The sequence below is a fragment of the Oryx dammah genome, unplaced genomic scaffold, assembly GCF_014754425.2.
Source record: "Oryx dammah isolate SB20612 unplaced genomic scaffold, SCBI_Odam_1.1 HiC_scaffold_19, whole genome shotgun sequence".
In the NCBI taxonomy this organism is placed as follows: Eukaryota; Metazoa; Chordata; class Mammalia; order Artiodactyla; family Bovidae; genus Oryx; species Oryx dammah.
In genome coordinates, this window is record NW_024070203.1 from 55,445,303 (window position 1) to 55,517,391 (window position 72,089).

Consider the following 72,089-nt stretch of genomic DNA (forward strand, 5'->3'; position numbering starts at 1 on the left):
GAATTAAAGAATAAACATACAGAGACAAACAACACAATTACTGAAATTAAAAATACTCTAGAAGGAATCAATAGCAGAATATCTGAAGCAGAAGAATGAATCAGTGAGGTGGAAGATAAAATGGTGGAAATAACTTCTGAAGAGCAGGATAAAGTAAAAAGAATGAAAAGTACTGAGGATAGTCTCAGAGACCTCTGGAATAATATCAAATGCACCAACATTCAGATTATAGGGTCCCAGATGAAGAGAGAAGGAAAGGATATGAGAAAATTTTTGAAGAGATTATAGTTGAAAATGTCCCCAACATGGAAAAGGAAGTAATCAATCAAGTCCAAGAGGCACAAAGAGTCCCATACAGGAAAAACCCAAGGAAAAACATGCCAAGATACATACTAATCAAACTAACAAAGACTAAATACAAAGAAAGAATATTAAAAGCAGCAAGGGAGAAGCAAGTAACATACAAGGGGAACCCCCTATGCCTCACAGCTGATCTTTCAGCAGAAACTCTGCAGGCCAGAAGGGAATGGCAGGATAATATTTAAAGTACTGAAAGGGAAAAATCTACAACCAAGATTACTATACTTGTCAAGGATCTCATTCAAAATTGATGGAGAAATAAAAAGCTTTTCAGACAAGCAAAAGTTAAGAGAATTCGGTACCACCATACCAGCTTTACAACAAATGTTAAAGGGACTTATATAGTCAAGAAATCAAAAAGAAGAAAAAATATCTACAAAATCAATCCCAAACAATTAAGAAAATGGCAACAGGAACATATATATCAATAATTACTTTAAATGCCAATGGTTAAATGCTCCAACCAAAAGAAACAGACTGGATAAATGGATATAAAAACAAGACCCTATATATGCTGTCTACAAGAAACCCACTTCAGACCTAAAGACACATATAGACTGGAAGTGAGAGGATGGAAAAATATATTCCATGAAAATGGGAAGCAAAAGAAAGCTGGATAGCAATCCTCATATCAGACAAAATAGACCTTAAAATAAAGAAGAGTACAAGAGATAAGAAAGGACACTACATAATGACCAAGGGGTCAGTCCAAGAGGAAGACATAATAATTGTAAATATCTATGCACCCAACATAGAAGCACCTCAATACATAAGACAAACACTGACAGACATAAAAGGAGAAACTGACAGTTACACAATCATAGTAGGAGACTTTAACACCCCACTTACACCAATGGACAGATCACCAAAAAAGAAAATTAATAAGGAACATGTCTTAAATGATACATTAGATGAGATGGACCTCATTGATATCTTCAGGACATTCCATCCAAATGCAGTAGAATACACCTTCTTCTCAAGTGCACATGAAACATTCTCCAGGATAGACCACATCTTGGGTTACAAATCAAACCTCAGTAAATTTAAGAAAATTGAAATCTTACCAAGCATCTTCTCTGACCACAACACTATGAGACTAGATACCAATTACAAGAAAAAACCTATAAGAAACACAAGCACGTGGAGATTAAATGACACATTTCTAAATAACCAGCAAATTACTGAAGAAACCAAAAGGGAAATAAAAAAATTTCTAGAAACAAACGACAGTGAAAACACGACAACTCAAAATGTGTGAGATGCAGTGAAAGCAGTTCTAAGAGGGACGTTTATAGCAAGGCAATCCCACCTCAAGATGCAAGAAAAACATCGAAGAGACAACCCAACTTTACACCTGAAACAACTGGAAAAAGAAGACCCAACCCGCCACCCAAATTAGTAGAAGGAAGAAATCATAAAGATCCGAGCAGAAAGAATTGAAAAATAAATGAACGAAAAAATAGTAAAGATTAATAAAACTAAAAGCTGGTTCTTTGAGAAGATAAACGAAGATCATGGCATCTGGTCCCATGACTTCATGGCAAATGGGGAAACAGTGAAAACAGTGGCTGACTTTATTTTGGGGGCTCCAAAGTCACTACAGATGGTGATTGCAGCCATGAAATTAAAAGTGCCAAGGTCAGCAACCCAACAACACAAAGAGAGTAAAAGTTTTAGGCCAATAGGAGACTGACATTTTAGATCATTAAATTCAAGGGGGAAAGGGTTTGATATCAGTATGAACTGGTTCACAGGAGAAAGCATTTGGCCTATCCACCCTAACACCTCATCTTTATAAAATGTTATCAAATTCATCTCTATATTTAAAGTGATGGAGGCTGTATTAGTTATTATGTTTGTCAGATTTGAAGCAGATTGGGCCAACTCCAAACCACAAGTGAATTATGCCCTTTTCCCCTAGACTTTCTAAACTGGGTTCTTTAGATCACTTCTTATTACTCTTTGAGCAGAAATTCAGGGTGAGAGTGGAAACAAGGATGTGTCTTTGTTTAAAAACCCTAAATGGGCAGGGCTCTGGTCTTACATGGGCACCTCCCCAACTGTTGCCACCATTTTGCTGGCCACCCTCATCTCCAGCTTGTTGGCCCACTGAAGGAAAACACCCAGGGCAGGTCTCAATTCCTTGTCCTGCCTCACTCTCCCTCTCAAAGGTGAGCATGGAGCAAGGGTAGATTGGGTGGACAATTAGCTGAGTATTGCTTGGCAGGAAGCTGGGTGCAGTGGGGGGACAGTGGATCAGAGCACTGCTTGGCTAGGGTAGGAGAGGGGGACAGCCTCCTGTTATTATACCCACCCCCTGGCATCTGTATGAGGCAGGTTAACGATCAGAATTCCCTGTGGCCTGGGATTTCCCTGGTGCTCCAGTGGGCCAGAACAGTGCTCCCAATGCAGGGGGCCTGGGTTCCATCCCTGAAAGTGGAACTAGATCTCTTATGCCATGACTGGAGATCCTACACACTGCAAGGAAGAGTAAAGATCTGGTGTGCACAGCTAAGACCTGGTGCAGCCAAACAAACAAATAAGATTTTTTAAAAAAAGAATTGCCTGTGGTCTGAAGATGTCTGGATTGGGTGTCAGTGGGCACGAAAGGGCAGGGAGCACTGGGGGTGGACTCGGCAACATGTGGCTTAACTTCTTGAAGCCCTGGAGTGAAGGGGGACAGCTGACTGAGTCCCGTCCAGTACATGCGTCCTACCACCTCCTATCATGGGACCTGGGAACATGGGGAGATTCTTACCAGGTCAGAACTGTTTAGCTCCTGACAGTGGCAGCAAAAGTGGGACCCATAATTAAGGAACTTTATAATATATTTTATTCCTTTGGGATCACATTCCCCCATATAACACGTGTGTTAATTTGCTACAGCTCCTATAACAAATTCCTACACAGGTAACAGCTTCAATGCTACAAGTATATTAGGATACAGTCCTGCAGGTCAGAAGTCTAACAGGGTCTGCTGGACTATGCTCATTCTGGAGGTACCAGGGCAGGATTAGTCTACTATTCCAGCTTCTAGAAGCCCTTTCCTCCGTCTTCAAAGCTAGAATGTGGCGTTGCCTGTCTTTTTGTTTTGTTTTTTCTTTTTTTAATAATAATTTTATTTATTTATTTGTTTTTGGCTGTGCTTCCTGGCAGTGCACAGGCTTCTCACTGCAGTGATTTCTCTTGTTGCGGAGCACAGGGCTCCACAGCGCAGGCTCAGTTGTTGTGGTGCCCAGGCTTTGTTGCTCTGAGGCATGTGGGATCTTCCCAAACCAGTGATCAAACCTGTGACTGCTGCGTTGGCAGGCAGTCTTTACCACTGAGCCACTGGGGAAGCCCCTCCTCTCCTTTCTGATATCCTGTCTTCTTCTCCTCAGGCCCCTTGTGGTTACGGTGGGTCCATCTGGATCATTCGGAATAATTGATCCATCTCAAAACCCTCAATTTGATCATCGCTGCAGAATTCCTTAAACCAGGTAAGGAAACATATTTGCAGGTTCTGGGGATGAGGATTAGCGGACATTCGTGGGCGCCATTGTTCACCTTTACAAAGCAGTGAATCTGATTTTCCATCTTCACAATCTGATCTTCAAACCCATTTACAGAAATGCACAGACATATGTTTATTAAAGTTGAGGGCTACCTGCAGTGAGGTAGAAAAAGATTTCATTAGAAAATAAAATATGCTCTCTGCTCCCAAGAGGTACTACTTGGTTTTGGTTTGTTTTAAAACCTCTCCTACTCTTTTAAAATAGAATGGGGAATCAGAAAATTGGGAAAGCAGAGGAGATACGGAGAAAGACAAAGCTATTAACGGGTATTCTAAGATCAAAGAGAGCACTGGTAAAGCTACTTCTTGTTTTTTAAGTGTAAACAGGTGGCAAATTATCTTATAAGAACTGTAAATAAAGGCAAGGGATTTTTAACTAAGTTGCCTCTGAAGTTTATGTGTTTTTTTCTTTCTTTTTTTCTGCTGAAGTCTTATTTGTTTCTGAAATTGAAAAGGTTTGTATCCAGGATAAAATTTGAATCTTTGATGTAAAAATAAAACATTATATATGATTATCAAATATTTCCTTGTCCTCACTTAAGGAAGCTGTTGTAGGACAATTGTCTGTGCTACTTAGTGTTACTGGATATTTATCAGAATAAATTTGCTGACCCTTTTTAATTTAAAGGTAAATCTTTCTGGTGAGCAGATAGAAATATTTTCCTTAAGCCAAAAATGAAACCAAGGTAAAATCAAATTGGAGTTTATTACATTTAAGAAATTGAGTATGGGGTTTTCTATATTTACTTAAACACGTGGCTTTACCAATGTTATTTAATATTTGTATGTGGCTGCTTTCCTAGGGAGTTATACCATTTGTTGAAGGAAAAAATGAGAACTAAGTGAGAGAGACAACTAACTTCTCTGTCAGTAATCCCTGTGATGGTATTTCTTCTTCCAGGAGGCCATCCTAAAGCATTATCTGGGGACAGTGTGGCCTGCTTCTGGGTAAAATTCACAGGAATTTTAGATAAAAGTCCTTGCAAATTTAAATTGATAAAGTAAATGTAAATGTCAGATTTCATCCTGTAGATAGGAATGCAAAGGAATTCTAAATGCCCTTTTGGGACAGGTTGAATTTACTGACCCCTCAAGATAATATATCTAGGGAAAATCTTTAAAGGGAACCATAGTCATATACATATCTTTCTTCCTTCACGGTCTCGTCCCTGTATTCGGATCTATTGATCTAAATGATAACAATATTTATATTTGTGCAGCATGTATTCTGTGTCGGATACCGCAATGAGCATTTTACGTACAATATTTCATTTGATCCTCAATAACGCTGTATAATTGGAGAAGGGCATGGCAACCCACTCCAGGATTCTTGCCTGGTAAATTCCATGGACAGAGGAGCCTGGTGGTCACAAAGAGTTGGACATGACTGAGCAACTAACAAAAAGTTGGCTTAAAGCTCAACATTCAGAAAACTAAGATCATGGCATCTGGTCCCATCACTTCATGGCAAATAGATGGGGAAACAGTGGAAACAGTGGCAGACTTTATTTTGGGGGCTCCAAAATCACTGCAGATGGTGACTGTAGCCATGAAATTAAAAGACGCTTACTCCTTAGAAGGAAAGTTATGACCAACCTAGATAGCATATTGAAAAGCAGAGACATTACTTTGCCAACAAATGTCCACCTAGTCAAGGCTGTGGTTTTTCCAGTGATCATGTATGGATGTGAGAGTTGGACTGTGAAGAAAGCTGAGTGCTGAAGAATTGATGCTTTTGAACTGTGGTGTTGGAGAAGACTCTTGAGAGTCCCTTGGACTGCAAAGAGATCCAACCAGTCCATTCTGAAGGAGATCAGCCCTGGGATTTCTTTGGAAGGAATGATGCTAAAGCTGAAACTCCAGTACTTTGGCCACCTCATGCGAAGAGTTGACTCATTGGAAAAGACTCTGATGCTGGGAGGGATTGGGGGCAGGAGGAGAAGGGGACAACAGAGGATGAGACGGCTGGATGGCATCACCGACTCGATGGACGTGAGTCTGAGTGAACTCCAGGAGTTCGTGATGGACAGGGAGACCTGGCGTGCTGCAATTCATGGGGTTGCAAAGAGTCAGACACGACTGAGCGACTGAACTGAACTGAACTGAGCAACTAACACACACACTCACAACGCTGTATTATGGATACTATTACCCTCCTTTTACAGACGAGGAAACCAAATCTAAGTAGTCTTCCCAAGGTCATACAACAAAGTGACAGAGGCAGCTGGAGTATGAATGTTTGACTGCAAATTCCACACCCTGAACCAATACACTGAAAATTTGCATCTTTTGCCAGGACACAGCTTCTAAATTCCAGGTGGAACTTTTGCATCATAGATATTAATAAGGAGTATAAATGTCACGGAACTCCCAGTTTAGCTGTTTTTGTTTCCCTCTGCCTGGTCATGGGACAAGAGGCGGCCCCTCCTGGATTTGCAGCAGGCTCCTTTCTCTCCTCCAGCTGTGAATAGAGAGCCTTCAGGGTGCTGAATCACTCTGTGGTTTTCCTTCCCCGCTCTGGACTCACAGAGGCCTGTTTCACATTCAGTGAATTCTGTATCTATCAGCCAGCTTGTAAGCAGTGTGACTGTCACTAAAGAAATGAAGGAGTTTTACACCCTCTTTCAAAAGCAAACAAACCTGGACATCCCCCTGAACTTTGCAGCGAGCCCAGGGTGAAGGCGGCCCCCACGCTATGAAAGTGGTCGTTGTGTGGAGAAAAGGCAGTGTTGATTTTGGAAGTTCAAGGGGACTTTCTAAGCTAACTTTGATCCCTTTTTCTGGCGCCCTGGCTCCCGAAATCACCCTCTGCTACCCAATCAGTTGATGAAACACTCTGATGATTTGATATGCTTGATTTGAGGTGCCAGGAATGCCTAGATGGTATGCATGACCCAGGACTGTCACATGGGGTGGGGCTGCCAGTTGATCCACCCAAGAGAGCTCAGTCTGCTTACCCACTGATGTTCGTGTAAACACAAAATCAGGTTTAAGTGAATTTGTAAAGGGCAACATGTGAAGGCAAAAAAGGGACCAACCGTAACTCCTGTGCTAAGAGTGAAGGAGGTTAAAAGGTGGATTGTGCTGATGGGGACTTCAGGTCCTATTTGGCACTGGCTAGATCAGCTCTTCTCCCTCAGCCTGCCCCCTTAAGACACTACCCAGATACCTGGGTTCAAAGCTTGGAGCCTAGGAAAATTTCAGAATTTAGTACAGATGGCAGTGTGCAGACACAGATTTGGAAGCATGAGAAAAGGAGAGAAAAACTCTAGGTCCAAAGGCCAAAGCTTCTCTCTTCTCCCCAGTACCATCAGTTAAGCTTCATTTGTTGTTATTCAGTTGCTAAGTCATGTCCAACTCTTTTGCAACCCCATGGATTGTAGAATGCCAGGCTCCTCTATCCATGGGATTTCCCAAGCAAGAATAATGGGGTGGGTTGCCATTTCCTTCTCCAGGGGATCTTCCTGGACCAGGGATCGAACCCACATCTTCTGCATTGGCAGGCAAATTCTTTACCTTTGAGCCACCAAGGAAGTCCAATTTCTTCCTTTATGTCTTCTTTTTCTTTTTTTAAAACTCTGTTCAAGAGCAGAACAGTGACTTAATGGGTGACACAGAAAAAGAACAGCATTAGACACCAACAGTTCTCAGTGCTATGATTAGTAGTTGCTGCTGCTTGTCATAATACATCAGAAAAACAGCAACCCATCTGTTCCAAATTGATTTGGCAAAGACTCTGAGGGAAGTGTTTATCCAGCTTCTATGGGAAAGTGTCTGCATTTTATGGCATATTGACATGTGTGTCCATGTAGCTAGAAGATGTCAGATGCCAGCTTACTACCTAGCTGTGTATCATGTAACATCTGTCACCACAATAGAAGAGTTTGACAAGTGGGCTGTTTTAGCATGAAAATGTCCAAGTGGGAGGAAGACTCTCCTTCGCTGAAAGTGAAATGCCACTTCAAATCTCCAGCGCCACTTGGACTAGTCTGTACTGAGGATATAATGGGAAATGGAATCAAACCACCTCTCCAACCCACAAAACAAATTGCTCTAACACTGTGTGTTGGCGTCGCCCAGGCACTTCTCACTGGTGGTAATTAGCAGCACATAAATGCTAATGACTAATTAGCTTGGCCTATTTGATTCAGGAGACTCAAAGTGAACTATTGTCCAAAAGCCTGACTTAACAGATAAATATAGACAGTAAAAGTGCAAATTTTAATAGCTTTCAATAACTCCTGGGTTTGGGAAGCAGTAGGTGAAGGGAGAGCTGGGGCGGGGGTGGGAGGGATCGGGCGGGAGCGAGGCTATGTGAATAAAGTAATGTTATTCACATGTTAGGAGGAAGAACTGGGTAATTCTCAGCCTCTGATTGCCAACGTCTCAGAAAAGAAATTTAATTCACAGAGACATATGAATTTTCTCTGTATTCATTGATGTGAAGCTCTGTTTTTGCTCTGTTGTCAGAGGCTATAATACCTAAAACTTACTGCAGGAACATCTGGTATCCTTAATAAAACATGTCAGATAAATGGGTGGCTTCTGCACAGCATATGTGGATACAGGGGGAAATAAATAATTCACTTTTCTGGAAAAATATCAAGGTCAAAGAGATGCCTCTTGACAACAAGTTGTTAATGAGGTGTCACAAGGCTGCCTACTAAAGGCCTCCGTACTGTGTCCTTCAGAGAGCGAAGATTCCAGAATTTCTATAAAGGATGGTTCAGGGACAGCAGCGAGTTACTACAACGGACTGGAGGGCTTGTCTTAAAGTTGCGTTGGCCAAAGAAGCATAGCTTTGACTTGTTGATTTGTTAGTTTGGGTATATGTCTTTAGAGAAGGGAAGGTTATAGGGAATGAAAGTCCCCCCTTCCCTGTCCCCAAGGGACCTTCTGGAATGGCACCTAGGGGGTGGGGTTGGGGGAACTGCTTTTTGGAATATTTTTATTCCCTACTGGATTTCTTCACGTACCTGATGTAATCAATTTTTCCTTAGAGAAACCAGGAGGAGGGCTTGGATTTTTGTTAGTTTATCTGACATTTAAGTGCCTGTATTCAAATCTTGTTGATTCATTTTATATAACTGAAATGTTTTTGTCCATTGGGAAATTGGAGTAAAGTTTAGCTTCGCTTTTATATTATTTTCAGTCCTTTAAAGCAGTTAAAATGGTTCTTCAGGGATGAAATCGCATACATATGACCTTTCTCAACTTCACACAAGCACCTAAAAGCTGAATGGCACACATCTTACTAACTCAGAGTCTTCTCATTTTATTTTGACAACATTGTAAGCAGGGACCTAGGATACTCAAATATATATTCTAATTCCAATTTCTCAACATCAGACTCATCGTAAGATACATATTATAATAAAGCCCCACCAAAAGTAGTGTGAGCTTTGGTTTTTCTTTGAAGCTAATATATTTGTATACCCCATATACTGCCGTTGAACTGTAATATGTAAACACAACAGTACTATGAGATCCAGAATTCACTTAAGAGTTCTGGTTATTGAAAATGTGACTTGGGAATTCCCTGGCAGTTCAGTGGTTAAGACACTGTTCTTCCACTGCAGGGGGCCTGGGTTCAATCCCTCACTGGGGACCTGAGATTCCACAAGATGTTCAGCATAGCCAAAAAAAGAAAGAAAGAAAATGCAACTCTATTCTGACCATGTCAGCCAAGCATCTTGTCACTTCTGAAATCCTGGTTACAATAAAACTAAGGAGATAAGTTAATATTCTTAGGCCCCTGAAAGTCAGAGATTACTCCAAAACCCTAACATAGTTTAAAAAAACAAGCTTCAACGTCACTGCATAATCTCATCACACACATATCACAAACACCAGGGCCAAACAGACAGGATAACAGCCTAACACCCCTTCAAAAGAAACTGTAAGCATCTACCCCAAAAGGGGTGATTTACTCTACTGAAGCCTGGCTGAGTAGTTTACAGTACACACAATGCTATTTGGAACTTCATTTTCATGGGCAAGAGTTTTTCTTGGAATAGTCATGTTCTACTAATGCAGACAGTGAATAGTAATGTCATGTTAATAAAGACAGCAGACTACGTGGGTGCAGATGGTTGGGTTTCATTATGAAAATAGCAGAATGTACAAGAGTAAGATGCTGTGAGATCATCATTCTTTCCTCACCCCATACTCATCCTTTTTCTTGTATTTTTCAGTTTCATTTCATCTCTTTTTCAGATGAAATGTATTTCATCTGTTTCCTGATGTTTCTACCCATCCTCACAGCCAGGCTGAACACCAGAGGACCTGCCTTGACTCTAGGCTAAGGTTTAAACTCTTCTGCCTCTTTAAGGTGCTATATGTTTCCTGAATCCTTTGGCTCCTCTTCATTCTTCGTGCAAACTCTCCTCCTTCCTCACCCAGCTATAGCAATACCCTCCTAACTTCCTATCTCAAGTCAGGTAAGTGTCCCCTGCATTAGCAGGTAGATTCTTATCACTGAGCCACCTGGCTTCCCTTATGTGTGTGTGTGTGTGTGTGTGTTAATCGCTCAGTCGTGTCCGACTCTTTGCAACCCCATGGATTGTAGCTTGCCAGGTTCCTCTGTCCATGGGGATTCTCCAGGCAAGAATACTGGAGTGGGTTGCCATGCTCTACTCCATCCCTTATGTATAGTAGTGTATATATACTAATCCCAAACACCTAGTTTATCCCTCCCCCCTCCACCTTTCCCCTTTGGTAACTATAAGTCTGTTTTCTAGGTCTGTGAATTTGTTTCTGTTTTGTAAATATGTATCTTTTTTTATATTTCACATATAAGTGCTAACATGTATTTGTCTTTCTCTGTCTGACTTCGCTTAGTATGATAATCTCTAGGTTCATCCATGTTGCTCCAAATGGCATTATTACATTTTTTTTAATGGTTGACTAATATTCCATTGTATTAATGTACCACATCTTCTTTCTATTCATCTGTTGATGAACATTTAGGCTGCTTCCATGTCTTGGCTATTGTAAATGGCGCTGCAATGAACACTGGGGTACATGTATATTTTTGAAATATGGGTTTTTCCAAATATATGCCCAGGAGTAGGATTGCTAGATCAAATGGTAGCTCAATTTTTAGTTCCTTAAGGAATCTCCATACTATTCTCCGTAGTGACTGTACCCATTTACAATCAGCAATACATTCAATAGATAGCTCTAACCCCTACCCCACTGCTAAATCACAGCCATTTTACTTCTGAGTGAGTGGTGACATCATTTCTGTCCTTGGACTAACTAAAGGGATGAAAGACAAGGTGATAATCAGCGATGAGGGGAGGATAACTAGAGCACATATTAAGTGGAGATCAAGAACGCTGACTCTTTTAAAATGGGGTCAAACTTTTCTAACAAGCAATGTTTCCAAGTAAAAGAGTACCTACAAAAGTGGGAGTCGCAAAGAGTCGGACACAATTGAGACTGAGCACCCACCCACAGATGTACGCATTACCATACATAAAACAGGTAATTGACAGACCTAGTGAACAGCACAGAGAACTATACTCAACATACACTCAATATCCTGTAGTAATCTAGATGGGAAAAGAATTTGGGAAAGAATAGATAAATGTGTATGTGAATCACTTTGCTGTAGCCTTGAGATGAACACAACATTGTCAGTATATGTCAATATATATTGGCAACTATATGCCAATATAAAATAAAAATGACTTATGAAAAAAAGAGTAAAAAGAAACAAGAAGTCCCACTTTCCTCCAGTTCTATCGCCTGTGCATACTGTTGGTGTCCTGCTCGAATTGCTTTCACCCCCTCTGTTCGTCCGCCCCTGAACTGTGCATGCTTTTCTGGGATTGTAATGGAAAGAGGACTGTCCTTTGGCAATGGTGCTGCCCAGCCCACAGGAAAAACAGGAACTGCCCAAGAGTCTTTATTTCCCCCAGAGTGGCCACAGAGGACAACTAACCAGTGTGGGAGTATAAGACATCGCTACTTTCCTAAATATTCTGAGGTGTAATTGTTCTTTTTGCTGAAGTACAGTTGATTTATAATGTTCTATTAGTTTCAGGTGTACAGCACAGTGATTCAGTTATTGCTGTTGTTTAGTTGATAAGTCATGTATGACCCTTTTGCCACCCTGTGGACAGTAGCCCACCAGGCTCCTCTGTCCGTGGGATTCTCTGATAGCTCAGTGGGTAAAGAATCCACCTGCAATGCAGGAGACTTGGGTTTGATCCCTGGGTTGGGAAGATCCCTTGGAGGAGGAAATGGTAACCGTTTCCGGTATTCTTGCCTGGAGAATCCCATGGAGAGAGCTGCCTGGCAGGTTACAGTCTGTAGCATCGCAGAGTCAGACACGACTCGATCAACTAAGCACACACACACACACACACACACACACACACACACATTTCCAAATTCTTTTCCCTTTTATAGGTTATTATGAAATATTGAGTAGAGTTCCCTGTGCTACACAGTAGGTCCTTGTTCATTCTCTATTTACATATAATAGTGTGCATATGTTATTCCCAAACTCCTATTTTATCCTTCCCATCAAGCCCCATTCCCCTTTGATAACCATAAGTTTGCTTACTATGTTTGAGAATCTACTTCTGTCTTTGTATGGCTTACTTTACTTAATATGATAATCTCTAGGTCCAACCATGCAAATGGCATTATTTCACTCTTTGCGTGTGTGTGTGTGTGTGTGCGTATGTGTGTGGCTGAGTAATATGTTGTAGTATATATGTATTGTACCTCATCTTGTTTGTCTAAACATCTGATGATGGATGTTTAGGTTGCTTCCATGTCTCAGCTATTGTAAATAGGGCTGCTGTGAACTAAGGTGTACTTTCCAGGTTGAATCTAGGACTTAACTTGAAACTGTTCCTCTGTTTGACTTCTTAGCTTCCCCTATCCTGTTTCTCCTACTTCCTTATCGGCTTCTTCTGGAATCATTTCCTTAAAAAAAAAAAAAATCACTTGAATGTAAACCCTTGGTTCAGGATCTGCTTCTGGGAGAACCCCTGAAAAATCCCTTCATCAGAAATCCATCTGAAATAAAGACTGGACCATGTCACTCTCCTGCTGAAGCCTTCATAAGTGCTTGTTACCTAGGTGACATCTTTATTCGACATTCGAGGTTGGCAGCTGTCAGCATTACCTACTAAGTCTCTCTTAGCCCAGTATCTTAACCTAGGGAGCAGTGGGGTTGAACAGCTCCCTTGTCTCCTGCTTGGTTTCTGATGTTCCCATTATCTAAGAAATTTCTAGAAGCCCCTCAGCTTCCACAGCTCCCCGGATGGATTGAGGCTCCCCTTTTGTACTCTTGTAATAACCTATCAATCACTTTCAAATGTGTTCCATTTACTACATTGTATTACAATTCTCTTGTTTGTCTCCCCAACTAGAGAGCGACACCCTCAAAATCAGGAAGCGTGCCTTCACCATTTTAAAATCCCCACTGGCTAGCACAGTGCCTAACACATAGAAGGCTATCATTAAAAAGTTTTTGAATGAATTCACATAACAGCTTTCTCGTGCGGAGTAAGCAGAGATAGGAAAGTAATTATAGCAGTATGTGCTCCAATTCTATCACGTGGAAACTAGAAACACACTCTTAGAATAATAAAAATGGCAAAGACTTTCAAAATATTTATGCTTCTGGCAGTCAGGGTGTCACTACAGTGGTTAAACTGATTAGGCATAGGTGTTAGGACTTTATCCTGTAATAATATATACCTTGGACTTTTTTGCTCAAAATTCTTTTACTCCATCTTAGATTATATAACTGGCTGGTTAGAGCCTTTATGTAACCATTATTGTTTTTCTTAGTGGCTTTGTTTACAAAATATTTTTTTTAACTTAGTGGTTTTTGTGGACTACACAGGACTGCTCCCTGACCTACCTCCTGCATCAGGAACACAACCTACTAGTTCCACAGCAACCACTCAGCACCATGCCTCATTCCTTGGCTGGGTTGGCATAAGTGAAAATGCCACAGGAAAAATAAGAGAGAGTGCTAAAATAAGCTCCCTTGGTTTCATCCTGCCAAAAACTATTTGGGAGAGTAATTCAACATCCATCAAATGTGCAAATGTCAAAATTAGACAGAAAAGAAATGTATTTGCTATTTTTAAGGAGAAGTCACATCCCATTAATTGGAGAAGAGTGTTTGCAACATTCAGAAACTTGACAATAGGGTTTGTGGCCAGGGGAGCCAGGGTCCCGGTGAGGAGAGAGGTCAGAGCAAACGTGGTCCACAGACATTCAGCTGGGCGAGGGGAGGTTTTCCTTTATCTACAAGCAGTCACATCTGGAAGACAGAGAGTGCTGGGAGCACCAAGAGACTAACAACACAATCAAGGGTCCTTTCCTGTCTTAATGTTGCTCAGATTACGGTCTACATGTCACTCGCTCCCATCCCCTCTCGCCTACTCAAGGACGTCGTTATCTTTTCTCTTCCCCACATCATCACTTTTTCCTTTCTACTGGACCATACCCATCAGTATCAATGCAGCTATTTCTTCTATGTGTCTCCAATCCTTTCTTTATCTTCCCTTTCCCCCAGTGGCTCCTGTGCCATTTCACTTGTCCCTCTCTAACAAAAGTCCTTTTAAAAGTTTTCTCTATTGCTGTCTCTAATTTCTTTCCTCATGTTCTCAGTTTATCCCTCTCCAGTGAGGTTTTTGCTCTCTTTCTCCATCAAAACCTGCCATTATCAAGGTACCATTGGTCATCACATTGCTAAAACCAATAGTCAGTTCTCAGTCCTCAACTTACTTGATCCATCAGCAGCATTTAGCACAGCTGCTCATGCCTTCTTTAAAAACACTTCCTTACCCCTCAGGACTTCTAGGAAAATGCGCCTCCTGGATTTCCTCCTAGCTCACTGATCCCTCTTTCTCTGTCTCTATGCTGATTTCTCTTCATCTGTTTGGCTTCTTGACATTGAAGTGATATATACTCAGTCCTTTGAACTGTTTTCTCTCTACTTTCTTAATGAGTTCATCCAGTTTTGTGCTTTAAACACTCTTTCCATGCTAATGACTTCCAAAGCTATATTTTCAGTCTAGAATTCTCCGTGACCTCTAGATTCATCTCCACTTGGGTGTCTCAGAGGCATCTCAAACTTAGTATGAACTCCAAATGAATTCCTGGTCTTTCCCTGAAAACCTCTCTCTGAAGTTTCCTCCCATTTCAGTGCTGAGAGTTGTATAGACTTAAGGTTTAGGACTCATCCTCAGTTTCCTCTTTTACTCATGCTTCAACCCCAAGTTATGAGCAAATCCTCTTGGCTTTACCTTCAAGATCAACCCAAATGTGACCACGTCTGACCATCTTCATTATTGCCATCATAGTCTAACTCTCACCATCATCTCTCTGCTAGATTTTTGCAATAACCTAATTGGTCTCCCTGCTTCTCCCTACTTAAAAACTACCCTGACACCACATTCCCATGCATTCCCTATCCTTCCTCAGTTATTTTCCCCCGACCACTTACATCATATGTATATGATACAGTTCAAAGCACTTCTTATTTGAAGTGTACATTTTGATGAGTCTGACAGATTTATACACCTTTAACTACTACCACAATCAAGATATAGAGCATTTCCATCATGTTAAAAGATTTCCTTTTGCCCCCGCCTTTTTTTTTTTTTTTTTTGCAGTAAATTTATCTCTCCAATCCTGGCTCCAGGCAACCGCTGATGTGCTTTTTAATGACAGGGATGGAAGTGAGAGAAAGAATATGTTTTATCGTAAAAGAAAAGATCCAGTAGAGAAGAAAAATAGATCATGCAGATCACTATAGATCGTATTTGCTTTTTCTAGAATTTTACATAAATGGAATTGTTGCTGTATGTACTCTCTTGTGTCTGGTGTCTTTTATTTAAATTAATTGTTATTGGAGTATAGTTGCTTTAGTCCTTGATGCTGGGAAAGATTGAGGGCAGAAGGAGAGGAGGGCATCAGAGGATAAGATGGCTGGATAGCATCACTGATGCAATGGACATGAACTTGGGCAAACTTTGGGAGATGGTGAGGGACAGAGAGGCCTGGCGGGCTGCAGTCCATGGGGTCGCAAAAAATTGGACATGACTGGGTGACTAAACAACAATAGGTGCTTTACAATGTTGTATTAGTTTCTACTGTACAGCAAAGTAAATCAGCTATGCCTATACATACATCCTCTTTTTTGGATTTTCCTTCCCATTTAGGTCACCCTGAGCACTGAGTAGAGCTCCCTGTGATATACAATAAATTCTCATTAGTTGTTTTCTATATATAGTGTATATATGTCAATCCCAATCTCACAATTCATCCTACTCCCCACTTCTCCCCTTAATATCCATACATTTGTCATCTGTGTCTCTATTTCTGCTTTACAAATAAGTTCATCGGTACCATTCCTCTAGATTCCACATGTAAGCGATTTTATATTAATACAATATTTGTTTTTCCCTTTGACTTACTTCACTCTGTATGACAGTCTCTAGGTCCATCCACATCTCTGCAAATGGCACAATTTTGTTCCTTTTAGTGGCTGAGTAATATTCCATTGTTTCTATGTACCATGTTGTCTTTATCCATTCCTCTGTTGATGGAGATTGCTTTCATGTCCTGGCTATTGTAAACAGTGCTGCAGTGAACATTGGGGTGCATGTGTCTTTTTGAATTATGGTTTTCTCTGGGTATAAGCCCAGGAATGAGATTGCTGGGTCATATGGTAATTCTATTTTTAGCTTTTCAAGGAACATCCATGCTGTTCTTCATAGCGGCTGTATCAATTTACATTCCCACCAACTGTGTAAGAGAGTTCCCTTTTCTCCACACTCTCCCCAGCATTCATTGTTCGTAGATTTTCTGATGATGACCATTGTGACCGGTGTGAGGCAATACCTCATTGTAGTTTTGATTTGCATTTCTCTAATAATTAGGGATGTTGAGCATCTTTTCATGCGTTTGTTGGCCATCTGTATGTCTGCTTTGGAGAAGTGTCTATTTAGGTCTTCTGCCCATTTTTTGATTGGGTTGTTTGTTTTTGATCTTAAGCTGCATGAGCTGTTTGCATATTTTGGAGATTAATTCCTTGTCAGTTGCTTCATTTGCACGTATTTTCTCCCTTTCTGAGGATTTTATTTTCCTCCTGTTTATGATTTCCTTTGCTGTGCAAAAGCTTTTTAGGTTTAATTTGGTCCCAGTGTCTGTTGTCTTTTATACAGCATTTGTTTTTTGTTTTTTTTTTTTTTTTGAGATTCATTCATGTAGTTGGATGTATCAGTGATTCATTCCCTTTTATTTGGGGGTAGTATTTGATTTTAAGGAATATACCACAACTTGTTTCTTGAACTGCTAGTTGATGACCGTTGGATTATTTTCAAGTTGGAACTCTTATGAGTAAAGTTGAATGAATGCTAATAAAACATTTGTGTGCAAAACTTTACATGGATATGTTTTCAGTTTTCTTTGGTAAATACTTAGAATTTTTAGGTCATATCATAAGTATATATTTAACTTTATAAGAAACTGTCAAATTGTTTTCCAAAGTTATTGTACCATTTTACCTTCCCACCAGCAGTGTATGCGTCTTGTTGCTCTACATTCTTGGCGACACTGGATATTTTCAGTCTTTTTACACTCAGCTATTCTGGTGGGTGTGTACTGGTATCTCCTTGTGGTTTTAATTTGCATTTCTCTCTGACTGATAATATTAAGTGTCTTTTCATTGGCTGACCAGCCATCCAAACATTTTCTGGTAAAGTATCAGTTCAAATCACTTGCTGGTGTTTTTCACTGGGTTACTGTTTCTCGATTGAGTTGTAAGCTGTTCTCTATAGACTCTGGACCCAAGTCCTTTGTCAACTATTTGCACTACATTTATTTCCTCTTAGGACATAGAGTGCTTTTCTTATTCTTAATGGTATCTTTTGAAAAGAAGATACAATATTTTAAAATTTTTGATGAAGTCCAACTTATGTTTTTTCTTTTAGTATTCAAGTTGTTTGTGTCCTAAGAAATCCTTGCTTTCATCAAAGTTACGGAGAATTTCTCTTATAAAGTGTGTTTTGCTTATTTTTATGTCCCACAAGATAAAAAATGCTATGTTTTTTCTTTTATTATTCGAGTTGTTTGTGTCCTAAGAAATCCTTGCTTTCATCAAAATTACGGAGAATTTCTCTTATAAAGTATGTTTTGCTTATTATTTATCTCCCACAAGATAAAAAATGCTACCAAATGGTCCAAAGTGATAGAGAATTATTTGAATATTTGACATAACTCTGCATGTCTTTATTTTCCAATTTATAGCATACCAGACTTTGCTATCTTACTTCGCTGATGAGTTTCTATAGGCAGGCACTACAGTATAGTGGTTAAGAGTAAAGACTTGCAAATTAGACAGACCTGAAACTGAAATCTGCTGTTCATGCACCATGGCCTTGACTGAGTAAGTCACTTAACTTCTCAGAGCCTCTTTCCTCATAGGCAAAATGGAAAGAATGATGATTTAATGATATAATACATATAATCCTGGGCATATAGATAGGGTTGCATGAATTTTAGATGCCATCATCATCATCATTATTATTATTAAAGTAAATTTGAAGCCTCCAGGGTGAACTTAGCCATCAGGCTACAGTAAGTAGTATTTATAAAATAGAAGTTTAAAGTATTCCTATGATTATTATTAAATTATTATCCAAGCATTTCCCAAATAGTAATAAGCCACACATTTCACAGTAGGCAGTATGTTTTCCTAACAAAAATTTGGGGGTGTTTGTAATCTGTTAGAGCCATATGTCAACAGATTCCTCCCAAACTAAGAATAGAATAACCTCAAATTATTTTTTACCACAAAAGGACCATCTAAAAATGTCTTGGCTGGTACTGCTTCTGTTTCATAAAGTCAGGTTTGGAAAAGTTCTTGCAAATTTAATGTATTTGTAGCAATTGCTTATTTGTTCTCTTTTCATCCTTGACCACTGCAACCATTCATCAGTTACATGCTAGATCTTGGGACAGAATATTACTTATTTGCTATATTTCTTTCTCATTCACCTTCTCTGATAACACATTAACAGAAATGATTCGGAGAGCTTGTAGGCAAGTTAGCAACATAGTTAGGTCCTCTTCATTATTTGTACATCATTTATAATTAAATTGACTTGTCAGATTTAGAATCTAGAACTGAATATTTAACAAGCAATCTTATTTGCATTTAATAAACAAATATTTTAAACCAGCCATTCAAGAAGGATAACTTTTGGGTTTCTTCTGATAAATGCTAAACCATATGCACAGAAATCTCTTATTTGTTCTACTGTGACTTTCCCAACACAGTAAAAACTGATTTTGATGTAAATAGGCTGTGATGACCCAGGGGCTTTTGCCGTTTGGATTGCTTTAAACCTGCATTGCTTGGGCAGCAGTGCTTACTCTCCAGTGAAACATCCTGAAAGCACAAAATGACTCACACTCTCACTGATCCATCCGCTTCAATTCAAAGCACACGAGCTACACACAGCTTGGTTTTGACTTTTGTAGTATAGTTAAGTAGGATTTAGCTAAATGTTTGTTTGCTTCTTTCAGTTCAATTCAATTGCTCAGTCATGTCCGACTCTTTGCGACCCCATGGACTGCAGCACGCCAGGCTTCCCTGTTCGTCACCAACTCCTGAAGCCTGCTCAAACTCAAGTCCATTGAGTCAGTGAGGCCATCCAACCATCTCATCCTCCATCATCCCCTTCTCCTGCCCTCTTGCTTCCTTATTCTTGAATTATATTCTACTTCCCCCATGTTTGCTCAGGATATAATATTCCTCTTGAGGGGTTAGGAAAGTTGGTTCTTGTCAGGACAGAATTATTCTGCTTCTGATCCGCTTTCACGTCACATAGAAGTCTCTGGGTGTCAATGTGTGCTTTTTTCTATTTCTCCACTTCTTTTGGGTGTCGCAGGAGGCTGCCCCTGTGGGGGACCAACCAAGGCACAGCTGTGTCAAGTGAAGCCCAGGGAATTATGACCAGCAGGACAAAGGGAGCAGGTTTCTTCTGGCCAAACCGATGCTACTTTTCTTAAGCGTGAGAGGAGTGACATTGGGACCCCACCAAAGCCTGTCGCCTTTGGTGAATTACAGCTTGATTCCCTGGGCTTTATTCTACACATAAACAAGTCTCATTACTTGTTCTGTCAGTGCCTCTAAGAGAGCAATCATTTTAGATGATCCACTTTCTATGTCTTTCTAATGTGAATGGGTTCCTGATCATTTTTTTGTGAACTGATGTGATGGAGAGGCGATATAGGAGGGAGGCAAAACCAAACAGAACTCAAGATCACTGGTTGCGTGAGGAGGGATGTAGGGCCACTGAAGGATAGGGAAAAAAAAAGAATGCCAAATTGCAAATCTTCTTACTTTCCAACTGGTCTGAATAATGGAAGAGGCCTTTGCAGTGACCAGGCAGACAGCCTAAAGCAGTGGTTCTCCACTGTTCTCAACATTAACATCACCCAGAAGGTTCTAACACTACCTACATCTGGGATCCACCCCTCACCCCCCAGCGAGGCTGATTTGATTGGCCTGGGATGGGGCCAGAGATCATTCCCTCTCCCAGTGCCTTTCAAATGCAGCTGGGGTCAAGAACCTCAGTGTAAAGGAAGCTTCAGGAGTCCCCAAGAGTGGGGATCCCCACTTTGGTATCTTCTCTTAAGGAGCCTGGGGAAGTCCTAAGGACTGTTCAGCAATGGAAGAAATCCCCACTTCTATTTTGTGGGAAGAGGAGGAGAAGATGGCCTGTCATCACCCCTGGAAACTCCCCGGGGCCTTATGATTCTTCCTGATCTCTCCATACAGATAGTCGCCTTCCCAGCGAAGAACGACGTGCTGCTCCTGTCCATTTTTTCACATTCTTTCGGAACCAAATTCCTTTGGAGAGATTTACAATGAATCTTTTCTCAAGTTAGATTTCAGGCAAGTTGGTATTGGTTATAACCAGTTTGGCTTGGTGTGGGTGGAGACCTTTTTCTCCAGCAGTAGGAAAGCCTGTGGGGTTTTATGGCCTGTTTTTTGAACACAAGCACAATGCAGTTTACAACCACAACAGGTGTGGAGAAAATGTGTCGCGATCGAATCCAGCTGAAAATCAGGTGACTGATTCTGTGCTTCTAGATTAGAACAAATAACAAGAAAAAGCTGCATCAATTTTCTCATCTGAAAGATGGGATGGCAAAGACCTGCCTTTCCTGTCAAAGATCTGTTTAGGAAGATTAAATTAGAAAATGTAGGTGAGTTTAGTTAAAAACTCTATGTTACTTTTCAGAGGTGAAATACTGGATAGTCCAGTTGCAGTCTGGTTTTCAATTTAGAATTCATTGCTTTGAAAGAAACCTACCTTCTTTAGCCAATTTCCAAATTTCAGGAGGGCATGGAAGATGAAAATGCCTATATTAGCTCACACATGTGAATCAAAATTTGTTAAAAATACCTTGCTTGCATTGGTAAAGGTTTTAAGTTGTTGTTGTTTTTTTTTTTTTTTTAACTTTTCAGAGATTTGAGCCATTTTATCTTTTAATCACTTGGTAGAAAATAAACTCCAAACCTAAGAAATTTTCAGCATGTAGACTGTCCCAATTTTTTCTAGACTCAAATTATTCCCATCCTCTTTAGGGAATCCAAGACTTAAAACAAAAATCATTTCATTCTTAAGTACTTCAATATTCAAACACTTTTGGGATAAATGGTAGTGGTTTTAACCGTGCTAAATATGGAAACACAGTCACCCTGGCATCTAGCTGAAAGTCACATGACTTATTTTTAGCACTAGGACTTGAAACTTTTGAGCTCTTCAATTTTATTAGAAAGAAGTAATTCCCCCACCCTTTTTAAAAGTTCATTAAAAAAATGTATCATGTCTCATAAGTAAATGTGTTTTGTTAAAAACAATACCAAATAGTTGCTATTTGGGATTGGTTCTCATCAGTCAGGGGATAAATAAGTTGTAGAAAAGAGTCATAAAGTCAGAGAACTAGATGGGACTTGATTATCTTGTCCAGCTCCCTCATTTAAAAATATTTATTTATTTATTTGGCTGCCTGGAGTCTTAGTTTGGACATGCAGGATCTTCTGCTGTGGCTCATGGACTCTCTAGCTGTGGCTTGTGCTGTGGCTCTGGAGGACTTTGGAGCAGCTGGGCTTCAGGAATCATGGCATGTGGGCTTAGTTGCTCTGTGGTATGTGGGGTCTTAGTTCCCCACTCAGGGGTTGATTGAACCTGGGTCCTCTGCATTGCAAGGCTGATTTTTAACCACTGGACCACCAGGGAAGTCCCCTCCCTCATTTTAAAGATGAAGAAAATAAGGTCTAGAGATAAATATATATTTGTAATATATATATTTATATAACATATTTATGTATAGTTATCAGATTGATTATATTGTTTGCAGCCAAAGATGGAGAAGCTGTATACAGTCAACAAAAACAAGACCAGGAGCTGACTGTGGCTCAGATCATGAACTCCTTATTACCAAATTCAGACTTAAATTGAAGAAAATAGGGAAAACCGCTAGACCATTCAGGTATGACCTCAATCAAATCCCTTATGATTATACAGTGGAAGTGAGAAATAGATTTAAGGGACTAGATCTGATAGACAGAGTGCCTGATGAACTATGGAATGAGGTTCGTGACATTGTACAGGAGACAGGGATCAAGACCATCCCCATGGAAAAGAAATGCAAAAAAGCAAAATGGCTGTCTGGGGAGGCCTTACAAATAGCTGTGAAAAGAAGAGAAGTGAAAAGCCAAGGAGAAAAGGAAAGATATAAGCATCTGAATGCAGAGTTCCAGAGAATAGCAAGAAGAGATAAGAAAGCCTTCTTCAACGATCAATGCAAAGAAATAGAGGAAACCAACAGAATGGGAAAGACTAGAGATCTCTTCAAGAAAATTAGAGATACCAAGGGAACATTTCATGCAAAGATGGGCTCGATAAAGGATAGAAATGACCTAACAGAAGGACCTAACAGAAGCAGAAGATATTAAGAAGAGGTGGCAAGAATACATGGAAGAACTGTACAAAAAAGATCTTCATGACCCAGATAATCATGATGGTGTGATCACTAATCTAGAGCCAGACATCCTGGAATGTGAAGTCAAGTGGGTCTTGGAAAGCATTGCTACGAACAAAGCTAGTGGAGGTGATGGAATTCCAGTGGAGCTGTTTCAAATCCTGAAAGATGATGCTGTGAGTGCTGCACTCAATATGCCAGCAAATTTGGAAAACTCAGCAGTGGCCACAGGACTGGAAAAGGTCAGTTTTCATTCCAATCCCAAAGAAAGGCAATGCCAAAGAATGCTCAAACTACCGCACAGTTGCACTCATCTCACATGCTAGTAAAGTAATGCTCAAAATTCTCCAAGCCAGGCTTCAGCAATACGTGAACCGTGAACTTCCTGATGTTCAAGCTGGTTTTAGAAAAGGCAGAGGAACCAGAGATCAAATTGCCAACATCCGCTGGATCATGGAAAAAGCAAGAGAGTTCCAGAAAAACATCTATTTCTGCTTTATAGACTATGCCAAAGCCTTTGACTGTGTGGATCACAATAAACTGTGGAAAATTCTGAAAGAGATGGGAATACCAGACCACCTGACCTGCCTCTTGAGAAATCTGTATGCAGGCCAGGAAGCAACAGTTAGAACTGGACATGGAACAACAGACTGGTTCCAAATAGGAAAAGGAGTACGTCAAGGCTGTATATTGTCACCCTGCTTATTTAACTTCTATGCAGAGTATATCATGAGGAACGCTGGACTGGAAGAAACACAAGCTAGAATCAAGATTGCCGGGAGAAATATCAATAACCTCAGATATGCAGATGACACCACCCTTATGGCAGAAAGTGAAGAGGAACTGAAAAGCCTCTTGATGAAAGTGAAAGTGGAGAGTGAAAAAGTTGGCCTAAAGCTCAACATTTAGAAAACTAAGATCATGGCATCCAGTCCCATCACTTCATGGGAAATAGATGGGAAACAGTGGAAACAGTGTCAGACTTTATTTTGGGGGGCTCCAAAATCACTACAGATGGTGATTGCAGCCATGAAATTAAAAGATGCTTACTCCTTGGAAGACAAGTTATGACCAACCTACATAGTATATTCAAAAGCATTCCTGTGGTCATGTATGGATGTGAGAATTGGACTGTGAAGAAGGCTGAGCACCGAAGAACTGATGCTTTTGAACTGTGGTGTTGGAGAAGACTCTTGAGAGTCTCTTGGACTGCGAGATCCAACCAGTCTATTGTAAAGGAGATCAGCCCTGGGATTTCTTTGGAAGGAATGATGCTAAAGCTGAAACTCCAGTACTTTGGCCACCTCATGCGAAGAGTTGACTCATTGGAAAAGACTCTGATGCTGGGAGGGATTGGGGACAGGAGGAGAAGGGGACGACCGAGGATAAGATGGCTGGACGGCATCACTGACTTGATGGACGTGAGTCTGAGTGAACTCCAGAAGTTGGTGATGGACAGGGAGGCCTGGCGTGCTGTGATTCATGGGGTCGCAAAGAGTTGGACACGACTGACCGACTGAACTGAACTGAACTGATAGTATATACACTTATATTGTATATATTTATAATATACTTCTATATATATAATTTTTAAAGCTTGTTTTCCCTGCCTGGAACTTTATAAAGAGAATTAGTTGACATTTTACCAAGATGAGGCAAAAGATTTCCATGGGTGAAATAATTGAGGATTCCCTTGAAAACAGATGAGAATTTAAATGAGTTCTACACAGATTTTAGTTTATCCTTTCTCAGTGTTGTGTCTCAGCAACACTAATATTGGTGATTTTAAAGGTAAGATAGTGATGATGATGGCTAAGTATCCAGACAGGTTGGATTCATTTTGGAGTCAGTAAAGTAGAACAAAGATCTTCACGGAGCAATAATCCCAGACTGAACAAACATGACGAACTATGATTATATACAGAGCACATCAGAGCTAAAACACTGTAGAAAGGAAAAGTTCATATTTGGGAAAAAAACAAAGCCAACAGCATTTAATTCAATAGTTTCCTCTGGAACCCTGGTGAAAGGATGTACGTGTGCATTTGTATCTAGCCACAGACAGGGGCAAGCAGATCAGCTGAAGTTATAGCTGTAGAACTATCACATCGGGTCACGTAGGCTGATGTCATTCATGGATGTGATATTCAGCAAGAGTTATGGTACCAGAGCAAGCAGGAGGGACAGGGTTCCAAGAAGAACTTCCTGGGAGTGGGCACTCTGCCAGCATCTTTCTGAACACGGGGTTTTTTAGATGCACTATCAGTGCAGTTACCTTGTTGGTTCTACCTGTTCCTTGAAAGATTTTGACTGCTTACATTGATGACTCTTGACCATGGGGTGTTAAAAACAAAAACACTGATGCTTGGGCCAGACTCCCAGAGATTCTTGGTTGAATTGAAATGATTGAAGTCTGGGCACAGGTATATTTTTATATGCTCCTCAAGGGGCTTCCCTGGTGGCTGAGAGAGTAAGGAATCTGCCTGCAAATTGGGAGACCTGGGTTTGGTCGGGAAGATCCCCTGGAGGAGGGGATGGCAACCCACTCCAGTATTCTTGCCTCGAGAATCCCCATAGACAGAGGAGCCTGGCGGGCTGCAGTCCATGGAGTCGCAGAGTAGGACACCACTGAGCGACTAAGCACAGCACAGCATGAGGGATTTTGAGCTGTGCCTGGATTGAGAATTACTGACTTAGGTAACAAGGAGCCCTTACTGACTGAACCTCTTTTGGGGAATGAGGGATTGCCTTCTTATACACAGAAGTCCTCCACACCACTGCCTAATGGGGGTGTCACATTCTTGGGAGGATGTAGGGCCAGTTAGGATCGGGGCTAATAACGTGCTATCCATGTTCTCTCGTTAAATTTATTTTTTCAGTTGTGTCCAACTCTTTTTGACCCTATGGACTGTAGCTCACAAGGTTTTTCTGTCTATGGAATTCTCCAGGCAAGAATACTGGAGTGGGTCGCCAGTCCCTTTTCCAGGGAATCTCCCTGATTCAGGGATTGAACCCAGGTCTCCTGCATTGCAGGCAGATTCTTTTCCACTGATCCACCAAGGAAGCCCAACTGGGTGGCAAAGTTCAACTGTGAAGATCCCTAAATGCCATCAGAGTTTTCATCATTAGAGACCAGGACATCCTCTGAAATCAGACAAGATAAATATTTTTAGGTCTGATCTGAACAGAAGACTTCTCAGGACAAATTTCTATTCTGTGTCTGGGCTGGATGTAGCCATCAGGAATTGGTTATCAGATCAGGTCAGAGTGTCTGTGCTGCTTGTGAAGAAATGAGTATTTGCCAGCAAGTCACTGACCTGTCTCCTCAGGACACCCAGCCTTATTCTTTGGCTCTTTGTGGCTGAACTTATATAGAAAACACTATTTTCACTTTAAAATGAGAACTGAGAATGCAGATGGATTCTCTGAATTTGAATGAATGCAGCAATGTCCACACCCTTTACACCCATGAGCAGGAAATGATTTTCTTTTTTATTTCCTATGCTGGAGGTGTGTTTCTTATCAGGACAACAATATCGACTTTGGTACTGTCGGCAACTCATATTAGCCAATTATGTTTCCCTTTAATACATGGGTTTGAATTTTTTTTCTATCATTTAGTTTTACATTTAAAAAGTACTACATGGTTCATCAAGAAAGCTTAATATTTGGAAAAGGAAATGAGAAAGAAAAAGAAAGGGGTAATATTACTATTTAGAAAATCACATTTACCATTTTGGCTTATGTCTTTTCAGATTTTGGTTTTGTTTTTTAATTTCAGGAAAACACAACTGTAGTTTTAACTGTAGTTAAAAGAGTCTAAGAAGAGATCAAGTCAAAAGCTCAGTTATAAGAAGTAAGAAGCCCAGTAATTAAACTGGAGTGTTGGTCTGGAGACTAAGAAGGGTTTGATTTCCCGGTATAGGGTAGATTCTGGAAACTACGGTCAGGTGGGATTTAAACGGCCACACATCTTTGGGGAAGTGGAGGGCTACAGAGGTCAGGAAATAAGCTGAGTCAAGCAAATATCTTTTTTAAAATTACATCATGGGCATTTTTTCCTTTGAAATATCCTTTAAAATCGTTCCTCCTGTCTATGCACCTAAAGTAAACACAGCCTGGTCGCCTTCTCTGACTGAGAATCTTCCTTCCCCCAGATGACATTACATACTGCTGCCAGATGCATCTCCTTAAACTGCTATTTTAACATTATCTTTTTCCTCCTTGGAGATAAAAAAATGTCTCCAATTGTCGAGTTGGGTCAGTTCCAGACTTCTCTTCCTGGCTTTCCTAGCTCTCTAACTTAACACTAATCCATTTATTCAGCTGTTTTTCATGTCATTCTCTCATTCTCTCTCACTCCAATCAGGTTGATGGATTAATTGCTCTAAAAGAGCATCATAGTCCTTACCTTTATCCTTACTCTCATCCCCATTTGAGCCTCCTGGGTAGCTCAGCTGGTAAAGAAACTGCCTGCAATGCAGGAAACTCTGGTTCAATTTCTGGATCGGGAAGTTCCCCTGGAGAAGGGATAGGCTCAGTTCAGTTCAGTTCAGTCGCTCAGTCGTGTCTGACTCTTTGCGATCCCATGGACTGCAGCACGCCAGGCCTCCCTGCCCATCACCAACTCCCGGAATTTACCCAAACTCATGTCCATTGAGTCGGTGATGCCATCCAACCATTTCATCTTCTGTCATCCCCTTCTCCTCCTGCCCTCAATCTTTCCCAGCATCAGGGTCTTTTCAACTGAGTTAGTTCTTCACATCAGGTAGCCAAAGTTTTGGAGTTTCAGCTTCAACATCAGTCCTTCCAATGAATAGTCAGGACTGATTTCCTTTAGGATGGACTGGTTGGATCTCCTTGCAGTCCAGGGTGTCTTCTCCAACACCACAGTTCAAAAGCATCAATTCTTTGGCGCTCAGCCTTCTTTATAGTCCAACTCTCACATCCATATATGACCTTTGTTGGCGAAGTAACGTCTTTGCTTTCTAATATGCTATCTAGGTTGGTCATAACTTTTCTTCCAAGGAGCAAGCGTCTTCTAATTCCATGGCTGCAGTCACCATCTGCAGTGATTTTGGAGCCCCCCCAAATAAACTCTGTCACTATTTCCACTGTTTCCCCATCTATTTGCCATGAAGTGATGGGACCAGATGCCATGATCTTAGTTTTCTGAATGTTGAAGGGATAGGCTACGCACACTAATATTCTTGGCTTCTCTGGTGGCTCAGTAGGTAAAGAATCCAACCTGCAATGCAGGAGACCTGGGTCCGATTGCTGGGTCAGGAAGATTCCCCTGGAGGAGGACATGGCAACACACTCTGTTATTCTTGCCTGGAGGATCCCATGGACAGAGGAGCCTGGTGGGCTACAGTCCATGGGGTCGCAAAAAGTCAGACTCGACTGAGCAAGTAAGCACACACACACACACACATCCCCATATTATGGTTAGTTTTGACATGTCCTACCTTCTTCCCTCTGTCTATTTTTAGTCAAAGCTTAAATCTAGTAGCAGCTTCTTCACAATGTGTCCCTCAATAAATACACATTGACTTATTATATACATTATTTCTTAGACCTATCACACCAGTCATGATTTACCACTACTTACCTACTAACTTGTATTAGTCACCGTTTTATTTTTGTTATATATTTCTCTTAAATTTAATAACAAGCTCACTGAAAATAGTATGTATAGCTGGGTCATTTCTCATCTAGTATATAGGGTCAAATTTGTGTACATAAGTGTGTGTGCACTCAGTCACGTCTGACTTTTTACCACCCTATGGACTATAGCCCACCAGGTTCCTCTGTCCCTGCGATTCTCCAGTGGATACTGGAGTCAGTTGCCATGCCCTCCTCCAGGGGGTCTTCCCAACCCAGGGATCAAACCTGAGTGTCCTACATCTCCTGTATTAGCAGGTGGATTCTTTACCACTGAGTCACTATGTAAACAAATACTCAGTTCATTAGATAGAATAGAGATTGTACATGATTTAATATTCAAATTCTATTATAGAATCTAACAATAGAATTCAATTTTATTATAAATTCTATTTTCCTAGGATTTTAAATGAAATTATCCTTTATTTTCTCTACTCACTGAAATAGTTTTTTCTATTTATGCAACATAATTCATCATATATAACATAATACATAAATATTATACAACAAAATTCATCAATAATAAAACTTAGAAAAGACTGTAACTTGCAGGTATAACAATCAAACTCAAATATTTTTACCTCTCTTTTTCATATTCATCAGTGGCATTAAAACAGATTCACTCAAAGTAATCAAGGGTAAATATGCATTTATCATCCTCATGATAAGGAAGATAGATAGTGCTCAAGGATAGATAAGAAGTTATATTCTTTAAGTTCATTTAACTACCATTTTATCTGTGTTCACCTTCTACAGTTATACCAGAAATTTATATTTAGAAAAAGTAGAATCTTGGAGGACTCATATTTAAAGAACATGTAAAATGGTAATGATTGTAAAATCAAATAAAAAATAAAATCACAAGCCCAGCCATGAGAAAGTACCAGCACAAATAAGAACTGTCATCTGGGTACCATTTCCTCTTAGAAGGCAGAACCATGGATACAGAGGGCTGCCTGTAAGTTATACTTGGATTTTTTACTGTGTGTGTGTGGGGCTTGGCACCCTGAAATCCAGCTTGTTCAAATTTCAGTTGTATATCCTTTCAGTGATTTCCGATATAGATGGGCTCAAAGTATATATCAAGCTATATAACATTTATTGTGGATGATTTCCCATGAAATATATACAAATATACAACATCCTTTTCTATAGGCTCCTAATTTTCCTTTGGATTTAACCAATCTCTATCGATAGACATTGGTTTGATTCACAATATTCCATTGTCTTTAACCTTTTTAACCATTTAGTTTGCTTGCTTACTTTGTCTTTGTGCTGGTATAAACACTGCACAAAGAAACATGTATGTTCTTGTACCTACATCTGCTTGTCCTTTACAGATTAGGAAACATGATTTAAAATTTTTCCTTCTGCTTCTGTATTCATGGAAAACAGTCACAGAAATAAGCAAAATCTCAAAGCAAAACCACCCATAAGCTCAACATTTAGAGAAAACCACTTCTAAGGATCTCTGTCCTTCCAAATTCTCTGTTTACCTATATGGTTTATTTCTTTTTAATTTGTTATTAAAATATAGTTGATTTACAATATTATATTAGTTTCAGATTACAACAAAGTGATTCAATATTTTTAAGGATTATACCCTTAAGTTATTATAAAATAATTATCTCTGTGGTTTAAAAGGATAATTATATTCATATGTTTCTCAGTAAAATCAAAATTCAAAAATTTCTTTGTCCCCATTGCATCTAATGATGTGATTATGAGCTCTCATGAGAAAAAAATTTGGTTTGAAATACATATCTGGAACAAAAGGTCTTAGAAGATGTATCTGCAATAGTGAATCTTACCTTGTCTGTTCCTTAAAAACCCTTGAAGACCAGCTATTTTTCAGTAATGAAAACATCTACAGTTCTGGAGACTGAGCCATGCCAGGTACTGGTGAAGATAAGGTTGGCCAAAATCACTGCAGATAGTGATTGCAGCCATGAAATTAAAAGACGCTTACTCCTTGGAAGAAAAGTTATGACCAACCTAGACAGCATATTCAAAAGCAGAGACATTAGTTTGCTGACTAAGGTCCGTCTAGTCAAGGCTATGGTTTTTCCTGTGGTCATGTATGGATGTGAGAATTGGACTGTGAAGAAGGCTGAGTGCTGAAGAATTGATGCTTTTGAACTGTGGTGTTGGAGAAGACTCTTGAGAGTCCCTTGGACTGCAAGGAGATCCAACCAATCCACTCTGAAGATCAGCCCTGGGATTTCTTTGGAGGGAATGATGCTGATGCTGAAACTCCAGTACTTTGGCCACCTCACACGAAGAGCTGACTCATTGGAAAAGACTCTGATGCTGGGAGGGATTGGGGGCAGGAGGAGAAGGGGACGACAGAGGATGAGATGGCTGGATGGCATCACTGACTCGATGGACGTGAGTCTGAGTGAACTCCGGGAGTTGGTGATGGACAGGGAGGCCTGGCGTGCTGCGATACATGGGGTTGCAAAGAGTCAGACACGACTGAGTGACTGAAACGAACTGAACTGAACTGAGAAGAGTAGGGGCAGTTGAAAGGTGTCTGAGCAGCCAAAAGGTGCATTTTTTTAAACATCTTTTGTTTTTTTGAAATTTATTTATTATTTAGTTTTTGGCTGTGCTGGGTCTTCATTTCTGTTCTTGGTCTTTCTCTGGTTGTGGCAAGCATGGACTACTCTTCATTACCATGTGAAGGCTTCTCCTTGTGATGGCTTCCCTTTGTTGAGGAGCACGGGGTGTTGGCTCACGGGCTTCAGTAGCTGTGGCTCATGGGCCCTAGAGCACAGGCTCAGTAGCTGTGGACCAAGGGCTTAGTTGCTCAGGTGAGTGTCGCATCTTCCCAAAGCAGGGATTGAACCTGTGTCCCCTGCATTTGCAGGCAAACTCTTATCTACTGAACCACCAGGAAAGTCCAACATTGTGGTTTCTAATCCTAAATTTCAGCTTTCTCCTTCCCTTGGAAAGATGGTATGGGGTGAACTCAAACTTCCATTGAAAGTATACATAGCAACTTGAAATAATAAGTTGTAATTTGGGATAGGTTACTTGATCTTATATTCTGTGTATGAACTTTCTAGTTTATCAACAAGTTTCATCCTCTGTAAAGTGAGGAATGTGGACCAGGTGATTTATACAGTTCTTCCTAGTCTAGCTGCAAGCTACTGAATTCCAGGATTCTAAGTCTAATCCTTTCCTATTTGAAGGATACCATCACACATTGCCTGGCACCAAAAAGGCTCTTGATAAATGTCTGTTGACTTCAATTAAACAAGGACAGAAAAGATCAAAGCTAACTAGATTAATTACTCTATAAAAAATAAATTGAGACTCTGTATAAATGACTGAAAAAAGCAAATTCCACTGTGGCAGGATGTCTGGTAATTATTTTGCTTTTAATTAGTCTTAAGTTGATAACGGCCAAAACGTTGACTGGTAATAGAATTAGAGCTTCACATATAATGTAACCAGATTGAGGAAATAAATACTAAAGTTTGAGTCCATTCTGACTGCACACTAATTTAAAGTATGGTAACTCAGAGAAGAATCCATTACAGATATTCAAGAAACATGGAAGTCACTATTGGATAAAAAAGAATGAACCCTCTGTTTATACTTCATTTTACCTCCTTTATCTTGGAATCCTCCTCCATCTCATGTACTCACTTTTTGTTCTGTATGCTGCCCTTTGATGACTTCTTGTCTTCATGATTGTTCACTTAACCAAGTTTCCCCTCTCTAAATACACTGGAGGTGGGTCTGGGGTAACCCAGACACACCGGGGAACTTGTCCCAGATCACCCCCTCTTTAAGCAAAGTGGAAGAGGCCTGAAGGCACTGGTGCTGAAATTGAGGGTGAACTCACGGGGGCTGAGCCACACGGACATCTAGGTTGATTAAAATGTGAATACCCTTAAAGATACTGGCTCAGCTGTAAAGAAACTGCCTGCTAAGCAGGAGACATGGGTTTGATCCCTGGGCCAAGAAGATCTGGAGAAGGAAATGGCAATTTACCCACTCCAGTATTCTTGTCTGGAGACTCCTATGGACAGAGGAGCTTGGCAGGCTACAGTCCATGGCATCGCAAAGAGTTGGGCATGACTTGGCAACTGAAAAACAACAACAACAACAACAACAATAACCCTTAATGATACCATACTCTTAAATTGTGTCTTTAAAGAGAAAAAATTAGGTAGTTAGGGGATCTGAAAAACTGAAGTTTCCAGTTTAACTCAAAGTCAAGTTTTTTTAAAAATTGAAATGTAAATGAAGGATTGACTCAATGCTTCACTTTCCACCACATATCTGGTTTCAGCCAAGCTAACTCAGTATCTCAAACACCCATGGAACATATATGACTTTAAGAACATCAATGCCAACGACTGTTATCAAGTTAACACTGAGTTTAAGAAACATTCAATTTACCAAGCAGTTTATCAGGTGTGAGGTAGCCTCTAGAAGTGAAGTGAAGTGAAGTCACTCAGTCATGTCCGACTCTTTGCAACCCCGTGGACTATAGCCTACCAGGCTCCTCAATCCTCGGAATTCTCCAGGCAGGAATACTGAAGTGGATTGCCATTTCCTTCTCCAGGGGATCTTCCTGACCCAGGGATCGAACCTGGGTCTCCCACATTACAGGCGGACGCTTTACCATCTGAGCCACCAGGGAAACCCTGAGGTAGCCTCTAGGTGCATTTAATCTTTGAAAAAGATTTATGGTTATCTGCAGGTAGTATTCTCACACATAAATATATAAGATTTGCTTCTTTAGAACATGCATGTCTTATCCATGTTGTCTTGCCATAGCAAACTAGTACAGTTATCACAACAATGCCCAGGAAATTTCCTCATGACAAAAAATCAACTACATTCTACTTGTCCCCATAGAGTACTCTGTCCGCCTATGCTGCTGCTGCTAAGTCACTTCCTTCGTGTCTGACTCTGTGCGACCCTATAGACGGCAGCCCACCAGATTCCCCGTCCCTTGGATTCTCCAGGCAAGAACACTGGAGTGGGTTGCCATTTCCACCAATGCATGAAAGTGAAAAGTGAAAGTGAAGTTGTTCAGTCATGTCCGACTCTTAGCGACCCCATGGACTGCAGCCCACCAGGCTCCTCCATCCATGGAATTCTCCAGGCAAGAGTACTGGAGTGGGGTGCCATTGCCTTCTCTGTCTGCCTACACTAGACCACTTGAAAAACAGAACGGCAATGATACTCAAGTAGACCTCATTGAGCAATGTGACGATGTCCGTCCAATTAGTAAAATATGTACCTGCCTTATGCAGTGTGATATTGGTCACCAAGGAAATTCTGTAAGTCACATTTACTCCAATTTATGGAGCATTCCATTTATTTGCTTCCCTTTATAATCCTTTACTATTTCTATAGTGTGCCAAATGTGCATCTGAATGTGAATCCATGTTCTGAGTGTACAGAGAATTTGAGGTACCTTCACATTGTTGACTATCTGCCTGTGGGGAGAGTTTGGAATGCAAAATTGTGTTCACACCCTAAGAGGTCCTTTGCAGCCAAGGTCACACTTGTCTGTCCCCTACCAGATCATCAGCAATGTGAGTTCATAGGACTATAGTCTCAGCCTCTTTTCCTGGCACTTAGATCCTCTCAATGGATGTTAGTTGCAAGAAAATTATATCTATGTACAGGAGTAATTAGCAAAATTGTTAAAGTTCATTGATTCTTTTCCCTTCATGTTTGATTTACTATGTTCCGCTGCTAATAAGGGAGTTTGTGCTTGAAATGAAGGCTATTTTTGCCTAAAGATAAGTGAACAAAAGTTATCCTTCCTTAGGGCGACTGCTTAGCACAGTCTTCTCGGGTTCAGTAAATTATTATTGACTTAAATGGTCTTAGCTGCCCGATATATTACAAAGATCCATTCAGATAATAATATTTTTACCCTGCTGAGTACTTTCAAATTGAAATTATATAGCAAAATAATTTTTTTAGTAATATAAATGATACCTAAAGTGCCTAGAAAAATGCTTGGCATCTTGTAAATACTCAATACATATTAATTCTTTTCCTCACACATATTAAAAAAAAAACAATAAAAATTCTAACTTTAAAGCTCGGTGGAAATACATAAGATTAATTTAATTAGAGGGTAAATGACAAAAAGAATTATGTCAGAATTATCTTTTGACCTAGCAAAGAGGTTTAACTATCTCATCAGAATTTTTATGTGTTACTCTGCCCTTCTCATATCTCTTGACATCATAGTGGAAATGCATCTAAATTAAGGTTGTCAGATAAAATAGACAACATCTAGTTAAATTTGAATCAGATAAACAATTAGTATTTTTTCAGCATAAATATGCCCCATGTAATATTTGGGACATTCTTATGCTAGAAAATTATTAGTTGTTTATTTGATATTCCAGTAAAACTGGGCACCTTGTTAAAATTTTAAAATTTTAATTTTTAGCTTATAAACAGTATAAATTTATTTCTCATATTTATGGAGGCTGGGAAGTCTAAGATCAAGGCACTGACAGATTTGACATCTATTGAAGACCCACTTCCTAGTTCATAGGTATCTTTCTTCTTGGCACAACCTCATATGGCAAGAGAAGTGGCACTGTATTTTTATTTGCTAAATCTGGCAACCCAAATCTAACAGTAACAAGTACCAGCAATTTAAAAAACAGTAATACTTTGTTAAGCTCTTTTTTTTTTTTTTCTTACAGAATGTTTGACTGGCAGTTGACCAATTTCTTTAAAGGTTTTAAGCTAATTTTGTCCTCATCCTAAACCTATGGTTAGTTTGCATAAAGGCACTGCGATTTCACCTTTTTTTTAATTGCTCTAGAATCAAAATGTCTATTTTGACTCTCCATGGTCACCAGAATGTGGCTTACAAAAAGGGAACAGTTGTTAGTCCTGGCTAAAAGCCAGACATTTGGTGTAGAATTATCAGTTGCTTATTCTACTAGAAGTTTCAGTGGAAGCTTGTAAAGCAGGTTTTCCGTATTGGTTTGGATTGAGTAGCCAGGAGACCATTTACACTGCTGTTTATTTTCACTGCATAGTGAAGAGCCCTGAGCATTCGCACTGGAGAAGACTGGGCAAAGCTCGATAACAGTGTGGCCACGGGCTAATCACCTAGACAGAGAGCTCGCCAGTGAGCTGCTGGGCACAGAGCAGGGAGGCCCAGAGCCAAGTTTGGTTGGAGGTCTTGGCAGGGCACCACCAGCAAAGAAAGAAAAACCAAAAGTTTTACTAAATTGGTCATTTTATGGACCCTTAGTTTCTTTGTTACTTACCACTCGAGCAACCATATAAATCATCTCATGCCTGAAATCTAAAATTCCAAAGAGTTGGTAGGTGAGCAGCTGTGGGAGCTGAGGCTTCTTGCCAACATAAAACCCGAAGGACATTCCGGGTCTTTCGCCAGCTCCCCAAAGCCCTCTTTCCTTTCTTCTCTGAGCCCTGGGGATTGGCAGCCTGTTTCCTTTCCACTGTTACCACCTGTTCTTTCCAACTGCGTTTATCTGCTCTCTTGGTACAGAAGACAGCCCTGTAGCTTCTGCTTACCTTGTCCATAGCGATGGCCTACCATGCTTCAGGCTCTCTCCTGTGTGCTTTATACCATAATATTGTTTAATCTTTATTATAGTCTTGAGATAAGAGATTTCTGCCTCCCATCTTACAGAGGAGGAACTGAAATTCTGAAAGGTCAAAGAAAATACCAAGGCCTTAAGTAACGAAGATGCAATTCAAAGACAGTGCTATTATCTCCGTGTGGTTCCTGAGGCAGACAGCATCCCTTGCCTGACACTGCCAGTAAAACCCTAAGAAATGGGCTTTCCCTCATTCAGCCCCAGATCCTCTCACAGGAAAATACAGAGACCACATTCATGATAATAGTGGGTCTTTGAGGCTTAATGAGACTTTTTGAGGTGAGGTGAGATGGGATAGATAAGAGATCTCGTAAAGAAGTGGTTTTCAAACTTTGATGTATATGACAGGGCTCCAGTTATTAAAGAGTTAAGTGCTAGAGTATGTGGCTTCCTTCAGTACTGCAAGGCAGAGTGGGCAGAAGACCTAAATAGCCATTTCTCCAAAGAAAACAGACAGATGGCTAATGAAAAGCTGCTCAATATCACTTATTATCAGAGGAATGCAAATCAAAACTACAAGGAGGTATCATCTCACACCATCATCAAAAAAATCTACAAACAATAAATTCTGGAGAGGCTGTGGAGAAAAGAGAACCCCCTTGCACTGCATTGTTGGCAGAAGTGTGAAAAAGGAAATGCAAAAGCAGGTAGTCAAAGTTTTGAATGTGGTTGCTCAGAGCAGTTATATGATAATGGTGGAAGCACAGAGGCCGGTGAGGTGAGGGCAGAGGTTTTAGTAGGGAAGGACCACTTGACTTAATTTCACCTCTTACTTTAGCTAGAACTCAGTCTAGTCCCCTTTCTTGACGATGTGAGGTTTGGGGGGGGGGGGGGGGGTTTTTTAAACCTCATTTTCATTTATTTTTTGGCCAAAGGAATCTTGCTTACCCTTATAGAGTCTATGAGATCCTTTCTGCTATCTCTGGCATAACAATAATCTCAGCACCCTTAATTTCCTGTTTTTTCACTCTATAGTATGAGAAACACAAGATCCATTGACAGTCTAAGAACTAACTTCTTTCAATACAGTAAGTTCCCTACATATGAATCTTTAAGTTGCAAACTTTCAAAGATGCTAACATGCGTGCCAGCCCCTGCATGCCAGCTGTTGTTCTGTACTATAGTACTTTTCAAGGAACTGTATTGTAAGGTTTAAAATGTTTTCTTTATTTTTTTGTGTTTGTTTTCTTATGTACATATTACTTGTGTGAAAAGTATTATACACCTATTACTGTACAGTCCTATGTAGCCGATTGTGTTAGTTGGATACCTAGGCTAACTTTGTTGGACTTATGAACACTCTCTTACAATGGAACTCATTCATATGTAGGGCACTTACTGTACAGCAAAGCTTTAACAATGGTTCCTGGCAAATGTTTACAGGTATTTATATTTTACAGTCTTGAAGAAGGAAATGGCAACTCACTCCAGTATTCTTGCCTGGGAAATCCCATGGACAGAGGAGCCTGGCAGGCTATAGTCCATGGGGTGACAAGAGTCGGAAATGACTTAGCAACTAAACAACAATAACATATTTTACAATCTGCCACAAGGCTGTGACAAATGTGATTTATAATCTAAAGAAGTTCCTAAGGGAAATGTTCCTTTCTTCTTCCTAAATATTTTGAAGGCCTTCCATTAAAGCAAAATAATTTTGAAAAATAGGTATTAGTCACAGAAATAGAAATGGGATCACAGGGGATTCTAACTAGTAGGTAATAAAGATGATACCAGCATAAGAAAATCTATGCATATTTACTGCATAGCAATTGAATTTTGTTTGTGGTCGTGAGCATGGCCATTTACCATTTACCATTTGCTCTTAAAATCAAACATCTTAAGAGGAGGAAAGAAAGAAGAAACTTAGTTTTATTACCAGCCTTCTCTATGCTTAGAATGTTCATTTTAGATGCTGTTTAATTCTCATAACAATCTTTAGGTACAAATGATATTCTTCTGTACTTTCTCGCTGATGCCACCATCCTCATATGTACTCTCAGGGCAACTTTTAGTTAATTATTTAAAACAAAACAAAATGAAATAACAGATTTGCTTTAATGTGACTTACGGAAGAGTGAAGTAACAGATTCTTGCTCTTTGATATGTACTTCTGGACTTAGTAATGTAACCACAGAATTACATGGAAACTACAGTTGTTGAATCATATAAAAAATACAGTAGGTGATGATTTATCGGTGTCTTGGAAAATGACATCAGGAAAACGTAGAGAGGAGGAAGATTCAAGTGAGAGGGATTCAGAATGTACAAAGCAGGGAAAGAAGACTGTAAATGATTCAGGATTGCTATAGAATAGGGGTTGACAAACTGACCCATAGGCCAAATATGGCCAGTCATCTAGTGTTTATGGCCTGTGAGCTAAAAATGGGTTTACAACACTTTAAAATGTTTGGAAAACAACCACAAGAAGAATATTTTATGAGGCATGAAAACTATATGAAATTCAAATTTTAGTGTCCATAAATACAGTCATATTGGAAGGCAGACATACTCACTTGTTTAAATACTATATATAGTTGCTTTCACGTGATGACGGCAGAGCTGAGTAATTGAAAGAGAGGGTGCATGAAACGCTCTCATTGCTGCCCAGTGCATGATAATTTATGCGATGCACTTATAACTCCAGAGCATTTGAGTGTAGCACATATTAATATTGTTGTTGCTCGTTGTTCAGTGGCTCAGTCATGTCCAACTCAAACTCATGTCCATTGAGTCGGTGATGCCATCCAGCCATCTCATCCTCTGTCATCCCCTTCTCCTCCTGCCTTTGATCTTTCCCAGCATCAGAGTCTTTTCCAGTGAGTAGGCTCTTCTCATCAGGTGGCAAAAGTATTGGAGCTTCAGCCTCATCATCAGTCCTTCCAGTGAATATTCAGGATTGATTTCCTTTAGAATTTACCAAGACATTTATATTTATTACCAGAGCATACCTATCATGTTAAAACAAGAAGAGTATGTTGTTGGTTTCTTTTCTGACATACTGTCTTGAAAGTGAAAGTGTTAGTCACTCAGTCCTGTCCTACTGTTTGCAACCCATAGACCATAACCCACCAGGTTCCTCTGTCCATGGAATTCTTCAGGCAAGAATATGGGAGTGGGTAGCCATTCTTTTCTCCAGGGGATCTTCCCCACCCAGGGATTATACCCAGGTCTCCCTCACTGCTGGCAGATTCCTACCATGTGAACCAGGGAAGCCCATCTTATTTTATTCAAATAGCAGTACGCTTGTACATGGCCCAAAAACACTTGAATAATATAGCAAATATAATCACATGTCAAAAATCAATCTTCAAACATCATAGCCAAAGATGCCATCAGTTAAGTTCAGTTCAGTCGCTCAGTCGTGTCCGACTCCGCGACCCCACGAATTTCAGCACACCAGGCCTCCCTGTCCATCACCATGCTTGCCTAAAATATATGATCTTGCCAATGTAAAACCACATCCACACCTCAGTCACCACCAAACCATTCAGTAGAACTTCCTTAATTGTGAGCTGTTTGAAGCTACCAGTTTGAGCACTGTTGATTATTTTTTCAAGCCTAAATAGCTGTAGGGATCTCAGCAGGGGTTGGAGGAACCAGCTCAACCTTGGCACAGTGCCAAAATGTGGTCAGCTGAAGCTTGGAAGTAAGTCACAGGAGCGTTGACCAGAGCTGGGACCTTCTCTGCAATGTTACGGACAAACTGGGCCATGGTTCTAGGATGGAAAGTCTGCCACCCCAACTGGCTGCCTGAGTGTCACCCATCTGGAAGTGAAAAGGAGGTTTTGAATATCACATTTTAAGGCAAAGTGGAGTATGGATGATTTTGTTATTATATGGCAAAAAATTTTGTATGTTATACAAGGATGTGATAGCTGTGCTACAAGAATACAATATATATAGGCATTACCAGACCAAGCCTTCGTAACAATATTTTAATTCATGGGAAAGTCACAATCAGAAAAATAGATAATTTTAATTTAACACAGAATATCTCATCACAGCAAAATTTCTGCACAAAAATAAAAGAATGAAAATGGGGCTGCAATCAAAGTAAGTTTCAGAGTGATTTGTTATTCAACCAGAAAGCCATTTACCAATACAAGTTAATTAAATTGTGCTTGATTTCATCAGCTGAAGAAATCTGTACATAAAAATAAACATGTTTAAGACTATTAGCCGCTTAGTGAGAACAGTTGCTTGAGGGCCTGGGGAGCAATATCAATAGTCAATTTAAAAACAAGACAAAAGATTTTTGCATTGTTTTCCTTGGCTCTTGATGAGCTGACAGATGCTACTGATCCTCCTCAATGATTGGTTATTTGAGGAGTCCAAACAGAGTTTGAGATGACCAAAGTATTAACCTCTGTGAAAAGTATGTGTGGAAAAGAGCAGAGGTGAGACAGAAGTTGAGAAATACAAATTCAGCACAACCTGAAGTAGAATCTGCTATGATGTGTGACAACTGATGATGGTAAAAATGTATATGCCACAGGAAAAGGCTCAGTTGGACAAATCTACAAGGCTTGTGAAAAGGGAAGGTTGTACATTGTTCACAGAAGCTAGTTTGCAGAAAATATGTGAATCTGTTGTGTTCTTGAAATCTACTGTGCGTGTTATTGCAGTGTCAATGGCGAATTTCATTGCTGTTGGGGACTTAACAATTGTTAGTTCCAAGAATTCTTGCCAGAAATAGAAGCTAAATATCTTGACCTATCACACAGCAGTTCAATGGCTTAGTGGTAAAGTCTTACTGTAATTTTTAAAACTTTTAGGCGTGAGGGACTTCCCTGGTGGTGCAGTGGATAAGAATCTGCCTGCCAATGCAGGGGATATGTGTTCAGTCCCAGGTCAGGGAAGATCCCACATGCCATGCAGCAACTAAGCCCGCGCGCCCAACTACCGAGCCTGTGCTCTCGAGCTCTCGAGCCGCCCGGACTGAAGGGCGTACACTTAGAGCCTGTGCTCCACAATGAGAGAAGCCGCCACAGTAAGTCCTTGCGTTGTAAGGAAGAGTAGACCCCAACTGCCAAAACTAGAGAAAGTCTGCGGCAGCAATGAAGATCCAGCACAGCAAAAAGTTCATTCATTAATTAAAAATTATGGAACTGTGTTTATTTCTTTTTAAAAAAATTTTAAGGCTGAGCCATGAAACAAATCTCAATTAATTTCAAAAGACTGACATCTTACACAGTGTTTTTCTGATGGCTAAAATAGTTAGAAATCAATAATAAGAAATCCTAAAGGGTTTCAAATATGTGGAAATTGAATAGCACACTTCTAAATAACAAACACCTGCATCAAAAAATGAATCTCGAAGAATATTAAAAACTATTCTGAACTGAATAAGAAAAACACAAACGAAGTCTGTGTTATATATTAAAGCAGTGTTTGGAACAAAATCTGTAGCTTGAAATCCTTATAAGACAAAGATGTTTTAAGTCTAAGTTTCCACATTAAGAAACAAGGAAAATAAAAAGAAAATTAAATTTAAGATAGGGGAAAGTGGACATAAATATAAAAGCAAAAATCAAGGAAATAAAAACACAAATATAGAGAAACTTACAAAGCCAAAATTTGATTCTTTGAAAAAAATTAATAACATTGACAAAGAACTAGATTGATCAAGAGAAAAGAAAACACAAATTGCCAATATAGACATAAAGGAGGGAATACCAGGGACTTCCCTTGTGGCCCAGTGGGTAAGAATCTTCCTTGCAATGCAGGGGACATGGATTTGAACCCTGCTCCAGGAAGATCCCACATACCATGGAGCTACAAAGCTAGTGTGTCACAGCTACTGAGCCCGAGCTCTAGAGTCTGGGAGCCGCAACTGCTGAGGCCATATGCTGCAACTATTGGAGCCCACTTGTCCTAGAACCTGTGCTCAACAAGAGAAGCCGCCACAATGAAAAGCCGTCCTCCACGACTAGAGAGTACCCCCACCAGCTGCAACTGGAGAGAGCCCAAGTGCAGCAACGAAGACCCGGTGAAGAAGAAATGAAATAAATTTTCACCAAAAAGAGAGAGGGAGCCAGAAAGACGAGACAGAATGATCAAGTTGGTTTTACCTCAGGGGTTTACATTGGAAAGATCAATGTTGTCTACTGTATTAGAAAAAGAAAAACTATACACACATCTCAAAAGATGCATAACACACATCTCAAAAGATGCATAAAAAGAGTTTTACAAAATTCAACATTTATTCTCTATAAATATTTGTGAGAAACGGAGGGGGTTTCCTGATTCTGATAAAGGGCATTCTTAGCTACATATTTAATACTGAAAAACTGAATTGTCTCCCTCTAAGATCAAGACGAGGCAAGGAAGGATGTTCAGTCTCACCACATTATACAAGATGCAATAATACAACAAAAATAAGTAGAATACATGCAGATTGGAAAGAAAGAAAACTATCTTCATTCACAAATAACATGGTCATGCACACAGAAAATCCTAAGGGAGTTGCCAGAAGCTTTTAAAACTTATAAATAAATTTAGCCAGGTTGTAGGATACATGGTCAATATACAAAAACCGCATGTGTTTCTAGACACTAACTTGGACAATTGGAATTTGAAAATATTTAAAATTATATTTTGTTGTTGTTTAGTTGCTAAGTTGTGTCCAACTCTTTGCAACCCCAGGGACTACAGCCCACCATGCTCCTCTGTGCCTGGGATTTCCCAGGCAAGAATACTGGAGTGGGTTGCCATTTCCTTCTCCAGGGGATCTTCCTGACCCAAGGATCAAGAATCCACCTGCTTGGCATGTGGATTCTTTCCACTGAGGCACCAGAGAAGCCCCAAATTTTATAAAGCATATTAAGTGCTTAACATTTAATATACTTAACAAACTATGGGCAAAACATTGCAAAGAGAAATTAAAGATCTAAAAAATGGGAGGATAAACTCTATTGTTGAATGGAATGACTCAATATGGCTAAAAATGTCAATTCCCCAAACTCATTTCTAGAACCTGTGCACACAGTCCCAACAGGCTGTATTGTAACGCTGACAGATATATTCTAAGTTTAAACGAAAATGCAAAAGATCTAAAATAGCCAAAGTAATTCTGAAAATAAAGTCCAATGTTGGAATGCTCATGCAATTGTATTTCAAGACTTAGTTTAAGGCTCCAGTAATCAAGACAGTGTGGCATTGGCATAGACAGGATGCTTATACAGCTCAGTGAAGCCGAATAGCATCCAGAAAAGACCCACACTTACATGCTCAATTGATTTTTATAAATGTACTATTTCAATGGGAAAAGAAAATATTTTCAACAAATTGTGCTGGAATAACTGAATAAACACACGAAAAAATTGGACTATGGTCCCTACATCACACTACATACTGAAACTAATTCAAGATAAATTGTAGACCTGAATGTATAAGCTAAAACCAAAGAAATAAATATAGGAGGATATTTTTCAAATGTGAATAAGTAGGTTTCTTAGGAAAAATACCAAAAAAACCCCTCTACTAAATATTAAATAGTGATTAAATGTATCAAAAATTTAAACTGATATTTTGCCCCTCAAGAAATGACTTAAGTAAATGAAAAGGCAACCAACTAAAGATTAACAAAAATCTTGTATCCAGAACACATAAGGAACTATTAAACTAATAATAAAAAGACAACCCAATGAGTAAATGGGCAAGACTTAAACAGGCACTTCACAAAAGAAGATTACAAATGGTCAGTAAACACATGAAAAAATCTTGAATGGTAGTAGTCATCCGAGAAACACAAAATAAAACCACAGTGGATTTATTTCTGGATTCCATTTCACACTCATAAAGTAACTAAAATTTTAAACACTGACAACACCAAATGCTGTTGCATGTGGAATAACCGGAACTCTTCTACGTCGCTGATGGACACATAAACTGCTTCAAACACTTTGAAAAACCATTTCAAAATCGTTACAAAAGAAGCCCAAAAGTTCTACCCCTAGGTGTTTGTTTATTCAAGGAAAATATGAGCAAATGACCAATGAAATACTTGCCTAAGAATGTTCCCAGTAGCTTTATTCATAATAGCCAAAACATGTCCATCAGAAGAAAAATGGATTAAAAAGTTGTAGTATATTCATACAATATGATACTCCTTAGTGATTAAAAAAAAGAATCATTGAAACATAGGAGAACATGGAAGTCGGGGCAAAAGAGTACACAGAGTATGATTATTCTTATATGAAGTTCAAGAACAGGCCAAACTAATCTTTAGAGATGGAAATTAGAGCATGTAGGGTATTGTCACTCAGTCGTGTCCAGCTCTTTGTGACATCATGGACTGTCGCCCACCTGGCTCCTCTATCTATGGAATTTTCCAGGCAAGAATACTGGAATGGGTAGCCATTTCCTTCTCCAGGGGATCTTCCCAACCCAGGGATAGAACCCAGGTCTCCTGCACTTCTGAGTTTCTTTTGTAATTATTTTGAAAGTTTTTCAAAACGTTTGAAGCACTTTATGTGCCCACCAGCAAAGTAGAAGAGTTCCAATTATTCCACATGCACCAGCACTGGTATTGTCAGTGTTTAAAATTTTACCGGTGGGGTGATGGAACGTTCTATATCATCACAGGAAGTTGGTTACATAGGTTGGTTACATTTTTCAAAACTCCTTGAATTGTACATGTAAGATTTTTCCATTTCATTATATGTAAGGATTAACTCAACTAAATACGAAGTACAGTTAACTGAGAGAGCCTGGGAAGATGGGGCAGGGCCCATATGCTTATAGAGGAAGGGCCCTGTATACCACTCTAGGGAGGTCAGCTTTGGCTCTGTAAGAAATGGGGAGCTACTGATGGGTAACAAGTAGGGTAGTGCCATAAGGTGTGCATTCGAGACAGGTTACTGAGATGCTTCATATGAAGAAAGACATAAACTTTCCTGATATTCATTTTTTATCAGTTTTGTTAAGCTTGGCACAGCACAAAAATGAGGGCTTATGCTTTTCCTCTCTCCATCACTCTTTCCCAAGAGAGCCTTTCTAGTTCTTGCAATTTTGTTTTATAGAAAAGTATATCCCTAGATTGGAGTTACTTTCCTAAGTAAATTCCATAGGCTGATATGGAACTCTTGCAAGAGAGTCAGAATTTCATTGATTTACAGAATGGAGGAGACTCTAGACTTCAGAATGCAAAGGTTTTGGCTTCAGAGGTGCAATTTTAGTTACAATTCAGGAGCTTTAGAGGTAAAAAATGAATCAACATAAAAAATGTGAGGATTTTACATAAAAACAGAGAAGTGCTAAGTTTTGGCTTATGCTTTCCATTTCGGGGTGGCTCCCTCTACCCTGCTCCACCCTATCATTGTCCCCCTCTTGGTTCATTGGCATTGTGTTTGTGGCCTTGAGAGGATATGATGTTGCCTGTAGCAGTCTTCACAAAGTCTCTGAGAGGGTATTTTAACTTTGTTAGTGTTGGCTCTTTCACTGATAGTTGTAGAGAATCTAAATTAGGATTAAAGATATGAGGAAGGCCATTGGCTTCACAGAGCTTCCAAGGCGTGTTTTGCTTAGGCTCGCATTGTTTTATAAATATAGAATCATCGTTTCATGTGCCTGTTGGCTACCTGTGTGTATACTTTGGGAAAAATATCTTTTTAGATCCTCTATCTATTGTTCCTTTTTTGATTAGGCTGTTTATTTTTATTAATATTGGATTGTAGGAGTTGTTTGTCTACTTTGGATATTAACCTCTTGTCAGCAGCATCATTGGCAAATATTTTCTTCCAGTCTGTAGGTTGTCTTTTAGTTTTGCTCATGGTTTCCTTTGCTGTATAAACATTTTTAAGTTTGATTAGGTCTCATTTGTTTTTTTGCAGTTTTTTTTTTTTTTTGCCATACCAGGCAGCATGCTGGATCTTAGTTCCCCAACCAGGCATTGAACCTGTGCCCCTGGGGAAGTCCCACATTTATTTATTTTTACTTTTATTTCTTTTGCCTTGGGAAATTGATCTATAAAAATATTACTATAATTTATGTCAGAGGATGGTTTGTTTTGCCTGTGATCTCTTCTAGGAGTTTTATGGTGTCCTGTCTTATCTTTAGTTCTTTAAAACCATTTTGAGCTTATTTTTGTATATGGGGTGAAGGAGTGTTCTAATTTTATTGATTTAAATGTAGCTTATTAGAGAAATGCAAATCAAAACCACAATGAGGTATCACTTCACACTGATTAGAATGGCGATCATCAAAAAGTACAAATAATAAGTGCTTGAGAGGGTGTGGAGAAAAGGGAAACTTCTACACTGTTGGTGGGAATGTAAATTGGTACAGCCACTATAGAGAACAGTATGATTGTTCCCTAAAAAATTGAGAACAGAGTTACCATATGACTAAGCAATCCCATTTCCAGGTATATATCCAGAAAAAAATGAAAACTCTAATTCAAAAAGATACATACACCCCAATGTTCATACCAGCATTGTTTACAATAGCCAAGATATAACAACCCAAGTGCCCATCAATAGAAGATGGCTTAAGAAGATCTGGTATATATGTGTGTGTGTGCTCAGTCATGTCTAACTCTCTGCAACCCCATGGGCTGTAGTCCACCAGGCTCCTCTGTCCATGGAATTCTCAAGGCAAGAATGCTGGATTGGGTGGGCATTCCTTTCTCCAGGGGATCTTCTTTACTCAGGGACTGAACTCAGGTCTCTAGCATTGCAGGCAGATTCTTTACGATCTGAGCCTTATAGTATGAGGGAAGCCCCATACTATATACATATAGTGGAATATTACTCAACTATAAAAAATATGGAATATGCCATTTGCAGCAACATGGATAAACCTAGAAAATATTATACTTAGTGAAATAAGTCAGACAGGGGAAAACAAATACTTTATGATATCACTCAAATGTGGAATCTAAAAATAATGCAAATGAATCTATATACAAAACAAAAACAGACTCAAAAAAATAATAAAAACAACAAAACCAGAATCACAGACATTGAAAACAATTTATGGTTACCAAAGAAAAGAAGGAGGATAGGAAGGAGAAATTAAGAGTATGAGGTTAACAGATACAGACACATAAAAGAGACAAGCAACAAGAATTTACTGTATAGCACAGGGCTCTATATTCAATATCTTGTAATATACAGTATAATCTGGAAAAAATAACTGAGTCACATTGCTGTACACCTGAAACTAACACAATACTGTAAATCAACTATACTTCAATTTAAAAAATATGGAATCAAATTGAATTTCTGTAATAAGTGGTGATCTTTCACCATTTTCTGGAATCACCCATCCATCTTCTCTGATAATTTTGCTGAAGCCAAGCCCAACAGGCCACCAGTCCTCCAAGAAGTGGCTGTTTCCATGAAGTTAAGCAAAAATTCTGGTTAAAATATGATGCTTACATCTGCTCATTCAGTTGTAATACTTCAAAGAGAAGAACAAATAAAACCCAGCTTTCTGTCATCTCCTAGCATTAAAGAATGACAAACTACAGTTGTTTTCCTTTTTGACTAGAAGCAAAACTGCAGATAAATAACATGACAGATAAATAAGCCAAACAAGCTGAAGTAAAACTTCATCAGAAAAAGCCAACCAGTTAAAAAATATGGTGAGAATCTCCCACACTGATACCCTCTCCACCTCTGGTAGAGGTAGGGGGAAAAAAGAAAGAAAGGAAAGAGAAATTCTTTTCTGAAAAAGCCAATTTAACCTCATACTGTACTTAAACCACTGAAATCGATATGTTCTTTTTAGCTACTTACTTGGAACTGCAGTACTCACCATGGAAGCATTTCCTTTTCTAGAGATGAATCTCAACACAACATTTAAATTAAGTATACTTCAATTTCAAAAAGTTATTTTAAAAGTATGTAAAGATGGATCCGAAATAGAGGAAAACAACAGAATGGGAAAGACTAGAGATCTCTTCAGGAAAATTAGAGATACCAAGGGAACATTTCATGCAAAGATAGGCTCGATAAAGGACAGAAATGGTATGGACCTAACAGAAGCAGAAGATATTAAAAAGAGGTGGCAAGAATACACAGAAGAACTGTACAAAAAAGATCTTCATGACCCGGATAATCACAATGGTGTGATCACTCACCTAGAGCCAGACATCCTGGAATGTGAGGTCAAGTGGGCCTTAGAAAGCATCACTACAAACAAAGCTAGAGGAGGTGATGGAATTCCAGTAGAGCTATTTCAAATCCTGAAAGATGATGCTGTGAAAGTGCTGCACTCAATATGCCAGCAAATTTGGAAAACTCAGCAGTGGCCACAGGACTGGAAAAGGTCCGTTTTCATTCCAATTCCAAAGAAAGGCAATGCCAAAGAATGCTCAAACTACCACACAATTGCACTCATCTCACATGCTAGTAAAGTAATGCTCAAAATTCTCCAAGCCAGGCTTCAGCAATACGTGAACCATTAACTTCCAGACGTTCAAGCTGGTTTTAGAAAAGGCAGAGGAACCAGAGATCAAATTGCCAACATCCGCTGGATCATGGAAAAAGCAAGAGAGTTCCAGGAAAACATCTATTTGTGCTTTATTGACTATGCCAAAGCCTTTGACTGTGTGGATCACAATAAACTGTGGAAAATTCTGAAAGAGATAGGAATACCAGACCACCTGACCTGCCTCTTGAGAAATCTGTCTGCAGGTCAGGAAGCAACAGTTAGAACTGGACATGGAACAACAGACTGGTTCCAAATAGGAAAAGGAGTATGTCAAGGCTGTATATTGTCACCCTGCTTATTTAACTTCTATGCGGAGTACATCATGAGGAATGCTGGACTGGAAGAAACTCAAGCTGGAATCAAGATTGCCGGGAGAAATATCAATCACCTCAGATATGCAGATGACACCACCCTTATGGCAGAAAGTGAAGAGGAACTAAAAAGCCTCTTGAGGAAAGTGAAAGAGGAGAGTGAAAAAGTTGGCTTAAAGCTCAACATTCAGAAAACGAAGATCATGGCATCTGGTCCCATCACTTCATGGGAAATAGATGGGGAAACAGTGGAAACAGTGTCAGATTTTATTTTTGGGGGCTCCAAAATCACTGCAGATGGTGATTGCAGCCATGAAATTAAAAGATGCTTGCTTCTTGGAAGAAAAGTTATGACCAACCTAGACTGCATATTGAAAAGCAGACATTACTTTGCCGACTAAGGTCCGTCTAGTCAAGGCTATGGTTTTTCCCGTGGTCATGTATGGATGTGAGAGTTGGACTATAAAGAAAGCTGAGCACTGAAGAATTGATGCTTTTGAACTGTGGTGTTGGAGAAGACTCTTGAGAGTCCCTTGGACTGCAAGGAGATCCAACCAGTGCATTGTAAAGGAGATCAGCTCTGGGATTTCTTTGGAAGGAATGATGCTAAAGCTGAAACTCCAGTACTTTGGCCACCTCATGCGAAGAGTTGACTCACTGGAAAAGACTCTGATGCTGGGAGGGATTGGGGGCAGGAGGAGAAAGGGACGACAGAGGATGAGATGGCTGGATGGCATCACTGACTCAATAGACGTGAGTCTGAGTGAACTCCGGGAGTTGGTGATGGACAGGGAGGCCTGGTGTGCTGCAATTCATGGGGTCGGAAAGAGTCGGACACGACTGGGCGACTGAGCTGAACTGAACTGAAAGATGGGTCCCTTTTCCTGCTACCTGACAGAAAACTTTGACTATTAGAGACCAGGATGAGGGCTTTTGGGGCACCCTGACACAGGCTTCACACTGCCTGAAACTTTTCTCTCCTATCTTTGTGCAGGAGTCATTGTTTCAATCAATCATTTATTTGCCATGTATTCATTCATTCATTCATTTAATGAATGTCGATACCCTGTCCACAAATATTAATAGAGGACCGCATGAAAACAGTATATATACTTTTATGGTTGTTTTTTTGATGAGGCCAACGTGTGATTAGTTTCCTTGGTAAGGCAATGGCATGTGCCTTCTTTCACAAATGTCCAATCCCACCTCCACCCCCCCTCCCACCCCCGTTGGGGTAAAGATAGAAGCTTTTCATAAGAAGGCAACCACTTTCTGATCCCTGATTTTTAGAATGTAAGTAGAAGGATGTCGAGAACAGCTGTGGAAACATTTTGAAGACAATTACATCAATCAGATCACCAAGATGATGAGCAAGTTACATCTTCTACCCTCAGCATCCTTACTATAGAAAAAAAAAGTTTAGAGAAAGATTCCTCAGTGTGTTTTCTGTGGGCTCAGAATTCCATGGGGTGTTTTTAAAAAATGTACATAACTGGGCTTTTCTCCAGTTTTACTGAATCAGAATCTCTGGGACTGAAGTCCCTAAATCTTCTTTTAGAACTGACACCCTAGGAGAGATATATTTTTTTTAATGTAAAGGAAATGATTTATTTATAAAACTCAAAGTAACATTTAGTGGTAGAAATCTACATAGATCCTTTTACTTCAATAGCATTAGTAGACAGGAGCCTGACTCGATTCTCTAAGAACAATCAGCATCTTAAACTAATGGGAGTAAGTCACTCTAGAACTAAAACTATTCTTTAAGCCAAAATATTCAGACAAGGACTAACCAAAGGCATTACCAAAAAAAAAAAAAAAACAAAGGCATTACCATATCCGCAGAGCACTAGGTTTGGCTTGTGGATTAAATCCATAGTAGTTTGTACTTTGCATGCGTATGTCTGTGCTTGGTCGCCTCGGTTGTGTCCAGCTCTTGCGACCCCATGGACTGGAGCCCGCCAGGCTCCTCTGTCCATGGCTCCAGGCAAGAATACTGGAGTGGGTTGCCGACTGAACCTGCATCACGCCTCCTGCATTGGCAAGTGAGTTCTTTTTCTGGTTATGCTGAAAACATCTTTTAAAAAAATTTTTTTTAATTAATTAGTTTATTTTAATTGGAGGCCAATTACTTTACAATATTGTGTTAGTTTTTACCATACCTTGACATGAATCAGCCATGGGTGTGCTTGCATCCCACCATTCTGAACCCCTCTCCCATATCCCTCCCTACCCCATCCCTCTGGGTTGTCCCAGAGCACCAGCTCTGAGTGCCCTGCTCTAAGGAGAGTTTTATATTCCGTCAGGTTGACAACCACCAACTAATGATCTCCAGGGTGTCTTCCATTTCCAAAGGTCATGACCAGTGTCCACTGTATGGCAGACAGAGTGTCACTGAGAGGATAAGATTTATTTTTTTTCTCTTGGCCATGCCAGGAGGCTTGCAGAGATTTTAGTTCCCTGACCAGAGGCTGAGCCCATGCCCTAAGCAGTGAAAGCATGGAGTGCTAACCCCTGGACTGCCAGGCAGTTCCCCAGGAGGATGAGATTTTTCTGATTGAGGTTGGGGAAATATTGGGGTAGGGAGATAATTTTGGATAACTTTAGAAATTATACAATTGAGTATATATAAAAAATTATATGGAAACAAGTATGATATTTACCCACCGAAAGAGCAAGATCAATGTTATTTTGAAAAGAATACTTCTAGCATGGTTTTCTAATGGGCAAGCCTACTAGGAATAACCATCTTAAAAATGTGCAGTTGAAAAATTAAGCTATAATTAGAAAGAGAATAAGAGAATAAATTCCAGATGCCTCTATTTCATGTAGCAGCACGGGGACACTTAAGCATGGGCTGTTCAACTTAAGTTAGAGATGACAAGTGTTTGCCACAGAATGGAGTAAATAGTTTTGGTAGAATGCCTTTAATCAACATTCTTGTGGTAGGTTATTCTTTATTGATGATAGAAGGAAAATAAACTGAAGAATCTTAGCATAACTGAGGAAACATAACATTTTGATTTACAGTTAAGGGTGATTGTTTAGAATCTGTCATTTATTCAGCTGTTTTGAGAGAGTCATTGAAATAAAAAGCATATTTCTGGGTCAAAAAAATCACAAAAGGAAAACATTTTAAAATCCAATAAATCCTCTCACTAAGTAAGCTAAATTCTCTAGGCTAGAAGAAGCCATTCATACTGGGATATTCAGTATCTTCCAGGAATAGAGTTAATTATTGGAGGGACTTTCTTGGTGGTCCAGTGGTTAAGAATCTGCTTTGCAGTGCAGGGAACACGGGTTCAAACTCTGGCCAGGAAAGTAAGATCCCACCTGCTGCTGAGCAACTGAGCTTGCGTCCCACAATTAGAGAGAAGCCTGCATGCCACAACAAAAGATCGCCTGTGATACAACAAAGGTCCCATGGGCTGCAACTAAGACCCAACACAGCCAAATAAATAAATATGTTTTTAAAAGTATTGAAGGAGCCACAAAATGGGTAAGATGATGTCCTCAAAACAGACACAGTGAATTCTTGCCCCATCAACACATTGGGCCACACGTATTATCTTTCCCTCTGGCATCAAAATTAATTTGAAAATACATGTTGTCCTTATAAGTTTCTGCATGATGATTCTCTGGAGGGGTCTAACGTTATTAAATTTGCAAACTCATGAGTCTTCTAGAGAACAAGTGCATCTCGGCAAATGTAGAGTTTATGTAATTATTGTCTATTCATGGCTCCACAAACATTGCATCCTCGCTGGCAGTATAACAACTATTAATTTGTGGAATGTGTTGCATGGTTCTTTTGTAAATAATACTGCACATCCCAATTCATATCCAATTATGTTGTCCAGAAAAATCACACAAAGCCCAGATTTCAATTACTTTATCTCACTGTCTGTTTAAGAGCATTGTCTGCTTGTTTAGCACTGAAATATATATATGTTTCAGTCCTGTTAAACTTACCTTTAGATAACTCCCTCTTCTGCTTCCCTTTGTGTGGGCTGTTCCGCATTTTTGCCACTTCCTTCATCTGTGCTCTCCTTGGACCAGTTTGATGAAGAAAAACAAATGCATGAACATTAAAAAAAAACCTTTTGTCTCCATCTCCTCTTCTTGCCGACAAACACACGTGCAGATGCAGTATTTGATCCCTTGTTCTGAGAACAAGAGGTTTTCCTCCTAGTATGTCGAAACTCTGTAAATAACACTTAAATTAAAAAAAAAATTTTAATTTTTACCTAATAGTATTACACATTCAGGGCTTCCCTGGTAGCTCAGATGGTAAAGAATCCGCCAGCAATGCGGGAGACCTGGGTTCGATCCCTGGGTTGGGAAGATCCCCTGGAGGAGGACGTGGCAACCCACTCCAGTATTCTTGCCTGGACGAGAATTCAGTATTCTTGTCCCATGGACAGAGGAGCCTGGAGGGCTACAAGTCTACGGGGTTGCAAAGAGTCAGACATGACTGAGTGACTAAGCACAGCCCGTTACACACTCTTCATAGAAAAAATTTAAAAATCAGAGAGTATAGGTAATCAAAAATGACTTTCATCTTCTCCCTACCCTAACTCTAATTGGCCCTACTTTTTCACTTCTGAAAGTCAACAACAGTAAGTAATTATGAGCTCACTAATTAATCATCGCCTACTGTTGTTGACTTCCAGATCTTCATCTTTAGCCCAGACTTCTCTTCTGAGTCCATCCTAGCATACCCCCTTGACTACAGACTGTTCACATTTGGATGTCCACAGACACCTTAGTTAAAACTCTTTAACTGTCATCTTTATCTTTTCTCCAACATTTATTCCTTCCTCCATAGTTATCTCTCCAGTGGGGTCATAATCAGAGTGGTTCTGATCCCGTCTGCTCCTCATCTCTTCACCTAATCAGTTCTCAAGACCTGCAAATTTTACATCAATGTCCTTGAAGATGTCCCCCAGGCTCCCATTTCCCCATCTCCTGACACCATCATTATATCCTACCTGGATGATGGCACTCATCTCCCAGTTGGTCTTCTTGCATCCATCTTAACTCCATCCTCATTACATTCCCAGCTACACAATTATGTTCACATCCATCATCATAAATGTGATTCACAGTTAGAATGAGTTGGCCTCCTTTTCATCTTTGAGCAGTTACACAAGCCTTCCCTTGCTGGAAATGCTCTCACCTCCCTTTGTTCTGCTGGTGAACACATGCTCATCCTTCACTTCTAGTTTTCTCCCTTCTGGGCATCCTTCCCTGACACGGACGCTGTTAAGCGCACCTTCCTCTGTGCTCCCCTAACACCTGTATCTAATCCTCTTTACATATTCTCTGTCCAGTGATGTCAGGCTTTTGTCATTTCTTCATTTGTGCCAAACTCTGTATTACTCCTAGGCCCTCCAACATGCCCTTACCTCTACAGAACTTTCTGTCCCACATGTCTCTTTCTCTATCTGTCTTTCAGTTTTCAGCCTAAACATCATTTCCTTTAGGAGGCCTTCTTGATCATACACTCAGTCAGTCAGTCAGTTCAGTTGCTCAGTCGTGTCTGACTCTTTGCGACCCCATGAATTGCAGCACGCCAGGCCTCCCTGTCCATCACCAACTCCCAGAGTTCACTCAAACTCACGTCCATCCAGTCGGTGATGCCATCCAGCCATCTCATCCTCTGTCATCCCCTTCTCCTCCTGCCCCCAATCCCTCCCAGCATCAGAGTCTTTTCCAGTGAGTCAACTCTTCGCATGAGGTGGCCAAAGTACTGGAGCTTCAGCTTTAGCATCATTCCTTCCAAAGAAATCCCAGGGCTAATCTCCTTCAGAATGGACTGGTTGGATCTTCTTGCAGTCCAAGGGACTCTCAAGAGTCTTCTCCAACACCACAGTTCAAAAGCATCAATTCTTCAGTGCTCAGCTTTCTTTATAGTCCAACTCTCACATCCATACATGACCACTGGAAAAACCATAGCCTTGACTAGATGGACATTTGTTGGCCAAGTAATGTCTCTGCTTTTCAATATGCAGTCTAGGTTGGTCACAACTTTCCTTCCAAGGAGTAAGCGTCTTTTAATTTTATGGCTGCAGTAGATTGTCACTATTGTTTAGTTGCTAAATTGTGTCCGGCTCTTTGCAACCCCATGATCTGCAGCATGCTAGGCTTCCCTGTCCTTTATTATCTCCTGGAGTTTGCTCAAATTCATGTCCATTGAGTTGGTGATGCCATCCAACCATCTCATCTTCTGTTGTTCCCTTCTCCTCCTGCCTTCAATCTCTCCCAGCATCAGGATCTTTTCCAATGAGTCAGCTCTTTGCATCAGGTGACCAAAGTATCGGAGCTTCAGCTTCCATCCTTCCAATGAATACTCAGGGTTGATTTCCTTTAAGATTGACTGGGTTGATCTTCTTGCTGTCCAAGGGACTGTCAAGAGTTTTCTCCAGCACTACAGTTCGAAAGCATCAATTCTTAGGCACTCAGCCTTCTTTATGACTACTGGAAAGACCATAACTTTGACTATATGGGCCTTTGTTGGCAAAGTGATGTCTTTGTTTTTTAATACACTATCTAGGTTTGTCATAGCTTTTCTTCCAAGGAGCAAGTATCTTTTAATTTCATGGCTGCAGTCTCCATCTGCAGTGATTTTAGAGCCCAAGAAAATAAAATCTGTCACTGTTTCCACTTTTTCCTCATCTATTTGCCATACACTTGATTAAGTCCCCCTCACCTTTTTTTTAAAGATCACTCATATAGCTTCCATGGTGGCTCTGATGGTAAAGAATCTGCCTGCAATGTGGGAGACCCAGGTTCAATCCCTCGATTGGGAGGATCCTCTGGAGAAGGAAATGGCTGCTGCTGCTGCTGCTGCTGCTAAGTTGCTTCTCACTTCAATATTCTTGCTTGGAGAATTCCATGGACAGTGGAGCCTGGCAGGCAACAGTTCATGAGGTTGCAAAGAGTTGGACATGACTAAGCACTACCACTTTCATAGTTCTTCATACTTCCCTTGTCCCAACTGTTTATTGTTAAAACTTCTATCTTCTCCACTGTACTATATATATGATGGGATCATGCGCTGAGTGTTTCTTCTTTCTTGCTGTACCCAAGACACTAACACCATGCTTAGCACCCAATAGGCACCCTATAAATACTTCTTAAATAAATAAATGAATCAAACTTCTTATCACATTGTGGTAATAATCTGTTTAAGCTCTTGGCAAGGACTGTTCTATTTGTAGTTGCATGATTCACACCTAGTACAATGCCTGTACTTGGCAAGCAGTTAATAAATCTAAGTTGAATGAATGATCTGCAATCAGAAAATCAGAATGGCTCAACTTTTTACTAAGCTGGTGTGGGTGTCTTTAAGTCATTCACTTTATAGCACTTAGTTTATCTGCCTAAGAACTTAGACCCACAGGTTATAATCAACATAGTTATGCCATCGGAAAAATAAGCTAGAATCTAGATCACTTCAAATTTGGTTTCTTCTCTCTTATTTTTCAAGTATTATGAGAGTGATATTAAATTATAAGTCAGTTTCTGTCCAGAAAGGGATGGGCAGAGAATGTTTCACTGTATGAGCCTAACTCTACCGTAACAGTTCTAGGAGGCAACACGGTGCTAATTAATTGAGAAGCATGATGAAGATAAGTAGGTTACTGAATCCTACACTTTTCCCATTGTATCATACCACCTAGGCACAAAAGATGCCTTGTTTATTTACCTCTAATGTCTTTATTGTGTTGTATTTTTTATACTGAAAATTATTCATTGTTTGAACAAATTAGCTAACATTTATTTGAATCCTATTATAATCCAGGGTCTAAAGTTAAGTATTCTAGATATCTTAAGCTTCAAAAAGTTGTCAGACCTTCTTGTATCATAGGTGTCAAAACTGAGTGACTTGGAATATAGCTTGTAAGCAATAAGCAACAGAATAGGAATTCAAAGTCTGATTTGTGTGACTATAAAAACACTGATTTTGAGCTTCCTTTAGGCTCCCTAGTAAAGAATCTGTCTGCCAATGCAGGAGACACACATCCGATCCCTGGTCTGGAAAGATCCTTCAGGTTGCGGAGCAACTAAGCCTTCGAGCCACATCTATCGAGCCTGTGCTCTAGATCCCCGAACCACGACTGCTGAGCCCTCAAGCACAGCTACTAAAGTCCATGTGTCCCAGAGCCCATGCTCCATACCAAGAGAAGCCACAGCAATGAGAATCCCGTGCAACACAACTAGCGAGTAGCCCCCGCTTGCCACAAGTAAAGAAAGGCCCGTGCAGCAGTGAAGACCGACTGCAGCCAACAAGGCAAAACAAAACAAAAACACAAGTCTTTTATTTCCCTGTGGTAAACACTATATTTCTGTTGGGCTGAATAAGGGTGGCACTTCGGATAATCCAACCAAATATCTCTAGATCTTGCCCTTGCCTTGGAGGAAAGGAAAGGCTCTTGTAGGGGGAAAACATTCCAGTCATTCAGCTGACACCTTTGACCTCTTCAATGCACAAACGAAGTCACAATAATAAGCCTTGGCCCTTCAGGGAATGAAAAGGATAAAGAGAATGGAGAAATTTTGCGCAAGTCATTTTATAGAAAATAAATAAGAGTGAGTTAAGTTGCCAGGTGCTAGACAAATGAAAGAGGAGAGTGAAAAAGTTGGCTTAAAGCTCAACGTTCAGAAAGCGAAGATCATGGCATCCGGTCCCATCATTCCATGGGAAATAAATGGGGAAACAGTGGAAACAGTGTCAGACTTTATTTTTTTGGGCTCCAAAATCACTGCAGATGGTGACTGCAGCCATGAAATTAAAAGACGCTTACTCCTTGGAAGGAAAGTTATGACCAATCTAGATAGCATATTCAAAAGCAGAGACATTACTTTGCTGACTAAGGTCCGTCTAGTCAAGGCTATGGTTTTTCCTGTGGTTATGTATGGATGTGAGAGTTGGACTGTGAAGAAGGCTGCTACTGCTACTGACTGCTACTGCTAAGTCACTTCAGTCGTGTCCGACTCTGTGTGACCCCATAGATGGCAGCCCACCAGGCTCCCCCGTCCCTGGGATTCTCCAGGCAAGAACACTGGAGCGGGTTGCCATTTCCTTCTCCAGCGCATGAAAGTGAAAAGTGAAAGGGAAGTCGCTCAGTCGTATCCAACTCTTAGCGACCCCATGGACTGCAGCCTACCAGGCTCCTCCATCCATAGGATTTTCCAGGCAAGAGTACTGGAGTGGGGTGCCATTGCTGATGCTTTTGAACTGTGGTGTTGGAGAAGACTCTTGAGAGTCCCTTGGACTGCAAGGAGATCCAACCAGTCCATTCTGAAGGAGATTAGTCCTAGGATTTCTTTGGAAGGAATGATGCTAAAGCTGAAACTCCAGTCCTTTGCCACCTCATGCAAAGAGTTGACTCATTGGAAAAGACTCTGATGCTGGGAGGGATTGGGGGCGGGAGGAGAAGGGGACGACCGAGGATGACATGGCTGGATGGCATCACTGACTCGATGGACATCAGTCTGAGTGAACTCCAGGAGATGGTGATGGACAGGGAGGCCTGGCGTGCTGCGATTCATGGGGTTGCAAAGAGTCGGACACGACTGAGCGACTGAACTGAGACAAATGATGATGCAAATTACTTAATGACAAGCAAATATTAGTGTTGTTGGACAGTAATTGAAAAGCACCATGGATATCCTCAAAATGATGTCAACAAACAATTTTATTTGCAAAATACAGTAAAATATTGACTGTAGGCAGAATGTACCTCTAATAAGCTCTTAGTTCTTTAGCAAGTTCCATATAAATACGGAAGGAGCATTTCTGTATGCTCAACTGCTTCTTTTCAAAATTAGTATAAAAATTTTTTTGGAATTTTTCAAGTTTTCGATGGCTTCTATCCCCAGAAAGGTGATCTGAAGTTTCACTTTTAATCCAAACCAATTTTCAGCAATATAAAAATTTCAATAGAAGAATCTTTTTTTTTTTTTTTAAGAATTTGTCATTAAAAAGTTGACTGTCCTTTAAAGGTAATTTTTTCCAGGTCATTTTTTGGCCATTAGTATCAAGTGTAGTCTAAATATCATATTTTTCCTGATTAGCAACTTTGTTTCAGGTACATTCTTTAACTGTTTCTTTCAGATTCTAGGAAATAGCCACAGAAACTGAATTAAGCTAAAATGCTACTTCTTAGTTATCCTTCAAAAATATTTCAGTGTGTCTGTATGCTGTGCTCATGAAACTGGTAATGGTAAAATCCCCTCGTATTTATAGCATTGCAATACTATGAACACTGATCAAGTCATCATCAATCTATGCCAAGGCTGTTGAGTTGGCTTTCCCATAATTTGTAAGAAAGGAAGTCACTTTTCCTAAGATAATTTTTAAAAACTCATAAATTATTTTTAAAGATAGTTTCTTTGATTCTGGAAAATATTACTTAACATATATCTAAGAACAACTGTGTATCTTTAAGAACATATTTTTCAAACCTAAATGCATGGTCTGATAGAAGTATAATGAAAGGAATAACAACATAGAATCTTTGAAATTGGGACTGTCCCAGGAAATTTTAGGTCTATGGTGACCATGACAATCCTATACAATTCTCTCACTTTTCTTTATCCTTTAAGCAAGTAGTCTGCAATCCTTAGCTGGCAGTGCAGTGTTATGAGTTTACATGGATGATTGTAAATCATCAGAATCTGTTGTGTCTGAAAAAGAATTAAGTCATGCAGAAAATGCCTATGGTATCTTCTGAATGCTCACACATCAGTACACTCTATTGCCCTTAAAAACTTCTCAGAGAGAAGGAAGTGACAGATTCATATTTGCTTCTTCGGACAGTCATAATGTGCACGGTCTACTTTCAGGTTCATTTCCATTTGCTCAATCAATGATTCTGCTTCATTCATAGAGTCTGAGAGTTAGGAAATCGGAAAAGATGACTCTATAAGCTGTTTGCTGCCACTTACTGGATAACCAATCTTCTTGCCTAAACAAACAGAGAAGAATTTTTAACTACTTCCTGGAAGTCATATACGTGAACCTTCAAATATCTCTAAAGGTCAGAAACATTTTAGGTACAAATTGATAAAAAAACAATTACTTCCGTAATCTGTTACATATTTCCTCATAAAACATATACTCCTTCCTGCTATTTATGTTGTTTTTATTTCCTGCCCAGAAAAAGGAAAGTATAGTTTATATCTAAAACAGAATTTCTTGGGAATTCCCTGGCAGTACAGCGGTTAGGACTTGGTACTTTCAATGTTGAGGACCCAGGTTCAACCCCTGGTCAGGAAACTAAGATCCTACAAGCCATGCTGCATGGGTAAAAAAACAAAAAGAAAACAAAGAACAAACAAACAAAAAAACAGAATTTCTGGGGATAAAAAAGGGGGAAGGTTTAGAATATCACACACAGAATGAAGAGTAAGAACCTGAGTAGTTAATTATAACTCAGAATGTTCCAAAACATAAAGCTACAAAATGAAACACTTTTCTCGGAATAAGTGGCATCTGTTGCCTCCACAAATGTCTGTAAGGTTTATTTGCTTTGTGTACAATATTCCAATTGGGTAGGCTCTAGGAATCACTACTACATGTCATCATCCCCATTCCTGTATACCGTATATCCATTAGAAAGAAGCCTTTGAACACTGTCACAGTCAACAGGTGTCTAATCTTTCTAATACTACGTTTTTTGCTCTTGATTGTGCCTCAGCTGTTACTGAAGTTTGCCTGCTTAAAGCTGGGGACATCAGCTCCTCCAAATAGCCCGTTTACTTGGGGAATGATTTTGGCTTGTGAAATTATTTTTGTGGCTTTGGCTTGTGTATTAGCCTTTTGTGGCCATCTGTGTAAATGTAGTCAGAATGCCAATAGATCTAATCGCAAAGTTTTATCAGAAAATACTATCAGAGGACTTCCTTGATGGTCCAGTGGTTAAGAATTCACTTGCCAACGCAGGGGACATGGGTTCAATCCCTAGCCTAGGAAAATTCCACATGCTGCAGGGCAACTAAGCCCAACTACATAGCCCATGTGCCTAGAGCCTGTGCTCTGCAAAAAGAGAAGCCACTGCAATGAAAAGCCCATGCATTGCTACTAGACAGTAGCCCTTGCTCACCACAACAAGAGAAAGCTCGAGCGCAGAAAGACCCAGGGCAGCCAAAAAGAAATAAACTAATTAATAATATTTATTATTGGAAAAACATAGAATTGAATTACACTAATCGTATCTGACATAATCTTATATCTCTGAGCTGGAATCAGCTTTAAAGGGAATGAAAGTGAAAGTCACTCAGTTGTGTCCAACTCTTTGCCACCCTGTGGACTGTAGCCTGCCAGGCTCCTCTGTCCCTTCTCCAGCGGATCTTCCCAACCCAGGGATCAAACCCAGGTCTCCTGCACAGCAGGTGAATTCTTTACCATCTGAGCCACCAGGGAAGCCCTTAAAGCCCATGAATAATCCTTAAATAAGGGGTGGACTAGCGGTTTCTTTCTCCTACACTTTGCAGACGCTAAGCACCTTGCACGAAGTATTGCATTAACTCTGCATAACACTACAAGTAGGGGAAAATGTCTCATTTTACACATAAGGAAATTGATACTCCAAAAAAGCCAAGCAGCTTGTCACAGGGTGTACAGTTAAGCAGTACAAAGCTGGGACTCTCAGTGACTTTGACAACAGAGCACATCTCTTAGTCACTGGGCCCTTCAGCATCCCTAATTAACCTAGATAATTGAAGTAATCATATCCTTGGCACATGTGATGCCACTCTTGTCTACCATTTGCTGGTACTACAGTGAATAAAAACATTATTAGTTTATATTCTTTTAAAGATATGTATGGAGTAAGCGTCTGCCTCTCTAAGCCAATGCATTTTGGGGGATTCTGACTCTCAACAGGTCATCTCCACTCCCACGATCCTCAAACTCAACAGATCCCAAAGAGACTCTGTACTGACCCTCAAGGATGGTCTTCATCCCGTCTGGCCATGGCAGTAAAAGCAACATCAGCCAACCACTCAGTTGCCCAAGCCAGAAGCCTTGTATCATCTAGATTTCTCTTCCTCCCTCTCCCCATATAAAATCACTAGGTCTGTTGGTGCAATTTCCTAAATGTCTCTTAAATCCATTTACCTCTTTCCACCCCTCAGTGCCTCAATTCAATGCCTCATTCACCCCATCATCACTCTTAGCTTAGGTCGCCCCAACAGTCTCCTGATGGGGCTCCCCCTCTTGCCATTTTCCAGACTGTTCTTCACTCTTCATTTGTTCTGCCACAGAGCTGTTGCAAGTATAATCCCAGTCTTTTCTCTCCCTTTCTTAAAACTTTTCACTGTTTCTGCATTTCTCTTGGGGTCAAGTCCCTTATCATGATCTTCCTCTAGTTGGTGTCCTGCTTGCCTCTCTAAGAAGGAGAAACATGAAAACGAACAACAAGCCAAGAAACAAATACAGGGGGTTTATAAGGAGCCCTAAATGGTGTGAAGGAAATAAGCAAGGAACTGAGATAGAGAGAAACAGTAATTGTGGGCTGTGGCCTTAGTGGTTCCTTTAAATAAAGGTAAACTGTTGTTGTTCAGTTGCTCAGTTGTGTCTGACTGTTTGCAACCCCGTGGATTGCAGCATGCCAGGCTTCTCTGCCTCCCGGAGCTTGTTCAAATTCATGTCCATTGAGTTGGTGATGCCATCCAACCATCTCATCCTCTGTCACTCCCTTTTCCTGCCTTCAATCTTTTCCAGCATCAGGGTCTTTTCCAACGAGTCAGTTCTTCACAACAGGTGGGCAAAGTATTAGAGTTTCAGCTTCAGCATCAGTCCTTCCAATGAAAATTCAGGGTTGATTTCCTTTAGGATTGACTGGTTTTATCTCCTTGCAGTCCAGTAGACTTTCAAGAATCTTCTCCAACACTACGGTTCAAAAGCATCAATTCTTGGGCACTCAGCCTTATTTAAGGTCCAACTCTCACATCTATACATGACTACTGGAAAAATCATAGCTTTGGCTATACAGATAAAGGTAAACTAAGTAAAGAACAATTTAAAGGCCCTCATTTGGGGAAAAGAAAGGCATGACTAAGGATATGATAAAGGTCAATGTGGCTGGGACAAGATGGACAGAGGAAAATTAGCATGAAATGAGATTCACAACCCTGCTTTCTGGGATGGAGTTTGGATTTTATCCTAAGAGAAATGAAAATCTTCTGTCATTTAAACATATCTCTGGCTGCTTCCTGGAGGGTGGGGCATTGAGAACAGAAAAGAGTTCGCAAGACTGATTAATTTTGCTATCACTTTACATTGATAGTCATAATACACCAGACTTCTAGAACAAGAAAAAAATATTACCAAAAAGAGAATCCTTGCCAACCTAACAATGAATAATTCTGGCTTTTAATCGCTAATTTACAATGGTCAATAAAATGGTTAATTGCCACTCTTATCAATATCTGTTCTTTCAAGAAGGTTTACTGAGAAGTGGAAATATTACTGCTAGTCGTGAGGTTTCTGTTTGCTCTGAGATTAGTAAGGTAAAGAGAACCAAAGGCCAGTTGTAGAAACTCTGTGATATTGTTTGTTATCCTAATATGTTATTAGATGAAACTTTGCTAAATCTTTTTAAAAGAAGCTGGTGGAAGTTGCTTGTTTAGCTTTCCGTTTAAGAAACTATTTTCCAGTGTCATAAAATAAATCTATTATATTTTTTATCAAAGCAACAGTGGATATACAGGATCTTCATTTAGAAGTCATAAACCTAAGATGCTTTTAACTTTCTGCTTTTTTCTGAAACTATTGTTTTTGTTGTTGTTGTTCTGCATTTTCTTTGCCATCACTACATTTTCTTATTTAAAAAAGTGAAAGTGTTAGTCGCTCAGTCATGTCCAACTCTTTGCAACCCCATGGACTGTGTAGCCCACCAGGCTCCTCTGTCCATGGAGTTCCCCAGGCAAGAATACTGGAGTGGTTGCCATGCCCTCCTCCAGGGGAGCTTCCCCACCCAGGGATTGAATCCTGCACTGCAGGCCAATTCTTTACTCTCTGATCCACCAAGGAAGCCTATATATATGTTTCCACTCTTTCAGGTTCTCTTCCCATATAGATTGTCATCACAGAGCATTGAGTAGAGTTTGCTGTGCTATACAGTAGGTTCTTAATAGCCATTTATTTTATATATAGTAATGTGTATATGTCAATTCCAGTCTCCCAGTTTATCCTCCCCCCTCCATTTGTCCCTTGGTAACCATAAGTTTGTTTTCTACATCTGTGACTGTTTTTCTGTTTTGTAAATAAGTTCATTTGTACCATTTTTTTAGTTTCCACATATAAGTGATATCACATATTTGTCTTTCTCTGTCTGCCTTACTTCACTCAGTATGACAGTCTCTAGGTCTATCCATCTTGCTGCAAATGGGATTTTTTTTTTATGGCTGAGTAATATTCCATTATATATATGTACCACATCTGTTTTATCCATTCATCTGTTGATGGACATTTAGGTTGCTTCCACATTACATATCCTGTCTATTTAAATTGTGCTGCAATGAACATTAGGGTGACTGTATCTTCTCAAATTATGGTTTTCTTCAAATATATGCCCAGGAGTAGGATTGCTGGATCGTATGGTAATTCTATCTTTAGTTTTTTGAGGACCCTCCATACCAGTCTCCATAGCAACTGTATGAGTTTACATTCCCACCAGCAGTGTAGCAGGGCTCCCTTTTCTCCATACCCTCTCTAGCATTTATTGTTTGTACTTCTCTGCTCTTTTAACTGGCTGGTTCTATACTGGCCTCCCGAGCTAATTTGTATGACCTCATTCCTCTTCTCTGTGACTTCAATTACTTCAAATATTCTTTTCCTTTCCATGTTGAACAGTGTTTGTCACCTCCCTAAGCTTGAATACCAGAATACTATCAAGGTGGTTTAAATTCGTATTAACTTTCTCAGCACTCTCATCATACATGGCTGACTACACTGACTCACTCAAAACTCCAAAATCTTTTCTACATATGCTTCTAGTCGACCACAGCTTTCTCATCTATACTTGTGGAGTTTGTTTGTTTTACTATCGTTATTCTTAATGTGCCCTTTATTATTTATCCTTATTCAATTCTAACCTTTTAAGCACTGCTGATTATCCAGCCTACAGAGATTGTTTCAGATTCCGTGTTCACTCGACTTCCCAGTTGCATGGAACTGTTGGAAAGCCCAGTTGCTGCTTACATCCTGGCTTCAGGGACATTGCAAGATACAGTGTATTCTTTGCCAAAAAGAACAGTCTCATTCCTCACACCTCCATGCCCGGGAGCAGCTGCAAGTTCCTAGTGAGTTGCAGGCTTGCCATGGTACTTGAAGCTTCCGGGAATCCTCGGGTCAGTCCACTTTCTTCTGAATGCCAAAGGCAGCTGTTCTGGGGTGGCCACTTTTCGCATGGAATCTGCCCAGTGAAACTATGGCTTAAGTCACTCATTCCAGGTTCATAGTTCTTCTCAATCAAAAATATAAATCTGGGGATCTCATTGGCAGTTCAGTGATTGAGACTCTGTGTTTCAATGCAGGGGTCACGGGTTCAGCCCCTAGCCGGGGAACTAAGATCTCCTATGTTGCATAGCGGGGCCAACTCTATCTATCTATTTATCTATATATAGAGAGAGGGAGAGCTGGTCATGTGGCTCTCCGACCCTTCAGAGCTCCCTCTGAGACTTGTTACCCCAGTACCACACAGTCCAGAGCCTGACAACCTGCTGCCCACTGCTCCCCTCCCCTTCTCTTTCTTGTCTCCTCCTGGTCAATGTCACGGTATCTTTCAAGGCTTGGCCCAAGTGTTGCCTCATTTAAAGAATCTTCTGCACGGCCACATCTCCTCCCTTCTACCCTCATTCTGTGAGGTGCTCCAAAAGCATCTCGGGTCCTTATCACAAAGTTTTACGATTATGCATTAGTCATTTTTCCACACGCATCTGCCCTCACTGGGCTGGAATGTTCTCGAGTGCAGGAATGATAACTTTGATGGCAATGCTGTAGGAATTCTTAAGAGCAAGATACATAAACTCAGTGTTGCTGCCTAGATTTTTTTTTTTTAATGGCACAACATTTTATTGAAATCTCTTTTCCTCTTTAAATTCATGAGACAAAATATATAAACCAAAGATAGTCTGGACAGTAAGACTTCCTCTAAAACGAATTCTGCCCAAAGCAGTTATAATCCCCAATAAAACTTTAATCTTCTTGAAATTCCTCAGAAAATACTGCACACTGAGGGAAAGTTTTCTTAAAATGCCCTCATTAATTTAGTTTCCTTTGCAAACATTTACTGAGAGCACACTGTTTGCTGGGCCCTGAAATAAGCACTGGGTGCCAGGGTGAGAGGTGAAACCCTGGTGAGAGACCAGACACTAAACAAGCAAAAACAATGACAAATTCTAAAATATGAAGTGCCAGGTAATTGACAAAGGGTGGGCATTGCTATAGAAGCTATCTGTGTAGGTAATAAGGCCTGAGTTGGCCTCCCAGACATAGTGACGTGTAAACTGAATCCTGATGTATTAGAAGAACTCAGCCACACAAAGAGTATTCCTGGTAGAGCAAAGGGCATGCATGTGGTCCAGAGGCAGAAGAACCTTGCAGAAATAGAAAGGCGGTTGTCACCTAGAAAGTGTGGGTAGAGGTATGGAGGTGGGGTGGGGGGGTGGGGTCAGGACAGTGCACAGAGGCTGACCACCTTGTATGAGATGTTAGGATTCAATTCAAAATGAAATGAGAAGCGAGCTAAAAGTTTTCTTCAGTGACCAACATGGTCAAATTTGTATTTTTAAAGATGTGTGAAGAATAGGAGAAAATCTTTGGGGTCTAGGGCTAGGTGAAGAGTTCTTAAATGTGACACCAAAAGCATAATCCATAGTAGGAAAGATTGGTAAATTGGACTTTATCAAAATTAAAAACTTTCATTCTGAAAAATCCCTGTGGAGAAAATGCAAAGACAAGCAGCAGGCAGCGAGACAATATTTGCAAATCACATATCAAAGGATTGGTATCCAGAATATATAAAGAACTCTCAAAATTCAACAGTAAAAAAACCCAAACAAGCCAATTAGAAAATAAGCAAAAGATACAAACAGACACTTTTTTGAAGAACATACACAGATGGCAGATAAGCACATTTTGAAAAGATGTTGGAAATCATTAACCATCAGGGAAACGCAGATTAAAACCACAATGAAGTATTGCTACAATCTATCAGAATGGCTAAGATAAAACATAGTGACACCAAACGCTGACAAGAATGTGGCGTAACTGGATCTCATACATTGCTGATGGGTCTGTAAAATGGTGCAGCCCATGCTGGAAAACAGTTTCGCAGTTTCTTAAAAAACTAAACCCACAGCGATCATATGCCAACAATTTTACCCTTGGTCATTTATCCCAGAAAAATGAAAACTTATACTCACACAACAATCTATAGATGAATAGAAGCTTTATCTGTAATCGCCGCAAACTAGAAACAGCCCAGATGTCTTTCAATGGGTGAATGGTTAAACAAACCAGAGGACATACATACCATGGCTACTACTCAACAGTGAAGGGGAATAAACTTCACACAAAAACGTCAATGAATCTCTAAGGAATTATGCTGGGTAAAAAGAAAAAAGCTTAAAGTTTACATACTGTATGATTCTGTTTATCATATCTGTTTAGCATTCTTGAAATGAAAAAAAAATTAAGAATAAAGAGTAGATGACTGACTGCCCAAAGTTAAGGAAGGAGATTAGAAGAAGGGATGGAGGTGGGTGATGTTATGAAAAAGCAACCAGAGAGATCCCTGTGATGGACTCTGGTGGTAGATACACATAACATAAAATCGTATAGAATGAAATACACACAGGAACTTCCCTGGTGGTCCATCGGCTAAGACTCCACAGTTCCAATGCAGAGGGTGTGGGTTGTATCTCTGGTCAGGGAATTAAGATATCACATGTGCCTCAGCGGTGTGCCCCAAAAAATAAATTTTAAAAGTTAAAAAAAAAAAAAAAACACAGAGACACATACACACAAATGAGTACAAGTTAAACCAAGGAAATCTGAATAAAGCTGGTAGATCATATCAATGTCAATATCCTGGTTGTGATTTTGTACTATAATTTTGTAAGATGTTATCATTGGGTAAAACAGAATAAAGGATACACAGCATCTCTCTGTTTTATTTCTTACAAACTACATGTGAACATACAGTTATCTCAGTAAAAATGTCAATGAAAAAAAGCCTCAGACTTACTATATAGCGTAGGTAACTCTGCTCAATGTTATGTGGCAGCCTGGATGGGAGGAGAGTTTGGGAAGAACGGATACACAAATATGTATGTCTGAGTCCCTTTGCTATCCACCTGAAACTATCACAACATTGTTAATCAGCTATGAAGTGAAGTGAAGTGAAGTCACTCAGTCACGTTCAACTCTTTCTGACCCCATGGACTGTAGCCTACCAGGCTCCTCCGTCCATGGGATTTTCCAGGCAAGAATACTGGAGTGGGTTGCCATTTCCTTCTCCAGGAGATCTTCCCGACCCAGGGACTGAACCCGGGTCTCCCACATTATAGGCAGACACTTTACTGTCTGAGCCACCAGGGAAGTCCTAATGAGCTATACTCCAACACAAAAACTTTAAAAAGAAAAAATCTCGGGAATTCTCTAGTAGTCCAGTGGTTAGGACTCAGGTGCTTTCACTGCCACGAGCCATGTGGGGGCGGCAAGGAAATCTCTGAAGAGAATGGATTGGAACCGGAGTTGAGGGCAGGGGCAGTTACAGTGGCAGCTAAGAGATGGGTTAGGAGGCAGTAGAGGTGATGACTTAGAGCATGTGGGCTGGTGGGGAAGTGGTGGTGGAGAGGAAGAGAACTGGATTTGCTGTGTCTGTCTCGTCAAGGCCATGATTTTTCCTGTGGTCATGTATGGATGTGAGAGTTGGACTGTGAAGAAGGCTGAGCGCTGAAGAATTGATGCTTTTGAACTGTGGTGTTGGAGAAGACTCTTGAGAGTCCCTTGGACTGCAAGGAGATCCAACCAGTCCATTCTGAAGGAGATCAGCCCTGGGATTTCTTTGGAAGGACTGATGCTAAAGCTGAAACTCCAGTACTTGGGCCACCTCATGCGAAGAGTTGACTCACTGGAAAAGACTCTGATGCTGGGAGGGATTGGGGGGAGGAGGAGAAGGGGACGACAGAGGATGAGATGGCTGGATGGCATCACCGACTCGATAGATATAAGTCTGAGTGAACTCCAGGAGTTGGTGATGGACAGGGAGGCCTGGCGGGCTGCGATTCATGGGGTCGCAAAGAGTCGGACACGACTGAGTGACTGAACTGAACAGAACAAGAGTCTCTCACATTCAAATGTAATTTTCCTTCTCAAATACCAAATTTTCAAGAACCATAACAAAATAACGAAGTGAAAGTCACTCAGTCATGTCTGATTCTTTGCGACCCCATGGACTTGTCCGTGGAATTCTCCAGGTCAGAATATTGGAGTGGATAGCCTTTCCCTTCTCCAGGGGATCTTCCCAACCCAGGGATCGAACCTGGGTCTCCCGCACTGCGGGCAGATTCTTTACCAACTGAGCTATCAAGGAAGACAATGTCAGTATCAATTATGTATCAGGAAATAACAATGTCAGTATCAATTATGTATTCTTAAAAATTCATTGATATCACTTACTCTTGGGTCAGAATGACACAAAAACAAGAAGAAAGTCAAATGATGAGCAGAGACTGGGCTGTGGGTACCCTTATGGAATCTCACCTCCCTACACCCCCATCTCCTTGTAAATGGGCTCTGATGCCAAGCCTCCCTCCTGAGCCCACCCTCACCAACCCAATCAACTCCAAACCCAGTCACTGCTGTTCAAGACCCCACCCCTCTCCACCTTCACTGTAGATGACAAGGGGATAAGGAATACAGCAGGGTGGGGCTTGCTTCCCATTTCCCAGATTCCCCAGAATCACATCGCCACATGCACACTGAACACCCTCTTCTCATTCCTTGTGTCTTCTTCCCACCCGGTCCCAGTACCTGAGATTAAATACCATACTTTCAAAATGACGCAATTTATACCCAAGATTTCTGAGGCACTTTCACAAGAAACAGTAAACTTCTGAATACCAAAGGCCTATTCGTCTACTGTTTTCACATGATGAGATAAAATATCTTTTCTACAGAAAGGTGTTCAGAGCCATGCAGAATAATTTAAGATCTAAGCAAGGTTCTAGTTGCAGATAATTTAAAGGAAGTGAAATACAATTCTAAAGCACATGTTTAAAAAAGCAAAAGATAAATGATAAATAAGAAAGATATGCTATTTATCTACATTTATGATATCAAAAACACTAAAAATGAGGGGTATCAAGTGGTGTAGTTGTGAAATGTTACAGATTGTGACTGTTCTCTCATTATTAGCTCACAGTGACTTGAATTTTTAGGGTTGCTCTAGACATCTGGCCCTTGGTAGCTTCCACTGTGGCTTTCAACTCAGACCAAAAGAAAGGACGGAGGAGATGAGGTCCAGAAAGTTCCTGGTGAGACTGAAACAGACAGTTCAACTCCTGGGGGTCAAAATGCCCCCTCCTCCACTGCATCCCCAAATCAGACCCAGAAGACATCAGCTTGAGGGGAGCTAAGGCCTTAGGACTCACTGGTAAAATTTTGTCAGGAGCCAAAAATTCAATATCTGTAGACTGACAGCTGACTCACAATTCTGGGAGATTTGAAGCTGAAAAGAAGGTTTAGAAGTGAGTCAAGTATCCAGAGTGGGAAGAAATGTATCACATTTGAGATGGAGTGGGATGTGATGGAACCACTAAGAATAAGAATCCTGAGGGAAAATGATTTGAGCTTAAAAAAAAAGAAAAAAGAAAAAAGCACAAAATCATATTAGGTATTGAAAACACATGTAAAGCTAAAAACATGTATATCCTCCATCCATGGGATTCTCCAGGCAAGAATACTGGAGTGGGTTGCTATTTCCTTCTCCAGAGGATCTTCCTGACCCAGGGATCGAACTCAGGTCTTCCTCATTAGAGGCAGACGCTTTAACCTCTGAGCCATCGGGGAAGCCATTTGTTTCATGGTAATTCACTATTCATCTACTTCTTTGGGCTTCCCAGGTGGCTCGGTGGTAAAGAATCTGCCTGTCAATGCATCAGACACATGAGATGTGGGTTCGATCCCTGGGTCAGGAAGATCCCCTGGAAGAGGAAATTTCAGCCCACTCCAGTATTCTTGCCTGGAGAATCCCATGGCTAGAGTCCATGAGATCAGAGTTGGACAGGACTGAGCATGTGTGAATGCCTACTTTATTCTTGAAAAATGTACTTTGAAGAAGATTGGCTTTGGAGCATAATGTAGATGAAGATACGGACACAGTTTTTTCACTGCTTAGATATTTTACTTAAAGCTACTTTCCAGTGTTCCCTGTGGCCTAATGGTTAGGATTCAGTGCTATCCTTGCTGTGGCCTGGGTTTGAGCCCTGGTCTGGAGACTGAGGTCCTACAGGCTGTGTGGCTTGGCCAGAGTATATTAAAAGAAAAGAAAAAAAAAAACAAAACGGCTGTTTATTCCCCTTCCTCCTCTTCTGTCTTTTTGTCCATATTTTTAAAAAAAGGCTTTTCTATATCACTTAAATTTTTAAACATTTGGTAAAATTTAAGTAGCCTTATCCTTTAGCTCCAAAAGGACACTCCCTTTCTTTGTGAAGTCTTCCTACGAGACAGGATCTTCCCCTCAGTACCCCACTTCTTCATTAGACAGTGAACATTAGCTTCCTCATCTGACCCTTTCTTTTGTTCATAGTGGGAACTGTGAGAGCCTTTTCTACCTCCCACTATTTCTAAGGTTAAGTCCAGGATCTGTAACATAGTAGCACTCAATAAGTCTGTTGGATAAAAGAGAAGCTAGAAAAGTTCCCAGTAGGATGAATGTGTTTGAGTCATTCAGTTGTGTCCAACTCTTTGGGACCCCATGGACTGTAGCCATGCCAGGCTCCTCTGCCCGACCCAAGGAAAATCTTCCTGACCCAAGGATCAAACCCAGGTTTCCTAAATTGAAG

The 72,089-nt window shown here is 40.2% G+C and overlaps 1 non-coding gene and 1 pseudogene across 1 annotated transcript; both read right to left on the bottom strand.

Annotated features, from left to right (window-relative positions):
* Nucleotides 1–33,205: 33,205 nt before the first annotated feature.
* TRNAY-GUA lies at nt 33,206–33,278 on the bottom strand. The gene has a single exon. It is a non-coding gene; the product is annotated as a tRNA-Tyr (tRNA).
* A 6,387-nt stretch (nt 33,279–39,665) lies between these two features.
* LOC120878821 lies at nt 39,666–39,964 on the bottom strand (annotated as a pseudogene).
* Nucleotides 39,965–72,089: the final 32,125 nt, after the last annotated feature.